Source organism: Vigna unguiculata, chromosome 2 (genome assembly GCF_037176805.1).
Source record: "Vigna unguiculata cultivar grain cowpea cultivar isolate G323 ecotype 2 chromosome 2, ASM3717680v1, whole genome shotgun sequence".
Classification (NCBI taxonomy): Eukaryota; Viridiplantae; Streptophyta; class Magnoliopsida; order Fabales; family Fabaceae; genus Vigna; species Vigna unguiculata.
Window position 1 is genome coordinate 17,436,513 of NC_140793.1, and position 72,089 is coordinate 17,508,601.

A 72,089-nucleotide genomic window follows, 5' to 3' on the forward strand; every position below is an offset into this window, starting at 1 on the left:
TTTAAATATTTTTAAATTTTATCAACTAGGTTTCATTAATGTTTGTAAATTTAATAAATGTGTTGGTTCTCATGAAAATTTATTTGGTATTATAAATTAAAATGTAAACAATTATATTTTATTTTAAACTTTTATTATGATTATTATTTGTTCTTTGTATCATTTTGATCAATGATGCATTATAACTTTTATTAATGTATAAAAAAATATTCGTTACAATTTAAAAGATTGAAGTAAACAAACATTTAAAAAATATTTTAATTGGAATATTTGTTTTTCTTTTATATTTTTTAAAAAATATTTTTAAATTTTATCAACTATGTTTAACTAATATTTGCAAATTTAATCATTGTTTTGGTCCTCATGAAATTTTATTTGGTATTATAATCTAAAATGTAAATAATTATAATTTATTTTTAAGTATTTGATATCGAAGAAACAACCATCCTTCTAGTATTGAATATTTATTAATATTTTGTTTCCTTTATCATAATTTTGTATTATTTTATAAAGATTAATTAAAATTAATATTGAAGTAGTAAGAAAATGGGTATGGGTATGGGTACGAGGTTATACCCGTTACCCGATGGGGGGATGGGGAAGGGACAAAAGTTTGATACCCGTTGGGTTTGGGTATGGGGATGTGGATGAATTTTTTTTACGGGGATGGGTATGGGATAGCGAAACCGGTGTCCGCCCCGCCCCGTTGCCATCCCTATTGATGATATCACTATGACTGAGTGTTGCATGATCATGATGGGTTTTGGGCAAGTATGGGAATATGATATGCTTTAAATGTAATAGAATTGCGGGGACATGCGGAATAAGTATATAGCTTTTATTGTGGCTTATGTAGTGTATGTGAATTGTATGCATGCAAAGGGTTAGGAAAATGAGAAAGGGAAAATAATGTGTGTTGGATTGGATTGTGATGTTTTTAAGGAACACCAGTGTGTCTACTATTTAAAGTGGTTCCATGAATATGAATGGTGGTTGGTGAAATACATGTTTAATATGTAATATTTCTATACATGTTTATTAAAGCTATTTAAGTTAAGACTGTGCATTTGAGTCATGTGATTTATGGATATATATATATATATATATATATATATATATATATATATATATATATATTCTTGGTTATGAACATGTATAATGGTAAGAGTAAAATTAAATGTAACCTGTTTTGGGTGCTAAACTAGAATTGGGTTGTTGCTAGTATAGTGTTTGGTTGTAAAAAATTATTATTATTAATGTGATTATTAATCTTTTTTTATTATATGAATGGTGGTATATCAGAGTAATTTAAAACATATTTTTTCATTCTTTCATTTTGAGTTGAAATGGCATGAATCACTCTATATTGTTTGATAAAGAAAAATTGATAAATAAATAATTTTAAATATCAAATTTGTTATTACCTTGGATTCTAAAGAAAAACAAAATTATTTTAATGGAATGAGTTTTCATGAATAACTACTTACTACGAACAACCGTTGCCATCCCTATTGATGATATCACTATGACTGAGTGTTGCATGATCATGATGGGTTTTGGGCAAGTATGGGAATATGATATGTTTTAAATGTAATAGAATTGCGGGGACATGCGAAATAAGTATATAGCTTTTATTGTGGCTTATGTAGTGTATGTGAATTGTATGCATGCAAAGGGTTAGGAAAATGAGAAAGGGAAAATAATGTGTGTTGGATTGGATTGTGATGTTTTTAAGGAACACCAGTGTGTCTACTATTTAAAGTGGTTCCATGAATATGAATGGTGGTTGGTGAAATACATGTTTAATATGTGATATTTCTATACATGTTTATTAAAGCTATTTAAGTTAAGACTGTGCATTTGAGTCATGTGATTTATGGATATATATATATATATATATATATATATATATATATATATATATATATATATATATATATATATATATATTCTTGGTTATGGACATGTATAATGGTAAGAGTAAAATTAAATGTAACCTGTTTTGGGTGCTAAACTAGAATTGGGTTGTTGCTAGTATAGTGTTTGGTTGTAAAAAATTATTATTATTAATGTGATTATTAATCTTTTTTTATTATATGAATGGTGGTATATCAGAGTAATTTAAAACATATTTTTTCATTCTTTCATTTTGAGTTGAAATGGCATGAATCACTCTATATTGTTTGATAAAGAAAAATTGATAAATAAATAATTTTAAATATCAAATTTGTTATTACCTTGGATTCTAAAGAAAAACAAAATTATTTTAATGGAATGAGTTTTCATGAATAACTACTTACTACGAACAACCGTTGCCATCCCTATTGATGATATCACTATGACTGAGTGTTGCATGATCATGATGGGTTTTGGGCAAGTATGGGAATATGATATGTTTTAAATGTAATAGAATTGCGGGGACATGCGAAATAAGTATATAGCTTTTATTGTGGCTTATGTAGTGTATGTGAATTGTATGCATGCAAAGGGTTAGGAAAATGAGAAAGGGAAAATAATGTGTGTTGGATTGGATTGTGATGTTTTTAAGGAACACCAGTGTGTCTACTATTTAAAGTGGTTCCATGAATATGAATGGTGGTTGGTGAAATACATGTTTAATATGTGATATTTCTATACATGTTTATTAAAGCTATTTAAGTTAAGACTGTGCATTTGAGTCATGTGATTTATGGATATATATATATATATATATATATATATATATATATATATATATATATATATATATATATATATATATATTCTTGGTTATGGACATGTATAATGGTAAGAGTAAAATTAAATGTAACCTGTTTTGGGTGCTAAACTAGAATTGGGTTGTTGCTAGTATAGCGTTTGGTTGTAAAAAATTATTATTATTAATGTGATTATTAATCTTTTTTTATTATATGAATGGTGGTATATCAGAGTAATTTAAAACATATTTTTTCATTCCTTCATTTTGAGTTGAAATGGCATGAATCACTCTATATTGTTTGATAAAGAAAAATTGATAAATAAATAATTTTAAATATCAAATTTGTTATTACCTTGGATTCTAAAGAAAAACAAAATTATTTTAATGGAATGAGTTTTCATGAATAACTACTTACTACGAACAATGAAAACTTAATCAAGACTAGCATGTGAAAAAAATAAAATAAAAAACTACATACATCAATATATTATCCATAAAAGCTTAAATTTGTTTAAAATGTTCAAATCTGAACCAAAATAGAAAAAAAGAAACTGAGTACTTGCGATCTTAAAATAAAAAGACAATTTTCAACCTATTGAATAGCAGTACAAAAAGTTTTAAGGAAGAATACCAAACTACTACTGTTACAAGTTTTTTTTTAATAGATTTAATTAGTCTTTAAACAAAACAATAACTTCTGCAAAATTAGTGTAAAATTAATTCCAAAATACATGTAGTTGAATAGTATTAACGGAAAATTAACACAGAAGGTTTTAATTATCTACTTAATACTCAAAATCTACCTTTTAATAGCATTTTTAAAACCTAGATTTTTGTATTAAATACAATTAATATGATAAAATTGACATTATCAGCAATTATTGCTTGCAAAGGTTATGAGCGTTACCTTCTGAAATTAGTGTTTTCTTTTTTCTTTTTCCAAGTCTAAAAATCTATATATGTTCGAATATCATTTTCGTTTTTTAAAATATCATATTATTTTTATTAAGAAAAATTATATAATATTTACATACCAAACTTTTGTCGTAGGTAAAGTTTTTTATAATTTTTTTTAATGATATTTATTTTTTACACTCATTTTCGTAGATAATATTTTGTATGAATTTTTTTTAAAGTACATTATACTTACCTACTAAATTTTCGTATGTAATTTTTTTTTTGTTAACCACGAAAGTAAATGTTATCTACGAAATTATTTTGTAGATAAAACAAAATTATCTATGAAAAAATTTTGGTAGATAACTTTTCGTAGATAATTGACATTTTTCTCACTAATCCCTAGTAAAGTGGTTGTAGCAATTCTTTGCTGGTCCATAGCAAATTGATCCTTAGCTAAATTATAGCTAATCCCTCACCAATTATAATACTTTATCTCTAGCTAATCCCTGGCAAAATTTTAGCAAATTGCATCAAGCCAAAATATTTCATACTCTTATTATTTTTGTACCTTATAAAATACATTTAATTATCAGTATTATGTAAAAATATAATAAATCTTGCCAACCAATTTATATGAAACATGCCAAATTTTACCACATTCAAAATAGTCAAAGTCAAGAACATAATGAAAGTTTTTAAGCATCATAAATAGAACAATTGTCAACATACATGATTACAATTAAAACAAAATAATATCATCTTCATATTTTGTTCTCCCCGTATTTCTTGATTGGTAGTGATGATATCTTTAATGTAGGAAATATTTGTGTCTTGAAAATCTCTATTTGTGTATGCATTTGTTGTTGCAAAAGTGTTTACATTTCCACTTGTGCTTGCATTTGTGCTTTGAATGCTTGAAATTGTGCATGCATTTTTGTTTGTGCTTGACATTGTGATTCACCCATACTTCAGAATCAACTTTTGGATGCTTTGATTAGGACAAAATCTAACATTGAATGAGTATGACACACGAGAAATCAAATACCCATTATGGACACATGATGACTAGTTATCATCTCCATCCATCCCCGTATGCTTGTGATCAAGATGAATCTGTAATACCATAAAACATCCAAGATGAATGCTTATTTTAGTCCAAACATTTCAAAATCAGTGGTTTTGGTTGTATTTCTTTTGTTTTCTTCAAAAAAAGGACAACTTATATGTTATTTAGAAAAGAAGACATGTTCACAAGATGTGCCAAAATCTCAGAGATGGCCTTATACTTCATTTTGTCTTGATCAAAGAAGAAATCCACCACATTTTAAACATATCAGTCAGAACTAATATAAATTTTACCTACAACAAATTTCACACTAATTAAAGTTTATATGAAAGTAGGGATAATATATAAAAAATGGCTATATTTCCATCTTAGAAAACTAAATATCACCATAGCAAGTAACATTCAAAACAACTAATTGTACATGTAGAAATTCAGGTCACATAATAGACACAAATAGAGTGCACTCAAATGCAGCACAAACTGAACAAATATTACATTTACTACAATTGCAAAAGTGTGAATACCAACACAAATTTTAGAAAAGATTGAACTTTTCCAACCTAAACTTTTGATCCCAGCTTTCTGCTTGACATCTAAAATTAGCATACCACATTTCCACCATAAACTATAACATTATTCTAATTTGCATCGTGAGCAATCATCACCATACATTTGATGAAGTGCATTTTTCCATTTCAAAAAGAGTGGAAGGAAAATGTACAAAAATATTTATGCAAGATATACATACCTCAATGATGGAATGCATGAATTATTTTTTTAGTTGTTACTCTATAAATAGTTTTTAATGATACTCATATTAGTGTGGTTGTTCAAGTCAGGATTGTATATTTTTACTGAAAAAAGTATAGCATTATATATATATATATATATATATATATATATATATATATATATATATATATATTTTATACAAGAGCATTGTATGATTGGTGATGGGAATTTGATGAATATAGTAATGAAGTGAAGATTATGTATCATTTAAGTTTATTAAATTACAAGAACTAAATCTGTAGTACCAAATAAAAAGTCTTGATTCCTAAAAATGACATTTAGATATCTAAAAATCCACCATTATTAGAGATAAATTCTTCGTAACATGAGTGTGACTCTAACCTCTACTAGGTGAAGAAAAGGCAAGTTGGCAAAGCAACCAATCAATCAATCACTCCAAACCAATAGGTCCGGTGAAATCGAACATGAACTCGATGTCGCTGCAACCTCTTTAAACCTCGTTCTCTTCAAAATAGTTAATATATTAGGAAACTTCTTCGAACCAACTTTAAAGAAGGTGTACGAGAAATGACGAAGGTGGGACAATTAATCTGGTTTAGGGAACCGAATTTGATGTCAGTGCAACCTCTCCAAGATTTCTTCCATGCCCCTAGAACTGTCTCTACGCTGAACTCAAAACCCTAATGTTCGCACTTCATTGTTGTACGAACTTCGACAACATTCGATGTCTTCGGTGCCTTCAATGCGAGCTTCCAATGCCAATACTGTGAGCCTTTAGTAGTTTAACTAAAGTCGAGGTGATTTGGAAATTGTTCGAAGACAAAGATGATTTGTTCGAACTTAGAAGGTTTTCGTCGAACAAGAACATGTCTTAAACAGTTTAAACACTTTTAAGGTTCATATAATTAAGTTTATGTTTTTAATTTTTTGATTTTGATTTTATAGTTAATATCATTCTCTTTTATTTGTATTATTTGTAGTATTTATGTATAGACAAAAGAATTACATACTAATATCAATAATTATTTAAAAAAAAACTAATTCTTCTAATAAAAATATTAAATGTTAAATTAATCTTAAGTATATAATTAAATTAAGTTAAATATTCATATTTTATAAATAAAATACATACATACAATTTATTTTTATTTATAATGTATCATAAATAATTTATTTAATATTATGTTGTGTCTAATATCTAACTAATTAACTATAACTTAGCTATCATATTATATTGTGTCTAATCCCTAACTAATTAGCTACAACTTAGCTGCCATATTATGTTGTGCCTAGTTCCTCACTAATTAGCTACAACTTAGCTACAATATTAGTTTGTCACTATAATCCTTCGCTAATTAGCGAGTAAAATTTTTCCTTACTAATTTCCCTTGCAAAATAGCAAATTTATTGTAGTATTAGTTTTCCAACTTTATAAATAGGTGAATTTAACCAAATAATTTTAAATATCAAATTTGTTATTACCTTGGATTCTGAAGAAAAACAAAATTATTTAATGGAATGAGTTTTCATGAATAAGTACTTACTACGAACAATGAAAACTTAATCAAGAGTCATGTAAATAATTATAATTTATTTTTAAGTATTTGATATCGAAGAAACAACCATCCTTCTAGTATTGAATATTTATTCATATTATGTTTCCTTTATCATCATTTTGTATTATTTTATAAAGATTAATTAAAATTAATATTGAAGTAGTAAGAAAATGGTTATGGGTATGGGTACGAGGTTATACCCGTTACCCGATGGGGATGGGGATGGGACAAAAGTTTGATACCCGTTGGGTTTGGGTATGGGGATGGGGATGGGGATGAATTTTTTTTACGGGGATGGGTATGGGATAGCGAAATCCGTGCGCGTCCCGCCCCGTTGCCATCCCTATTGATCATATCACTATGACTGAGTGTTGCATGATCATGATGGGTTTTGGGCAAGTATGGGAACATGATAATCATGCTTTAAATGTAATAGAATTGTGGGGACATGCGGAATAAGTATATAGCTTTTATTGTGGCTCATGCAGTGTATGTGAATTGTATGCATGCAAAGGGGTAGGAAAATGAGAAAGGGAAAATAATGTGTGTTGGACTGGACTGTGATGTTTTTAAGGAGCACCAGTGTGTCTACTATTTAAAGTGGTTCCATGAATATGAATGGTGGTTGGTGAAATACATGTTTAATATGTGATATTTGTGTACAAGTTTGTTAAAGCTATTTAAGTTAAGACTGTGCATTTGAGTCATGTGATTTATGGAAATATATATATATATATATATATATATATATATATATATATATATATATATATATATATATATATATATATATTATTGATTGAGGACATGCATAATGGTAAGAATAGAATTAAATGTAACCTGTTTTGGGTGCTAATAAATAATAAAACATAAAATTAAATGTAATAAAGGATAAAAATATTTATTAAGATATTTTTTGATTGTATTTTTAAGTTTTTCAAAACTTATTATAATCTCACACTCTCACATCTTTTGTTTTTGTTTGAAAAAAAAAGTTAAATACAAATTTATTATTTTTGCTTTCATTTTTCATTTGTTTTTTTTGCATTTGTGAAGGAAAAAAAAGTAAATTTTTGATATCACTTGATAATGAAATATTTGTTTAATAGTTAACAACATTTTTTACTATATGAGTCTTATATTCATTTTTTTTTATGATTATGAGAGAAAAAAATGATTGTTCTATATGTTTTTCATAACTATCTTTTATTTAGAACTTCATTGTCATTGATTTTTTCTTTTAGTGACTCTTAATTTTTTATTTTTTAATTAAATTATGATAAATTATTTTTTAATCTTAAACTTAAAAAAAGAAATAGATATATTGATGAAGAATAAAAGAATGAATTTATTTTTTAAAAGTTATAAAAAGAAAGTTATCTGTGGCGATGAAAACAATTCAAATTCAATATCTTATCTTAACATATCCTGAAGTATGATACAAATGATCATATTGTTCAATTAGAGGAACATGTTTTATATTAATTATTTGGAACATGTTTATATATTTACATTGAAAAATAAATAGTTGAAAATTTTAGTTTTAATTCAATTATTGATGAGTTCAAAAATCTGAAAGAACGGAGGACAATCATTTGTATATGTGTAATTTCTTTTGTAGGTACAATCATACTAAATTATTTATTCATTTTTATTTTTATTTTTATTGTATTAGAGACAATAATTAAATATATTGTGTGTGTGTGTGAGTGAGTATATTTTTGGTAGTGCTTGCTGAGCCATGTTTAATATATAAATCTACTTATGTTAGATCGAATGTATGATGTTATAAGTGTGTGAAAAAGGCTACAATTGATGATATCACTATGACTGAGTGTTGCATGATCATGATGGGTTTTGGGCAAGTATGGCAACATGATAATCATGCTTTAAATGTAATGGAATTGCGGGGGACATGCAAAATAAGTATATAGCTTTTATTGTGGCTCATGTAGTGTACGTGAATTGTATGTATGCAAAGGGTTGGGAAAATGAGAAAAGGAAAATAATGTGTGTTGGATTGGACTGTGATGTTTTTAAGGAGCAGCAATGTGTCTACTATTTAAAGTGGTTCCATGAATATGAATGTTGGTTGGTGAAATACATGTTTAATATGTGATATTTGTGTACAAGTATGTTAAAACTATTTAAGTTAAGACTGTGCATTTGAGTCATGTGATATAGTGATATATATATATATATATATATATATATATATATATATATATATATATATATATATATATATATATATATATATATATATATATATATATATATATATATATTCTTGATTGTGGGCATGCATAATGGTAAGAGTAGAATTGAATGTAACCTGTTTTGGGTCGTTGCTAGTGTAGCGTTTGATTGTAAGAAATTATTATTATTATTATTAATGTGACTATTAACCTTTTTTTATTATATGAATGGTGGTATATCAGAATAGTTTAACTAGTATGATCAACAACATTTAAAACATATTTTTTCATTCCTTCATTTTGAGTTGAAATGGCATGAATCACTCTATATTGTTTGATAGAGAAAAATTGATAAATAAATAATTCTAAATATCAAATTTGTTATTACCTTGGATTCTGAAGAAAAATAAAATTATTTTAATGGAATGAGTTTTCATGAATAACTACTTACTACGAACAATGAAAACTTAATCAAGACTAGGATGTGAAAAAAATAAAATAAAAAACTACATACATCAATATATTATCCATAAAAGCTTAAATTTGTTTAAAATGTTCAAATCTTAACCAAAATAGAAAAAAAAAAAGAAACTGAGTACTTGGGATCTTAAAATATAGACAATTTTAAACCCATTGAATAGCAGTACAAAAAGTTTTAAGGAAGAATACCTAACTACTACTGTTACAAGGTTTTTTTTAAAAAAAAAAATAGATTTAATTAGTCTTTAAACAGCACAGTAACTTCTGCAAAATTAGTGAAAAATTAGTTCCAAAATACATGTAGTTGAATTGTATTAGTTCCAAAATTAGTCACTCATGATGGGTTGTTTGAATTCCCTAAAAGTATGATTAGGAATCGATGCTTAAGTGTGCTTAAGTGCTGGTATGACCTTGATTGGTGAATGTATGTGTATGTGTGTGCGCGCGCGTGTGTGTGCGTATGTATTAATTATTTTGAATTTTTTTAATAAATTTCAAATTATATGTAATATATAGTAAATTTTGATAGAAGTTTAATTTAGTATTTTTTTATTTATTTTAAATATAACATTTAATGTTAATAAATAATAAAACATAAAATTAAATGTAATAAAGGATAAAAATATTTATTAAGATATTTTTTGATTGTATTTTTAAGTTTTTCACAACTTATTATAATCTCACACTCTCACATCTTTTGTTTTTGTTTGAAAAAAAAAAGTTAAATACAAATTTATTATTTTTGCTTTCATATTTCATTTGTTTTTTTTTTCATTTGTGAAGGAAAAAAAAGTAAATTTTTGATATCACTTGATAATGAAATATTTGTTTAATAGTTAACAACATTTTTTACTATATGAGTCTTATATTCATTTTTTTTTATGATTATGAGAGAAATAAATGATTGTTCTATATGTTTTTTCATAACTATCTTTTATATAGAACTTGATTGTCATTGATTTTTTCTTTTAGTGACTCTTAATTTTTTATTTTTTAATTAAATTATGATAAATTATTTTTTAATCTTAAACTTAAAAAAAGAAATAGATATATTGATGAAGAATAAAAGAATGAATTTATTTTTTAAAAGTTATAAAAAGAAAGTTATCTGTGGCGATGAAAACAATTCAAATTCAATATCTTATCTTAACATATCCTGAAGTATGATACAAATGATCATATTGTTCAATTAGAGGAACATGTTTTATATTAATTATTTGGAACATGTTTATATATTTACATTGAAAAATAAATAGTTGAAAATTTTAGTTTTAATTCAATTATTGATGAGTTCAAAAATCTGAAAGAACGGAGAACAAACATTTGTATATGTGTGATTTCTTTTGTAGGTACAATCATACTAAATTATTTATTCATTTTTATTTTTATTTTTATTGTATTAGAGACAATAATTAACTATATAAATTTTGAATATATTATTTTGGCTCCCCAAAAATTATTAGTCAAGATCCGCCACTGCGTGTGTGTGAGTGAGTATATTTTTGGTAGTGCTTGCTGAGCCATGTTTAATATATAAATCTACTTATGTTAGATCGAATGTATGATGTTATAAGTGTGTGAAAAAGGCTACAATTGATGATATCACTATGACTGAGTGTTGCATGATCATGATGGGTTTTGGGCAAGTATGGAACATGATAATCATGCTTTAAATGTAATGGACTTGCGGGGGACATGCAAAATAAGTATATAGCTTTTATTGTGGCTCATGTAGTGTACGTGAATTGTATGCATGCAAAGGGTTGGGAAAATGAGAAAGGAAAAATAATGTGTGTTGGATTGGACTGTGATGTTTTTAAGGAGCAGCAATGTGTCTACTATTTAAAGTGGTTCCATGAAAATGAATGTTGGTTGGTGAAATACATGTTTAATATGTGATATTTGTGTACAAGTATGTTAAAACTATTTAAGTTAAGACTGTGCATTTGAGTCATGTGATATAGTGATATATATATATATATATATATATATATATATATATATATATATATATATATATATATATATATATATATATATATATTCTTGATTGTGGGCATGCATAATGGTAAGAGTAGAATTGAATGTAACCTGTTTTGGGTCGTTACTATTGTAGCGCCTGATTGTAAGAAATTATTATCATTAATGTGACTATTAACTTTTTTTTTATATGAATGGTGGTATATGAGAGTAGTTTAACTAGTATGATCAACAACATTTAAAACATATTTTTTCATTCCTTCATTTTGAGTTGAAATGGCATGAATCACTCTATATTGATTGATAAAGAAAGAATTGATAAATAAATAATTTTAAATATCAAATTTGTTATTACCTTGGATTCTGAAGAAAAACAAAATTATTTAATGGAATGAGTTTTCATGATTAAGTACTTACTACGAACAATGAAAACTTAATCAAGAGTCATGTAAATAATTATAATTTATTTGTAAGTATTTGATATGGAAGAAACAATCATCCTTCTAGTATTGAATATTTATTCATATTATGTTTCCTTTATCATAATTTTGTATTATTTTATAAAGATTAATTAAAATTAATATTGAAGTAGTAAGAAAATGGGTATGGGTATGGGTACGAGGTTATACCCGTTACCCGATGGGGATGGGGATGAGACAAAAGTTTGATACCCGTTGGGTTTGGGTATGGGGATGGGGATGAATTTTTTTTTACGGGGATGGGTATGGGATAGCGAAATCCGTGCGCGCCCCGCCCCGTTGCCATCCCTATGATGATATCACTATGACTGAGTGTTGGATGATCATGATGGGTTTTGGGCAAGTATGGAAACATGATAATCATGCTTTAAATGTAATAGAATTGTGGGGACATGCGGAATAAGTATATAGCTTTTATTGTGGCTCATGTAGTGTATGTGAATTGTATGCATGCAAAGGGTTAGGAAAATGAGAAAGGGAAAATAATGTGTGTTGGACTGGATTGTGATGTTTTTAAGGAGCACCAGTGTGTCTACTATTTAAAGTGGTTCCATGAATATGAATGGTGGTTGGTGAAATACATGTTTAATATGTGATATTTGTGTACAAGTTTGTTAAAACTATTTAAGTTAAGACTCTGCATTTGAGTCATGTGATTTATGGAAATATATATATATATATATATATATATATATATATATATATATATATATATATATATATATATATATATATATATATATATATATATATATATATATATATATATATATATATTTGATTGTGGACATGCATAATGGTAAGAGTAAAATTAAATGTAACCTGTTTTGGGTGCTAAACTAGCAATGGGTCGTTAAGTTACTTGGGTATGACTATGATATTCAGTATATGCCAAGCAAACTGAACATTGTGGCCGATGCCCTTTCCAGGTCCCCATGTCCAGCTCAAGGTCAATTGCAAATGCTTACCATTCCCCAATTTATGTTCTTAAGAGATTTGAAGGACTCTCTACTTTTGGATCCAGACTTCATTCTTATGCGTGATAAGTGCCTTTCTGATCCGTCTTCCCATCCTCAATTCAAATTGCAAGATGGGCTACTCTTGTATCGTGGTAAAATTTGGCTTAGCAACAAGTCCACATTTGTTCCACTCTTATTGAGAGAGTTCCACGAGACTCCTATTGGGGGGCATGCAGGTGTTAACAAAACCCTGAAACGCATTTGTGCTAATTTCTATTGGGAATCTATGGCAAAGGATGTTAAATCTTTTGTTGCTCAATGCATCGTTTGTCAACAGACTAAATATAGTATCAAGCAACCTAACGGTCTTCTCCAGCCCTTACCCCTTCCGACAGGTGTTTGGGAGGACATCTCCCTTGATTTTGTCTCTGGTCTTCCTTCCTCCAATGGGTATACGGTCTTATTAATTGTGGTCGACCGCTTCTCCAAAGCTGTTCATCTTGGTGCACTGCACTCTAATTTCACGGCTTATAAAGTCGCCGAGTTGTTCGTCTCGATTGTTTGCAAGCATCATGGGCTCCCAAAGAGTATTGTTTCGGACCGAGACCCCATATTTATTAGTCGTTTCTGGTCAGACTTGTTTAAATTCAGTGGCACATTACTCCGCATGAGTTCTTCTTACCACCCCCAAACAGATGGCCAAACGGAAGTCATGAACCGTACTATTGAGCAATACCTTCGTGCATTTGTTCATCACAAACCCAGCCAGTGGTTCAAATATCTTCCTTGGGCTGAGTATCATTATAACACATCTATTCATTTAGGATCAGGGTTGTCTCCGTTTGAAGTGATGTATGGTAAGCCACTGCCCTCTATTCCTATGTATATTGGGGGCACTTCCTCTAATGATGGGTGTGATTCTGTCCTTTCAACTATAGAAAAAATTTTGTCTCTTTTAAGGAACAATTTGACTAAGGCACAGACACGCATGAAGAAATATGCAGATTTGAAACGTCGAGAGTTGAATTTTCCAATAGGCTCTTGGGTATATGTTAAACTTCAACCATACAGGCAGACTTCTTTGTCAGGAGGCAAGTATCACAAATTGGCAAAGCGTTTCTACGAGCCTTATCAAATTTTAGAGAAAATTGGTCCCGTGGCTTACAAAGTTGAGCTTCCTTCGCAGTCCAAAATTTACAACGTATTCCACTGCTCTAGGCTGAAGCTCCATGAGGGTCCCCCCCAACGCACGTTGATCAACTCCCCCCAGACTCTGTTGACAACAATCCCCTCCTTACTCCTTTGGCAATTTTGGATTTTAAAACTATGGTGGTGGATGGGTCTCCTATGCGTTTTGCATTGGTCCAGTGGAACGGGTTGCCTCCCGATGATACATCTTGGGAGAACTGGAGCGAGCTCAAGTCCTTATATGACCTTGAGGACAAGGTCCTTGCCGAAGGGGATGGTATTGTTACATGTGACCCAATAGCGAGAAATACAAGGCCCAAGAGGATGATCAATAGGCCTGCTGGTTGGTTTGATTTCATTCACTGATATGCTTTTAGGACTCTTTTTCCTTCTAGAAGAAGTTTGTTAAGTTTTCCAGTGTTGTTATTTGACCTGCGTGCCACGTAGCATAGAGAATCTTTCAATAGCATTTGTCTTATATATTCTGTACTGTGCATTGAATGGAGGAGAAAAAAGTTTTCCCATTCCTTCTTTCATCTCTTCTTAGGAGGTAGCCTGACCTCATATTTGGACATTCTTTTTCATTTATCACAATATCTGAAAGAGGAAAAGAATCACAATAATAAAAAATGAAAATAATAAGTCTTTGTTACCATTGAAATGTTAATACATCTTAATGTTGCATGTAAGGGTAAGATTCTATAGTTCAATTGTTTAATAGAATGCATAAGATGTTGTAAACTTTGGAACGTATATTTAGTTCGCACTTATCTGAACGGGATTTTCAAATTTTATAATAGACCATGACATGTTGATGCAAAAGTTTATCAAGTGTTTTTTGTCATTTTCTATTAATTTTATTATTGTAATTTTTTATATTTCTTACTATGTTCTTTCTAAGTTTTCTATCAAAAATTTTCACAAATAAGTTCACTACAAATTTTCACGTGGATTTTCACAAATTATTCGTAGCAAAAATTTCATGAAATATAAAATATTTATTGAATTTAAAAGATGACTTTCTTATATATTGCAAGATAATCTTCATAAATTGGATCATAAATAAAATTATATTACAAAAAAGTTAAATTGAGAAAGAAAAGAATGTAAGAAAATATTATCATTAATGTGACTATTAACTTTTTTTTCTATATGAATGGTGGTATATCAGAGTAGTTTAACTAGTATGATCAACAACATTTAAAATATATTTTTTCATTCCTTCATTTTGAGTTGAAATGACATGAATCACTCAATATTGTTTGATAAAGAAAAATTGATAAATATCAAATTTGTTATTACCTTGGATTCTGAAGAAAGACAAAATTATTTTAATGGAATGAGTTTTCATAAATAACTACTTACTACAAACAATGAAAACTTAATCAAGACTACCATGCGAAAAAAATAAAATAAAAAACTACATACATCAATATATTATCCATAAAAGCTTAAATTTGTTTAAAATGTTCAAATCTGAACCAAAATAGAAAAAAAGAAACTGAGTACTTGCGATATTAAAATATAAAGACAATTTTTAACCATTGAATAGCAGTACAAAAAGTTTTAAGGAAGAATACCTAACTACTACTGTTACAAGGTTTTTTTTTAAATAGATTTAATTAGTCTTTAAACAAAAAAATAACTTCTGCAAAATTAGTGAAAAATTAATTCCAAAATACATGTAGTTGAATAGTATTAACGGAAAATTAACAAAGAATGTTTTAATTATCTACTTAATACTCAAAATCTACCTTTTAATAGCATTTTTAAAACCTAGATTTTTTTATTAAATACAATTAATATGATAAAATTGACATTATCAGCAATTATTGCTTGCAAAGATTACGAGCGTTACCTTCTGAAATTAGTGTTTTCTTTTTTCTTTTTCCAAGTCTAAAAATCTATATATACGTGTTTGTGGACTTCTGCAGATTATAATTTCTTGGTGACTAAAAGTCATGGCTTCTACCTCCACATTCCAATTCTCAATTCTTATATCTCTCTTTTTAGTTTCATTTTTTTGGATTGTTGAAGGGAATCTTCCCCAATCATGCAAGCAAAATGAGTGTCCCACTTACACTGTAGTAGAAGCGGGTAATGGTTATGAAATTCGAAAATATGATTCACCTGTGTGGATTTCTACCCCACCAATTCAGAACAAATCTTTCGTTGGAGCTACAACAAATGGTTTTATCAGGTTATTTCATTTCTTTACATCGAGTTAATTTGATCTGTAATGCATGAATAAGTTTAGGTTTTGTTAAAAATTTATTTGGAATTAAAGTTGAATAACCATTGGTATTTCATTTGGAATTTTCAGGCTATTTAGCTATGCCCGTGGTAAGAACAACCAGAACAAGCAAATTAAGTTGACAGCACCAGTTACGAGTGAAGTCTCTTTTAATGGAGGAAAGCCCTCCATTGTTGTGAGCTTCTTTGTGCCATTAGCGAACCAAAACAATCCAGCTCTGGCAAATGGACTGAGTGTTAAAAGATGGAAAAGTAAATTTGTAGCAGTGAAACAATTTGGTGGGTTTGTCACAGATTCTAACGTTGGGAGGTATGTTGCTTCCCTCAAGGCTAGTCTTGGTGCAACCAAACGTTCTTTTACTTTTGGCAAGAGTTTCATTATAGCACAATATGATCCTCCTTTTAAATTGACCGATAGAGTGAACGAGGTGTGGTTCTTGTCTCAGTGATCATAGTATCCAATAGACTAGAAAATTCTCTATGTTATCTTCCTAATTTAGTAATAATGTCATAGATGAATGTTACAATTGTATAAATAGAGTGTTTAGCTTTACATTAACATAAAGACTAAAGAAAATAAATGAGGAAGAATAACAGAGTACTTTTTATGTGTATATTTTCCTAGGATTCTCCAAAGTATTAGGTCGTGTTTTATCTAGTTGTAAATTTGTAACATTTGGAGTTGAACTTTTCCATCAAGACTTGTTCTCATATTTTATCTAGTTGTAGATGCTTTGCTTAAATAATCGTGTGTATTCCGAAAATAGATGTCCAAAAGTACCGGTAGATATAGGGTCAAAATATATTAATATTTGACACTTATGATTTGGTTTAATGGCAAACTACATGTAATACGTACTCAACTTTATAATGGGATGAAATAATAATGGATACCTAAATCTCAAATACTTTTTCTCATTTCAACAAAAGGTTAGTGAAATTTTATGTAATAATATTAATTCTCTATTATATAAATATAATTGACGACTTATTTAGAAGCCTGGCAGAAGTCTTGTTAAAAACGTTCATAGATGGTCTAACTATGTTATTAATATATACAAGTTTGTAAAATTCAATTTATTCAAATATGTTGAATATTTATATTTTCTATTAAACATGCATATATAAAAAAGATTGATTACTCATTCACTTTACTTTTTTTTTCTCTTTCTAAATGTGCATGTATCGAAAGATATTGATTAATATTTCAGTTTCTTTATATATATATATATATATATATATATATATATATATATATATATATATATTTAGCGATATGTCATGTGTTTGTTTCATAGTACATAGAAGAAGTAAAAATGATGAAGTTGGAACTTCATCGTAGAGTTACTCATTTTGTATGTAAGACTTTTGATAAAGGAAGAATACTCACTTTAGAATCAATATATATCTTTATACCAAAAAGTCTCATATATAAGAAAAGTGACTCCACAACGAAGTTTCAATATCTTTTCTTTGTATTTATGCTCTAAAACAAATATATGACAACATCCACGTTAGTGCTACTAGGCTAGACCCCACCATAGATGTATCAATGAAAAATAATAAATATAACGTTGACTTTGTTCAATATGTCAAATTATTACCATTACTCCCTTGATTAGAACATCACACTACAAGAAAAATGTGATTTATTTAAAGATATTTACATACGATCTTAATTTGTAGGTAACATAGGTATTATATATGAATTTTACCTATAAAATTGAGTTACACAATTTTTTTTTTGACATTTGGCACGTTAGAATGAGAACATTTGCGAAAGATAGTATACGTAGGTAATGGTAAAAAATTTGTATGTAAGCAAAAAAAAAAGTACGTACTAATTTTACATACGAATTTATAAATGATTATTTATTAAAAATAAAAACCAAAGTTTATTCTTACGCTCACTCACTCAAACTTTTTGTTACTCGCGCTCCCTCGTTCCAAAAGAAGAAACCCTCACAAAATTTCTTTAAAATCACTCACAAAGAAACGTTATTATAATTATTACTGTTTATTATTCTTACTACATTGTTATTATTACTATTATTAGTATTATTAATAACAACATTGCAGAGTTTGGATCAATAATTTTATGACTTTACTTTTAGAAAAGATAACGTGACTTTATATTATGTTACATTCATATATATATATATATATATATATATATATATATATATATATATATATATATATATATAGAGAGAGAGAGAGAGAGAGAGAAAGTATATGAATAAAATAAAATGACACTACAAAAATATTTAATTTTAGAATGGGTTAATTAGTTGGGGTCATAATAACGTCCAACAAAATACAATATACCAGAGGTTTCAAAAACTCCAGTTAAGTACCGGGGTTTTTTTTTAAAGAACCCCAGTAATGTTTAAATTTTAATTAATTTTTGCATTTTATTTTCTTTTGTAATTTTTAATGATTTAGAAACCGTCTCAGGAGCTGCAGTTCTATCTCACGTGGTCGTGTTGCATATCTTTGTCACGTGGTCGTCTCTTAGAGAAGATCGTTCTCCACTCTCCACCGTCCTCCACCACCGCTGCATATCCTTCTTCACCGTTCTTCCTCACTGTCTCAGGGAAACTTCTATGTAGTGAATCTTGAGGTAACGAAGATTGCTCTCCCTTACTTCCAATTTCGTTTACATACTTCATCTCCCTATTTCGTCTTTCGATTTTTCTCTTTCGAACTCCCGAGTTCGTCTTCCAACATTTCAATCTCGGTTTCGTTTTCATTTCATTTGCTACTGTGTTCGATTTTTTGCTTTCAATTTTGTCCTAATTTTGTTTCTCTTTTCAATTTTGTCACTACGTGCGATTTTGCCACCTCCAAGTAATCGTGCCATTGCTACTTTCCGTTCGTGCTCCTCTTTTCATATCAGGTTTTTTGCTCTTTTCATATTTCCGCGTGCCTCTCATCAAGACTGATACAATTAAATGTTTTATTTTCCAAAATATTCTCGAACTCTGGTTCTACGATCATAATATTTTTTCCCCGTTTGTCATAATGGTGATATGTGATCTGCAGAGGTGTATCATATATATTTCAATGGTGAACAATTTTACATAACAGTTTTATATTTATGTAAGAAAAATATCAACGCCGGCCATTATGGATGAAGAAAAGTTCAGTCTCATTTTGAACTCTTCAATTTCAGAGTTAGCTTGCTTCAAATTCAGTTAGCCTTCTACATATCCATGAGACTAAAAAATCTGCATGAGACTGAATCTATGCATTCATAAGGTATTTTAAAGACAACTTTAATTAATCTCACTTTTGTGGTGTGAAGGACTAAAGCAATGATTTAGAAATAAGTCTAATAATATCAAAAGCATACCAGTTTCCCATAATTTTTCTTTCATTTTGATTTGGTTTTTGATTGATGGAGGAAGTGCAGAAACCAGAGAAGAATCAACTAATAAGTCAAAATCATGTTTTAGGAGAGTAAGGAAGTTTCTTTAATTGGTATGTAAACTCTGAATATTCATTTTACATAACTTGCTTGCTTTTGCAAGGTATTTTGAATAACATTGGGAAGAAGCTTTTCCATTTAGTAATCGACCAAGAGTGTCATACCTTATCAATAAATGTGATGAAATATATATAAAGTGATAATTTTCTAGAATAACAATGAAAGCTATATTGTTTCTACAAGATATAAACCTCAAGAAAGTCTTCAACAATCTAGTAGAGCCCATAGGTTAAAATTGGAATATGTAGAAGAAGATGAAAGGTACAAAATAACAGTAAAACATCGTTTATATTTCTCCTCAATAGAAACTAAAGAAAAAAGAAGCATGCAAGAAAGAAAAATGCATCTCATGACATCAAGTAGCACCAAATAGCATCAAGTAAAGAAACATGCTTTTATATGGAAATTTGGATTTTATAAATGTGTTATATATGTGTATGCATTTTTATATGTTTTATCTGTTAAGCTCACCCTATCTGCTTGTGTTTGGCGATGATCGTGTATGCGGTACACGTGAGCAGATGATGTTGTTATAGGTGGTTCTGGTGAGGCTTAGCTTCGGAGGGGGGATAGCTTGGGAGATTATTATTTTATGGATTTGAGATAATTTGTAAACTCTTATGAGAGGCTTTTATATTATTTCCAGTTTTACTATGGATTTTAGATTTAATTGGAAGTAATAAAAGTTTTAAATTTCCCACGCTTTTGGGAAATGATGTTTATTAAATACAACATAATTATTATTTTCTTTATTTTATTATTTAAATCCGTAATATCCGGTCAGGATGTTACAATTTGTGTCTTATTTAATGGATTATTATTTTAATAATAATATGCTTGATCATGATGAGTGATACTATAATCCAAGATTTATAGAAATTATCATGAAACATGAATTGGTTGTGCACTTACTTTGTGCAAAATAACCTTTTTTTTGCCAAATTTCATTTTGACATGAAGGTGAAGGGGTAGGGAAACCCTAGGAGAGGCAGCCAAAAGGGTTGGAAAAACAACCCATAATTAATCTTGAATGGCAATTAAACATAATCTTAATGCCATTTTCGTTTCTGGATTAATTAAGCTTAATTAAGTGAATTTAGAGTGAGAGAGAGAAGAACATAGAAAGGAAGACAGTCTAGGGGAACATCTAGGAATCGTTTTGAGAGCATTAGGACTACATTTCAGAGAGGATTGAGGTTTGTTTTTGGAAGGTGTCAAGGGAGGCCATTGTTGACCAAGAAGGAACTCTAGAATTCTCAAGTTTAAGCAAGGAATCTAGGTTAGGGGAGTTGGACTCCGTGTATTTAGATTCCTATCGTTTTGTTTATGATTGTTTGTAATCTGGATGTTCAAATATGGTTCAATATGTGAAACTGCATATTTCTAGAATTTTTCCAACAACTGCCTGAACTGGTGTAGCGCCTGGTGATGAGGTTTGAACCACTAGGGGAGAGCTACAAAATTAGTGGGGTTTGGAGCGTGCATTACCTGACGATGGGGAAGTTTATGCCAAGTAATAGTTGGAAGATAAAGAGCACTACAATGCGTAGCGCTTGGCAGCCTGGGCCTTCCGCTAGCCAGTTTGGAACTACGCCTAGCGGCTTTGGAGTAGTGCGACACGATAATGCAGAGTCAGGATTTGTGACTTGTTTGCTTTTGCGTGGTTTATAAGTCTTTGGTGATACCTTAAAGATCAACTTGTTGGAGTGTTCCTTGAGTTGTGTCTCGGGATAGGGGAAAAACACGTGGCATTCCTTGAGTTGTGGCTTAGAATGACATCTCTTGAGTTGTGGCTCAGAATTACGGATGAACACGACGAATCCTTGAGGCATGGCTCAGATTGGCGAGTGTTGCCAGTGTGAGTGTGCGAGTTGTTGCTCGTACGGATGGGTCCAGAAGATTGTCCTCCTCGGTAACCAGCCGACGAGTTTGATAGTCTTTGGACATTACGAACTATGCTCATATTGGAACTCCACCTAGCGTTACAGAGTGTGGTCCGTAGCAGGTTTCCCGCACGTGTTCTACAGGTTGTGGCTTGTAGGTGTGGCAGCAAGTGTATCTTGATGTATTCATCTAAAGACGTAGAACACAGGTAACATGGTGGTGGTCATGTGGTATGGATTCAAAGGATATAGTTCCTTTGATATGAGTGTGCTTATATATTTGAATTATATATATGTTTTTATACTGTTAGCTCACCCTATCTGCTTATGTTTGGCGATGATCGTGTATTGCGTTACATGTGAGCAAATGATGTTGCAGGTGGATCTGGTGAGGCAAAGAGCCGGAGCGTGGGCTATCTTGGGGATTTTCTATAGAGTTTTATTGCTTTATAGATTTTGAGGAATTGTAATAACTGATGCTATCAGACTTTGATTTTTGTATTCGACTTTTTATATTTTGGCAGATTTTTGAATAAGTGGAGATGAAAGAAATGTTTTAAATTTTCCCGTGTTTTTGGGAAATGAAGTATAATAAATGAGGTTTTCATCGTATTTCTTTATTTTATTATTTAATTAGTATATCCGACCGGGATGTTACACTCTCCTTATCCTTCCTCTCATATTCCTATGAATTTTCATCAACCTCTTTAAAAATTCCTCTTCTTTCTTTTTTTTTTTAATTCACAAAACCCTTTCTTTCTTTCGGTCTTCCTCTTCACTATGTCTTTGGTCAAGGTAAAGATTTCGTTCTTCCTTTGTCAAATTTGGGTATGTTTTTAGGTGTTGTGTGTGGTGCCCTTGTACTGATTTCTGGATTATGCATCTCCATTGTGGTTGTGGGTTGATTTTTAGGGTTTATGGTTCTCTTTGATTTTTTTCATTTGAATTGTGGCTATGTGTTGTGCGTTTATGTTGTGTTGTGCATTTGGGTTATGGGTTTTCAGAAGAAGTTCATTTTTCGAAAGGGTTTGTGGTGCTGTTTGATTCTTTATGTTGGAGTTGTTTCCCATTGATTTTTGTATTTATACTTGTGGAAAGTTTTTTGGATTATTATTCTACATTGTGGTTGTGGTTTTTCCTGATGTTTTGATGTTTCGTTTTTTGGGGTTTAGGGTTATATTGTTGTTGTGTTTAAGTTTTAAGTTCCATGGTAGAAGAGTCAAAACGTACTTCTGTCTTTAAACAACATCAAATTAAACACAACCTCCACTCAATCAATGATGAGAATTTCTCCTAAATTTGAATGAAAGTTGTTGGGTCTTGATGTTAGTTTCGTGATTACTGATGTGCGAAAAATGTTATCTTTTTTATATTTTTTAAGGTTGCAATCTACCTAGATTTTGATACTTTTTTAAATTTATTCAGATAAATATAATAATAATAATTATATTATTATTTTATAAAAAAAGACATGTGTGCATTCATGGGTCACAAACTAGTTTTATTTATTAAAAATAAGAAATCAAGGTTTATTCTCACTCTCGCCCAATCAAAATTTTATTACTCGCGCTCTTTCATTCCAAAAATAAGAAACCCTCACAAAATTAATCAAAAATCACTCACAAATAAGAAACTCTCTCAAAATCCACTCAAAGCTCACTCTAAACCACTCATTTGGATTTTTCGAGGAGGGATTCACCATGAAATTCAATCAAAATGAAATATGAGTCAAGTCCACGCAAGAAATAGACACCACCTTGAACCCAAAACTTTAACACAATAAATTTATAGATCTTCTTTTTAAAGAAATGGAGAGTATATAATAATTAATTCTTTATTATATATTTATAATGAGAATACGTATATATTAATATTTTATTAATGATATTACTTCATTATAAATAATATATGATACTAGTGATATTTTTGAAAATTCTTTTTTGATAAATTTTTCAATGTTTTATTACAAAAAAAATATTTGTCACAAAAATATTATTTTTGATTAGTAAAAGGATATTCGGCCTCTCCAAGAATATTCATCCTTTATCAAGGTACTCGTTTGCAACTTTTTATTTATTTTTTTTGTTAAAAAATAAATAATTACAAAATCAGTAAAATAATAGAGTTGAAAATTAACTTTTTTTCATTATGAATAATTATTTAAATTTAAAAAATAAGGATAAAATTCTAAAAACAAAAGAGAACGTATGTATCTTTTTATATATATATATATATATATATATATATATATATATATATATATATATATATATATATATCTTTATATATATATATATATATATATATATATATATATATATATATAAAGATACACATTTTAGTTGTATTATTATTATTATTAATAATAATATAGTTCGACACACATTTTACTTTTATTTATTATGGAATCATATTTCAATTATTTTTATTTTGTATTTGTTTTGTTGTTAATTTATCTTTAAATCTTTGAACTCAAGTAAGTAGTTACTAAAATTAGTAAATTAATAAAACTGAAAAATAATTTTTTTATTATGATAATTATATTGCATTTATAATAATAATTATTAATAAATTATTATAATGATATTATTATTATTATAAATAAATTTATCATTACGAGATATTATTGTAGTTTTTTTTGTTATTGTTATTTTAATTAAACATACATTTTACTTTTATGTTAGACATATCATATTTCAATTGCTTGCATTTTTTGTTTGTTGAGTTGTTGATTTATCTCTACATCTGGGTAATTACTTAAATTTAAATAAGTAGTCACAGAATCTACTATAAATATAGAAATATAATGTACTTGTGAAATATGAAGCTTAGCCTTATTTAAATCGTTGACACTTGTCCATTTTACTTATGCACCATCATTTGACATTTGTTGTTTTGGCGCCAGTGTATATCACTTCTTCGTTCAAATGTTGTCATGGTGTATATGTTTTATCCTTCTTCCTCTTTTGTGCATTTGAAAATATGTTTTCTTTTTTCCTTTTCACTTCATCTCAACGTAAATCCTACTCTTCCTTCTTCCTTTCCCAACCCTCAAAAGTGATTCCTCTGCTACCCCTCTAATTCCCAATCTTTCACTCCTCTCTATAAGACCCGAGGAAATTAATTAATTAAATAAATAAATAATTAATTAATAAATGTGGGTAGTGGGAGCCTTTAAGGCAATTAATGTTTAGTTTATATAACGTGGAAGAGTACTAGCTGAAGTGGTTGAAAGTACTTAATTGTGTTCGAAGGATTTGAGATCAAGTTCTGTGTTTGTCATTTGTGTGTTATTTAATGATTATTATTTTAATAATAATATGCTTGATCATTGCCAAATTTCGTTTTGACATGAAGGTGAAACATCTGGGAATCGTTTTGAGAGCATTATGACTGCATTTCAGAGAGGATTGAGGGTTGTTTTTTGAAGGTGTCAAGGGAGGCCATTGTTGACCAACAAAGAACTCTAGAATTCTCGAGTTTAAGCAAGGAATTCAGGTTAGGGGAGTTGAACTACGTGTATTTAGATTCCTATCGTTTTGTTTATGATTGTTTGTAATCTGGATTTTCAAATATGGTTTAATCTGTGAAACTACATACTTCTAGAATTTTTCCAGCAACTACCTGAAATGGTGTAACGCTTGGCGGTGAGGTTTGAACCACCAGGCGAGAGCTACAAAATTAGTGGGGTTTGGAGTGCGTATCATCTGACGATGGGGAAGTTTACGCCAAGTGACAACTAGAAGACAAAGAGGACTGCAATTCGTAGCGCTTGGCGGCCTAGGCCTTCCGTCAGGCAGTCTAGAACTAAACTTCGCCTAGTGGCTTTGGAGTAGTGACAGACGATAATGCAGAGTCAGGATTTGTGACTTGTTTGCTTTTGCGTGGTTTACAAGTCTTTGGTGATACCTTAAAGATCAGCTTGCTACATTGTTCCTTGAGTTGTGGTTCGGGATAGGGGAAAAACATGTGACATTCCTTGAGTTGTGGCTTAGAATGACATCTCTTGAGTTGTGACTCGAAATTGCGGATGAACACAAGGAATCCTTAAGGTATGGCTCAGATTGGCGAGTGTTGTCGGTGTGAGTGTGCGAGTTGTGGCTCATACGGATGAGTCCAGAAGATTGTCCTCCTTGGTAGCTAGCCGACGAGTTTGATAGTCTTGGGAGATTACGAACTATGCTCGTATTGAGAACTCAACCTAGCGTTACGTAGTGTGGTCCATAGTAGGTTTCTCGCACGTGTTCTACAAGTTGTGGCTTGTAGGTGTGGCAGCAAGTGTATCTTGATGTATTCATCTAAAGACGTAGAACACGGGTAACATGGTGGTGGCCATGTGGTATGGAATCAATGGATATAGTTCCTTTGATATGAGTTTGCTTATATATTTGAATTATATATATGTTTTTATACTGTTAGCTCATCCTATCTACTTGTGTTTGACGATGACCGTGTATTGCGTTACACGTGAGCAGATGATGTTGTAGGTGGATCTGGTGAGGCAGAGAGCCGAAGCGTGGGCTATTGGGGATTTTCTATAGAGTTTTATTGCTTTGTAGATTTTAAGGAATTGTAATAATTGTTGCTATTAGACTTTGATTTTTCTATTCGACCTTTTATATTTTGGCAGATTTTTGAATAAGTGGAGATGAATTGAATGTTTTAAATTTTCCCGCGTTTTTGGAAAATGAAGTATAATAAATGAGGTTTCCATCATATTTCTTTATTTTATTATTTAATTAGTATATCCAACCGGGATGTTACATTCTCTTTATCCTTCCTCTCATATTCCTATGATATTTCATTAACCTCTTTACAAATTCCTCTTCTTTCTTTTTTTTTTTAATTCACAAAACCCTTTCTTTTTTTTCGGTCTTCCTCTTCACTATGTCTTTGGTCGAGGTAAAAATTTCATTCTTCCTTTGTCAGATTTGGGTATGTTTTTAGGTGTTGTGTGTGGTGCCCTTATAGTGGTTTCTAGATTATTCATCTCCATTGTGGTTGTGGGTTTTATCGAGGAGTTGATTTTTAGGGTTTATGGTTCTCTTTGATTTTTTTTTTTTTCATTTGGAGTTGTGGTTATGTGTTGTGCGTTTATGTTGTGTTGTGCATTTGGGTTATGGGTTTTCGGAAGAAGTTCATTTTTTCAGAGGGTTTGTGGTGCTGTTTGATTCTTTATTTTGAAGTTGTTTCCGTTGATTTGTGTATTTATACTTGTGGAAAGTTTTCTGGATTATTATTCTGCATTGTGGTTGTGGTTTTTCCTGATGTTTTGATGTTTCATTTTTTGGGGTTTAGGGTTATATTGTTGTTGTGTTTAAGTTTTAAGTTCCATGGTAGAAGAGTCAAAATGTACTTCTGTCTTTAAACAACAACAAATTAAACACAATCTCCACTCAATCAATGATGAAAATTTCTCCTAAATTTGAATGAAAGTTGTTGGGTCTTGATATGAGTTTCGTGATTACTGATATGCGAAAAATGTTATCTTTTTTATATTTTTTAAGGTTGCAATCTACCTATATTTTGAAACTTTTTTAAATATATTTAGATAAATATAATAATAATTATATTATTATTTTATATGAAAAAAGACATATGTGCATGCACGGGTCACAAACTAGTATTATTTATTAAAAATAAGAAATCAAGGTTTATTCTCACTCTCACCCACTCAAAATTTTTATTACTCGTGCTCCTTCATTCTAAAAAGAAGAAACCTTCACAAAATTAATGAAAATAACTCACAAATAAGAAACTATCTCAAAACCCACTCAAAGCTCACTTGAAACAACTCATTTAGATTTTTCGAGGAGGGATTCACCATGAGATTCAATCAAAATGAAATATGAGTCAAGTCCACACAAGAGATAGACACCACTTTGAACCCAAAACTTAACACAATAAATTTATAGATTTTTTTTAAAGAAATGGAGAGTGTATAATAATTAATTCTTTATTATATATTTATAATGAGAATACGTATATATTAATATTTTATTAATGATATTACTTCATTATAAATAATATAGGATACTAGTGATATTTTTGAAAATTCTTTTTTATAAATTTTTCAATGTTTTATTACAAAAAAAAAAATATTTGTCACAAAAATATTATTTTTGAATAGTAATATCATTAAATATGTATAAAGAAAGAACGAAATGTTATTGATATCCTCATCAATAAATAAATAACAAAAATATTAAAATTAAATTAATATGAACTTCAAAATTAAGAATATTTTTTTGATTTTGGTTTCTCAAACTTAAAAAAACATCACTATAACCGCATAACTACGTAAAAACTAATTTAGTTTCTTAACTATGAAAAATAAATTATTTTAGTTTCTTAAATTTATTATAGAGAGACTAGAAAGGTTTTAAAAACTTATATTGTTTCTCAAATTTAATGTTTGGATATTACGAACATTTTCTTTTCAATTTTAATAATTTAAAACAATATTTAAACTTTGACGGTTAAAATCATATCTAATGTCACGTCTAAGGTTAATGACGATCAAAGTAAAGACATATATATTCACATCTTTATTATAAAAAATATATATTTTTTATTTTTAGAGAGCTAAATATGTTTTGCAAAGACTCTAATTCCAAATATTTCAGGTGTTCCAAGCTCTAACTATAGGGGTACTCGACCTCTCCAAGGATATTCATCCTTTATCAAGGTACTCGTTCTTTCTCAACCGAGTGAGGGTTGTGCCTGTAAAAGACACTTCGATAGTGAAGTCAGCTAAGTGTGTTAGCATATAACAAATGTAGTCATTAACAAACATAATCAATCTATCTTGTGCACTATACTATTTATACTATGCTTATGGGCTTTTTACCTATATGGACCTGACCATAACTAATTAGCTTGATTAACCTTTGGTTAATCCATTTGCTTATTAGTTACGATTTTAAGCTAGTCAACTTAGTCAAAGCTTTCGAGTTACCAGTTTCGGTTGGCCAACATGTATTCAACCAAGTCATCATGATGCTAGATAATACCACGAGGGCCGAGTACATCTAGGCACTGGTGACCAAGGTGTATTCGGAGTGTGAGGAATACTACCTAGTTGGTTGATATATATATATATATATATATATATATATATATATATAGTCATCCAAGTTGTCACACAGTGTGTTCATATCATAAGGCCGAGTACATTTAGGCACAGGCGGTGAAGATGTCCTCGGTCATATATGGTACACTAGCCCCTTAGGCTCGATGTCTCCATACTCGAGTCTTCAGATTGCCGCTATCGTGTCGTTCTTTGGTATCATGTAGTTGTGCAAAGAAAATTTGTATTTCTTTGGTTACTTGGCCCGATGGGTATAGTAGCGCCCCAACTAACCCCCCCCCCCCCCCCCCCCCCCCAGCCTTTAGAAGCATAGCAACAAAGATATTGTAATGATGAAGTGTTAGGTCTGAATAGTGTGGGAGACAAAGAGTTTTTAGGTTGCACAAAAAATGAAATGATGTTGAGAAGGAGAAGAGTCATGATCCTTGGGCGTTACATTTGAAGAGATCTATAAGAGAAGTTCAATACTCGAGAGTCAACTAGTAATAAGTATGGTGTAAGACCCGAAAAAAATTTGAATAAAGAGAAACACATGAAAAAAATTGATGTTTTGATTAAAATTGTGGATTTATTTAAATTAATTATTTTATTACGGTATTGAATTATAAAATATGGAATAATTAGTTAAATGATTTAAGCTATTATTTTATTTATGTTAATTATTAAAATTATGAAGTATGGCATATATATGTTTAGTGGCGGGTATTTGCTTGGTATGTGTTAGGGACGACTTTGACCCCGACTACCAGAAGTTTGGGATCCATTTTTAAGAAAATGATATATTAACAAAGTTTTTTTTTAAAGATTTGATAAACTACTAAATAAGGTAAAACAAATATTATTTTTATTACTTCATTTTCATTAAAAATAAAAAATTAATCTACTTTAATCTATTCATAGAAAGTTTGTGAACTTTGTCAAAAAAAATTTTTGTCAAAACTTCATTTTCCTTTTATATTTCTCTCTCCCACATTTTTTTGGTCGCAGCATGCAAACACTCATATTCTGTATTGATTTTCTTAAACACGTTGCTGCCGTAGATATTGAAAAGATAAACATGATTTTATTTTGAGAAGAGAATCTCAACTGAATCGAGGAGTAAATAGTAGTCAAGGTTAGGGTTATATAGTTGAAGGGAGACGATCGTTAGGGTATCTATTGTCCTAACTATACCATGAACCAGGTACAAGTATACACAATATACAGTAAACAACCATCCATGACCTTCAAGGCCGCTTACTCTGTACTAAGGAATCCCTTAGTATACAGTAAACATCCATCAACAACCTTCAAGGTCGCTTACTCTGTACTAAGGAATCCCTTAGTACACAATAAGCAGCCATCGACAACCTTCAAGGTCGCTTACTCTGTACTAAGATATCCCTTAGTACACAGTAAGTAGCCATCAACAACCTTCAAGTCCGCTTTCTCTGTACTAAGGATTCTCTTAGTACACAGTAAGCAGTCATCAACAACCTTCAAGGCCGCTTACTCTATACTAAGGAATCCCTTAGTAGAGACTAAGCAACCATGAACAATCTTCGAGGCCGCTCACTCTGTACTAAGAAAACTCTTGGTACACAGTAAACGATTATCAACACTTATATTGATCACCCTATATTGAGGAATATACTAGTACGCAGTAGGCGGCCTAAAGCATCCAACTGACAAGCAATAAGGAAACCTACATGAACAATACACTATGAAGCTGCATGAGTAAGAGGTAATTGTAAGACCTAGGAAAAATTAGACTAAAGGAAAACACATGGAAAAAATTAATGGCTTGATTAAGATTATTGATTTATTTAATTTAATTAGGTTATTAAATTATGAAATATGAAATAATTAATTGATTGATTTAAGTTAAATGCTGTTTATTTATTTTAATTATTTTATGGAAATATTAAATATGTAATATAAGTGAATATAATCAATTGGTGCGTATTATGATACGAGAAAACATTTGGCTTGGTGGTTGTCATTTACATGGTGCGTTTTATCTTTTAAAAATCTTTGCTGCCATAAAATAAATTGCCAAGAATATTATATTTATCTTCTAGAATATTAATAGAAAAATATTAGGGATGAAAATAAAAGATAGGATTTTAGGAGAAGGGATAAAACACTTTAGGGTTTCTAAAATGTGGGAGAGGAGGTGGATAAGAGGGAGAGAATGAGATTTGGAGAAACATGGAGAGTGAAAGAGGAGGCTCCGGGAGGAACGCGTAGTGAAGAACCAAGTCCAGTTAGGGGAAGCCAACCTTGCTTTCTTATATTGTTTTCTTGTTGTTTGCTTGATGAATGAAGTTTGAAAAGCATTGATGTGTAGTGTAGGGGAAGCCAACCTTGTTTTCTTCTCTTGTTTTTCTTTTTGTTTGTTTGATGGATGAAACAGGAAAAACATGCATGTGTAAGGGAAGTTAGAACTCCTTCTTTGTTTTTTTTTAAATAGAGTGTACTTATTTTTTTTTCTAGAAAGTGTTGAGTATGTTTGATTGATGATTGCATTGAATGAGGATGAATTTCATGTTTGGGTATGTATGGGTTAGAGAATTTTAGGTAGTTTAAAATGCAATTGGAATGAGAGATATTGATTGTTGTAATTATTTAGTTTGGTATCATCTATAAACCAGTTTGAAATGAGTTTGAAAAGATAAAAGTGTAAGATACCAAATTGTGCAGTGGAACAAGTCAAAATCTCACAACAAAGAAGCATATGGTATGGCGCTACCCATTTTCCTGCATTGCACACTTTTCGTAAAATGAAGGTTTCTACTTCGTTAACTGTTGGATCGAGCTAAAATTTTAACAGCTAATTTTTAACAGCTAATTTTTAACACATAGTTCTTGACTTTGACCTATCGAATCTTGAATCGGAGCTCTATAGTGAGAGCAATTTTTATCGCAAGGTCTTTGTAGTTTGGTTTTTGACAACATTACCTTTGTTGCTTGTTTAGTGCATAACTTTCTCTATAGTTAATCAATTAAGTTGGTTATTGTGGCATTTGATTCTTGATTCAATCATCTTTAATTTGAATATAAATACATAATTTTTGGAGTTTTACACAAGTTGCAGTTTTATTTCTAAAATCTCAAATTGTTTGCATAATGTGTTGTTAAGTTGGATTGGATAAAAATTATAAGAATTAGTTATTTTCCAAGAGAGAGAGATGTAAGTGAGGATGTTGAGGCATGAAGGTGTGTAAGGATGTAATTCACGGTGGGAGAGTGACATGAATAAATGGGTCATGTGATTGATGGTTTTTCTTGGTTTTCATGGGTTGCATGGTTATGTAGTTTAAATGGTGGTTTGAGGATAATTACTTAAGTGTGATTTTATACTGTTTTTGAATGAATGTCACTCGTTGGGTTCATTGTATGAATGTATTATTTGATAAGTTGATGGGTTTATGTTATGGTTTATTTCCCATGCATGATGTAATGGTATGTATTTTTGTTGGCAGTATGTACTTCTCATATGTTGCATGTTGTAAGTGTTTTGCCTTGTTTAAAAGCTCTTGGTGGAATTAAATATTGTGTGATGTTTTTTGTACCTAGGAACCCAATGAAGACTCTTTCGCCTGTGTGAAGCAATGGAAAGGGTTCATCTTCGCTTGTGTGAAGCAATGATAGAGGATTGGTTCGAGTGTTGTACCCTCTCGCCTGTGTGAAGCAGTGGGGAGGGGAAAGATGTTTCACCTTATTTCGGCTCTTTGCAAGTATAGTGCCCGATGTGCGATGCATCGACGTTTTTAGTCATAATTCCTTGAGGAATAAGGGAGACAGTCTGGCTGTAATAGTGGGACACATCAAACCATCTATTCTAGAAAACTAGATGTTGTTGAGGGGTGAGAGGCCGCGGATAACCAAAGCTTGATTATGATCACTATGTTTGAAGATTTTAAATGATTGTGATGCTATGTTTGGTTTGGTATGATTGTTTGGATTTTGGGGTTTTTGTGTTCAAACCAAGGATTGATTGTGATCATAATGCTTAAGTGTTACTTGAATGTGAGGTTGAGTATTATTGGACATTTTTTATTTATGAATTTCTTTTATGAATATCATTGTTTATGGTTAGCTTACCCCTATTTGTTTGTTTGTGTGTTTGTTGTATGTGCGATGATCGTATAACGTGTGTGTTATACGAGAGCGGATGATAATGCAAATGCTTTTGGCATGGAGTAGATCGACGAGAGGCTAGGGTGAACTAGGGAGATTTTATAATTTATTTAATTGTTTTAAATCAAATACTAGAAAGTATGTAAGTTTCTTTGGGTCGCAAATGTTATTGGAATTTTTTTTGACAAAGTGGTGGTGTGAACTATGTAATTTAAATTAAATTAAAAGTTTTTATTAGTACATTTTCAATGTTAAACGCAAAAAATTTCTAACATTCCATGACGTCCCAAAAATTGGGGTGTTACAATAATCATCCATATCCACTCAACTAACTAGGGGGCCCAAGAGTATCCAACCCTCAAATCCCACATGTCCGCTTACTAGATATTGTATACTTAGGATCACCCATAAGTATACAGTATCTGTCCATATTGACTCATAAGCTGCCTACTAGTAACTATTGAGGGTTCTTCTTGTAATTTCACTCACTGCCACTGGATCCAGTAATAGTTAAAAGAGGTATTTTAGGCCCAAAAGCTCATTCCAAGTAGGACCCACAAGTAAAATGGGGTATAAATAGCACATTGTTCTATGCATTGATTACGCATTAAAATATTCTCTGAATCCCTTACATACCAGTGCTAACTTAAGCATTAAAGTGTCTTTTGTAGGCACCCTTGCGCTGTCATTGGAGCTTCATCGGATTAGGAAGATATCAAACCAGCAACCGAGTACTAGAGCAATTCATTAGACTTGTGAAGTACAATTGTATCCTATAAGAACATCTATACAGGCAAATAAGGTTTAGTGCAGCCTAACAAATGGTTCTATGTTTTATAGTATGTTCTTTTGTGTATTAATTCACGTGTTGCATGGCCAAACTAGCTTGGGTTAGAGTCACGTTTCTATTCTTGTTGCAGTGTTTCACCTTGTGTTGATTTTGTTTCTTTTTTATTGTTTTCCCATAGTGGTGCAGTGCATACCCAACCAAGTTGTTTTTCTTTCTTTTTATTAAAGAGTGTAGCATGGTGTTTAATCTTTGAATTTCTTTTTCCTAGAATTTTCGTTGCATTATAAGAGCCATAACATGCTTAGGAATTATTTTATTTCATTTTTTAGTGGTGTAGTATGTGAGTTTCGTTGGCTATAACCTTTGGCTTTCAAATTGTAGTTGTGATGGGACAACATAGACGTAAGTTTTCTTTGGTGCAGCCACATACACTCCTCTTGTCGCATGACCATATGGGCATAGGTTTTGTATATGTTAGAATACCTAATAGGAAAATTATTTTTGACAAAATTGATGTTGACAAATAAAATATGAAAAATGATATTTTAACTCCCAATTTACCTCCCTGGCGTGACATTTACTTTTGAATGTTTTTTATTTTATAAAAGGCACGAAAAAAGGAAAACGTTTTTCAGTAGTGAGGCATAGAGAGAAGCAACATCTTTCCAAATATGCAGAGACCATTCTACGCTTTTGGGGTTACAAACCAATAATTTCATAATCAATCATCTCTCAATTTTAATTTAATTCATACTCACTTATATTAAAATTAAAATAAGGATATTTCGGTATTCATAATATTATTATTTTTTTATTACATTAATTAAATCTATATTTCAAGGTTTTTATCTCAATTATCTCACACGAAAAGGAAAGCGTTTTGATTTGTTTAATAATGAAAGTTGAGATTGGAGGAAGCATAGAAATTGGTACCTTCAAATTATTTCTCTTGTTCAAGTACTCCACTATACATCAATACTTTTTTTTATATTCCATGGAAATTTCTCATTAAGTTTGATGTAGTTTTGTATTAAATATGAATTTAAGATGGAACATGATATACTATCTAACCTTTTAATATGGATAATATTCTATTCAACTTAAATAGAATTATCTAGTATAAATAATGAAAATTATTCTTATTTTGATTAAATTTATTACATAAGATATAAGATAAAAGATAATAATTGATTGTTTAGTCTTAAAATAATGTTGTTAAATTAATTATTATATTTAAGTTATTGTTTCTTTTTAAGTTATATATCTCTATCGCGATTTTATTTTAAAAATTATTCCATAAGCCGAAAGAGAAAGATACATATAAGTAATTTTTAATCTCAATTTCTTCTAAATAGATAAGACTTTCTAACATACATGTTTTAAATTATATTTTATACCTTTGAACCAAAGTCACTTTATGATTCAAGAAGACAAGAGAAAGAAATAAAAATAAAAATAAAATAAAAGATAAAAGATAAACATAAGTGAAATTAAATATATGATTTCATCATTTTGACAGAGCGAGTAAGTACACAAGAAATGATGAAGGATGACTTTTATATCATTACAGATTGTAGAATTTAGACTAATTTAAATAGGTACTTTCTATTACATTTACATTAATTTCATCATTAGCTTAGTTAAGCCTATAGTTTATTTGGATAAGAATAAATAAAGGAAAAATAATAAATATAGAAAAAAAAATGAAAAACATAATTGTTTGGGTACACATATAGTGTCTACCTCAACAAAAAAATTCACACGCAACCCACCCCATACCTATGCAGGTACTCATCTAAAAATTACTTGAGGATATTTTATTGCGAATAGCCGTGGATACCCGCAAATATTTAAAAAAATATATAAATTTTTAAAATAAACTTTAAATAAAATTACAAAAAAGATCTCAAATTAATATATAAATTAAATTTTAATTTTAATTAAATTCAATATAAAAAAATATAAATTAAATTTTAATTTTAATTAAATTTAACTTAATAAAATATAAATTAATGTTAATTTTAATTTTTTGCGGGTATAGATAGTATGGTACTCGCACTCGATCCGTTTCATAAATAGGTATCAAAATATCCTTTATTTGCCACCTACGGATAATAAATACCTGCAGATCCAACTATTTACCACAGATTTTATCCGTGGATACCCACGGGCGCAAGTAGTTTTGACATCCCTATCCATAACTGTCACATTACAAACATGGTAACTATGAAAATATTAAATGCTTATCAACGTAGTATTAAGTGTTGACCTGTGGTCAAAATTTTGCACCCCACAATTAGTGCACTTTGGTAAGGGTTTCAATATGTAGCCCATTTATAGTCAATGAGACAACTTCAATAAGGTATAATGCAACATACTTAAAATGATCAAATTCCATGTGAGATAATTGGTCCACAACTGCCACATTACAGACATGTTATTTGTGAAAATATTAAATGTTAACCACTGTAGTATTAAGTGTTGAGTTCCATTAAAGATTTTGTACACCCTTACAATCAGAGCTATATGGTAATATATAGCCTACTTGTAGTCTATGAGACCACTTCAATAAGGTCTAATGCAACATATTTAACATGATCAAATTTTGTGTGAGACAATTGGTTCATAGTTGCCACATTACAAACATGTAAGCTGATCAAATATTAAATGCTTATCAATGAATGTAGTATTATGTGTTGACCTAAGCTAACGATTTTGCACACCCTCACAACTAGTGCAATATGGTAAGGGTTTCGATATGTATACCACTTCAATAAGGTATAATGAAAGGTATTTAACATGATCAAATTTTGTGTTAGCTAATTGGTCCACAACTACCACATTGCAGACATGTTATTAGTGAAAATATTAAATGTTTACTAATGTAGTATTAAGTGTGGACCTGCATTAAAGATTTCGTACACCCTCACAATCAAAGCTATGAATTATATTAAATGTTTACCAATGTAGTGCTAGATTGAGGATAACTAATGCAAAAAGAATAAATTCAATTTTTCCTTCTCATCAAACTACTTTTTCAAAAGCATTTTTGTTTTCTTTTTAAATAGAAATATAAAAATTTGTAGATGAAAAAAAAGATGTGGAAAGTGAAATTACTTAAATAGAACAAAAATGAGTAAAAATCTTGAAATATAGATTTAATTAATGTAATAAAAAAAGAAAAATATTATGAATAGCGAAATATCCTTATTTTAATTTTAATACAAATGAGTATGAATTAAATTAAAATTGAAAGATATTTAACATGACATGTGAGATAATTGATCCACTAATGCCACATTACATACATGTTATCAATGAAAATATTAAATGTTTACTAATGTAGTATTAAGTGTTGATCTAAGATTTTGCACACCCTCACAATTATAGTGATGAATTATATTAAATGTTTACCAATATAATGCTGGATTGAGGAGAATTAATGCAAAAATAATAAATTCAATTTTTTCTTCCCATCAAACTACTTTACCAAAATCATTTTTGTTTTTTTTAAATAAAAATATAAAAATTTGTAGATGAAAAAAAAAAAGAAGTGGAAAGTGAAGTTACTTAAATAGAATAAAAATGAGTAAAAATCTTGAAATATACATTTAATTAATGTAATAAAAAAAGAATAATATTATGAATACCGAAATATCCTTATTTTAATTTTAATACAAATGAGTATGAATTAAATTAAAATTGAGAGATGATTTATTATGAAGTTATTGGTTTGTAACCCTAAAAGCATAGAATGTGTTGACATGAGAAGCCAAGGTGGTTTGCTTCTTGAAGATTTGATGAAGTTTAAATGAAGCACTTTTGAACTATCTTGAAGCCATTACCATTGGAATGAAGCCTTCATTCATAAGGAAAAGAGATTTGATGGTATTCATGTTGATCAAGGCTGGAACGTGTGCTTTCCACATAGTTACATCATTAAGAAAGTGTATTTGAAGTTTGTAATTCATATTGTAGACCTTGTAGCATTAATTAGATGTATTTGGTCTTTGGTATGTCCTTTAATTTGTTGAATGATTTTTCAACATATTAAAAGGTTGGCTGCATTAGTCTTAAACTACAACAAATTCAATTGCAGTTTGACTATAAAAGCTGTGATTTTCGAAAGAGAGGTAAGTTGATCATTTTTTAGCACAAATTTGTTATGGAAACTTGTGGAAACTCTCTCCTTCGTGATCATACAACTTGTAGCAGTTGAAGATTGATCTTAGATCAATTCTTGGAGCTTTTGGCTTGGTTTGAAGCTTGGAGAAAGTTGTTTGTGGTAGGCTGGGTTGTGCTACCACTAAGGTTTGATCTTTCTTAAGCTTTGTGTGTGTGCCTCGTGGTTTTCTAGGTCTGCAAGAGGGTTCTTGTTGTGTTGTGTGTCTCTTGTGTGATTCAAGAGTCTTTTATGGTGTTTTTGCATATTTTGGAAGTGTAAGGGTGGATACTTTGTAAATCTTTTGAAATAGTGCAAAGTCAAGCTCAGGTTGTCTTGACAAACTGGATGTAGCTCAGGTTTGAGTGAACCAATATAAAAATCTCATGGTCTCCTCTCTTCTCTAACCTTTCTCTCTTGCATATTAATTCTAAAGTTTCAAGAACTTGTGCTTTAATCATCTTTTTCATGTTCTTGCATGTTTTCATGACATCTGCAGCATTGGGCATGTTTGTATAATCATTTAGAACTTGTCTTGATCATTCTTGTGCACTGTTTCTGGTTTAACACTTGAATATTCATTTCTTCATTTTTCCCAGTATTTCAATCAATTGTTTTTCTGTTTCAATCGATTGATTATAGCATAACAGAATCTGTTTAGTAAAATCAATCCGTTAACTCTGTTTTTGATCGACTGAATGTATATTGTCCAATACCTTTTGCATCCTAACTTGGTGATCTAATTGATTCAATTAAAGGTGTTTTTTAGCTTGCAAAGATAGCCTAAATTTTTAACTAGCTAATTCAACCTCCCCCCTTCTTGGCATTTCAACCATTTCAAAACTAATAGAATGGTCTTTGCATATTTGGAAAGGTGTTTTTTCTCTCTGCACCCCACTACTGTAAAACGCTTTCCTTTTTCGTGCCTTTTACAAAAATAAAAAATTTCAAAAGTAAATGAAACGTCAGAGAGTTAAATTGGGAGTTAAAATATCATTTCCCATAAAATATAGTGGTCCATACATAGCTTTAATGATATCACATGGTGCACAAGTAGGGAACATGGAAAAATTAATCACAAAGACTATGGTATGGGTCCCACTAAGCTAAAAGTGGACTACATTCTAAGAGAGAGATGAATAATACATTCAAGTTTGATTTGCACCGAAAATTCAAAGAAAGAGAAAAACAAATGCATTTGGGGTCCATGGTCTTCAACCAATTAATACATATGAAAAGAAACAACAAAAATGATTGACCAAAAAATTAAATCCCTATACTTTACAGTGTGAACATAAAGTGAGAATGAACCAAAAGTTACCACAACTATGCAAAAGTCACGTCACTACTAAGTCTAAAATAGGTAAAGGATTAGGCCAATGGGAAACCAAAACAAAATGTGAAGGCTATGCTGCAACATAAAAACCATTCATGCAAAGAACCAAAACTAACTAAAAGTTATTTTAAAGAACCAAATGCACACAAGAAAAGAGACCCAAGGAATTGTGTAAGGCTGCACTCAAAAACCAAGGGAAGAAACTAGAATTTTTGCACGTGAACTCCATGGTTTTCCCAAGCACCACCGAAATTGCACCGTGAACCCATGTAGAACCATTACTACACTACATTGGAAACAAACCAATACCACACTCACATAAACTCATTCTAACCAAAAATCCTCACCATTTGAACGTGAAACCCCACTGCACCAATCTTACACCAACTACTCATCATGATTTGTGAATGAAACAAAAAGGAAAACAAACGTTGTGGTACCTAATAATATTATACTAAGATTAATGGCTTTTAAAAATACAAAGAAACTTCACCCAAGCTATCAGGGACTGTGAGCCACAAGGAGGGTTTTGGTTTGCTTGTTCGTCTTCTCAACTAACAGTTTAGGTGCTAAGATAGGGAAAATGAAAATGAGAAAACAATGTGCTAGGCTACCAAGTGAATGAACCCAAGACCACCCCAAAACTCATGCACGTCTAATAATCACCTAACTAACAAACTTCATTAAAGATTGAAAGGAGAACCACATCATGCAAACGTGAAACTATCCCACCACCACAAATCCTAACTATAACATGTGAAGGAAGCGTGGGAAGGGAAAATGAGAAAACAAAATTTGTTACAGCTGTACAACACGTGACAACATCTCATGGAAATTGGGAATTAAGAAGAAGTAATAGGTAGAGCAACAAAAGTGGTTATTTAGCAAATTTCATAAAATGAGAAAGGGTAGTGGAAAAATATAACAAACTCTCTCTATATTCTCTTTTTGAAATTCTTCTTACTACTAAAATATTTTCTTCTTCTTTGACAGAAGTTTTGTTGTTTTGTGGATTGATTCAATATTATCAAAGTTGATTTCATTGGTTTAATAGTTTTTCTGTTTCATTGGTGCTTTCTTTGAAAGAATTGCAAGCGCAAGTGGCCCATCAAGGTGAAGAACTTAGATGCTTGCTGAGTGTGATTGAGTTGCGTGATCAATCACAAGGCGAAGTGACCTTTCAATTGCAAATGGCTCAACAGGATCGTATGGATCAAATGTAGAAAGCTCTCGACCTTCTGCTTCAGCCTCAATCTTAGTCGATTGGTGTTCGAACTTGGGTTCCCTTTCCGTTAACTCGACGCATACTCCCTCTTTTCGGGGGCAAGATATCTCATTGGGATTTCCACATTTTGATGGCACTACACCAGCGTTAGAATGGATATTCAAAGTTGAAAAGTTATTTACTTATCATCATACTCCTGATATCGATAGAGTTGACATTGCCACCATTCATTTTGAGAAGGAGGTTATTCCATGGTTTCAAATGTTGCAGAAATTGAATGTTGTTTCGACATGGATTGCGCTCACATCTGCCCTGGAATCTCAATTTGGGCCCTTTGTTTGATTGTCCCATGGCCCAATTGTTTAAGCTCCAGCAAGTGGGTACCGTGTTTGAATATTACCTCAAATTTTTGTCTATAGCTAATAGCTCCTTGGGATTATCCGATGCCGCTTTGTTGAGCTATTTTTCTAGTGGCTTGACTAAAGATAGTCGTCGCGAAGTTCTTGTCCAATCTCTTGCCTCTATTATTTGAGTTATATCTCTCGCTAAACTGTATGAAGAGAAATATGCACCCATGGCTCCTTCTCCACCTTCGAATTCGATTCCTCGATACTCTCCAGTTTTATCCAGCCGTAGTGCTCCTAGCATTGGAAAACAATCTCCAGCTACCGCCACTTTGCCACCTTTGTTACTTACACCTTCCACTCCTCTTGTCCCCAATGCCAATGTTAAACGGATGTCTCTTACGGAGATGTAGTTACGAAGGGAGAAAGGATTATGTTACTTTTGTGATGAAAAGTTCACATTCAATCATCAATGCCCTAATCGACAGTATTTGTTGTTTCACATGGAGGAGGACGTCAACCCAGATGCAAGCCCTCAAGGGGATCATGTGGGGACTGTACCTCTAGATGGTGTTGTGTTAGGTGCAGATCATCATTTCTCCTTAAATACTTTGAAGGGGGTATGGGAGTTGGTACTATTCGATTCATGGTTGTTCTTCATGGCTTACTTATTCGAGTGTTGGTAGATGAAGGAAGCGTTGACAATTTTTCACAACCATGGATAACATATTTTCTCAAGTTTCCTATTGAACTAGTATCATCCTTTAAGGTGATGGTAGGTAACATGAACAATATGGCAGTAAAAGGAATTATTAATGACTTGTCTATTTAGGTGCAAGGACGTGACTTTCAATTACTTGTATTCTTGTTGCCAGTGTCAGGGCTGATTTAATTTTGGGGGCTTGGTGGTTGAAAATAATTGGACCTCACATTTTTTATTATGCTTCACTCTAGTTGAAATTTTTGCATAAAGGAACATTTATCACCTTATAGGGTGACGTGGATCTCTTTCCTACTCAGGCTCATCTACACCATATTCGAAAAATGTTGAATACTAATGCCATAGCAGAGTTTTTTAGTCTATACTTAGTATACTCTAACTCACACTAATTTCCATTGTCTCGATTTTCGGATGAAATAGACCCTGCGATAGCCTTTTTGCTTCGTCCTTATGGTTCCATTTCTGCTACACCTACTTCTTTGCCCCCTCCTAGGTCCCACGATCACTTTATTCCCTTGCTCGCGGGAACTGGTCCTGTAAAGGTCAAGCCTTATCACTATCTGCATAGTCAAACATAGAAGATTTAGAAATTGGTTAATGGCATGTTGGAGGACGACATCATCCAGCCAAATCAATACAAAATAACTTTTCGCACCCATCATGGTCATTATGAGTGGCTTGTCATGCCATTTGGGTTAACAAATGCCCAAGCCACTTTTCAAAGTCTAATGAATGAAGTCTTTAAAGGATTGTTGCGGAGGATGATGTTAGTGTTTTTTGATGATATATTGGTGTATAGTTCCACTTGGACTAATCATTTGTCTAATCTCAAGATGGTTTTCAATCTCTTACAACAACATCAATTGTATGTTCGTTTCTCTAAATGTTCCTTTGGTGTTACAAAAATTGAATATTTGGGCCATATTTTGTCGGGTAATGGAGTTGCCATGGATGCACAGAAATTAGCAGCTATTACAGATTGGCCCAACTCTGCAATCTCAAACAACTTCGAGGATTTCTTAGGCTCATGGGCTATTATCGAAAATTTGTAAAGAATTATGCTATGCGCCTTTAACTGAATTATTAAAGAAAGACTCTTTTCTATGGTTTGCGGCTGCTACAACAGCTTTTGAGAAACTCAAGGAAGTGACGATTTTAGCTCCGCTTTAGTAATTCCTAATTTTAAAGAACTTTTTATTGTGGACACTAATGCATCTGGAGTGGGTATTGGCGTTGTGTTGAGTCAAGGGCTGCACCCAATCGCTTATTTTTCTAAGAAGTTATCTCCTCGGTGTAAGACCCGTGAAAATTAATTAATTAATAAATGCGGGTAGAAAGAGCCTTTATGGCATTAAATGTTGTTTGATATGGCGTGGAAAAGTGCTAACTCATATGGTTGAGAGTACTTTGATTGTGTGAGAGGACTTGGGTTCGAGTCCTATGTATGCCATTTATGTGTTGTTGTTTAATTATTGATTTTTAATAATATGTATGAATATGGAATTGGTATTGTAAACTTACATTGATTGGAGTGTATCACCAAATGTGATTTTGCATAATGGTTATGCTTTGTTCTTATGAGTGGAAGGTCACGAGTTCAAACCTTGTTGGGCATAAAGTAGGCTTTATTTTTGCTAATTCTAGCTTGGAGTGGAGTTGAAAGGGCAAAGGTAAAAATCAGATGGAGGAGTAGCCAAAGGGCTGAAAAACCTTAGTTAACTATGAATAAGAAAATTAAAAACATAATTAAGCCCATTTTTCGTTTTAACCTTTAAACCCTTAATTAAGACACCTATAAAAGGCCATTTTAAGGGAAAAGAAGGGTTTTGGCAGTGCTGGTAATTGGCTTTCGAGAGGAGCACGAGTTCTGAGAGTGGGAGAAGAGAATTGAAGGCTGAATTGGGAGGGTATTGGAACAAAAGAGTGGGAAACAAAGGAACATTCTCTTTTTCCCCAAATTGAATCAAGAAGTTCAGGTTAGGGGAGCTGTACTTTGTGTATGTAAATAAACTGTTAAGTGTTATGATTTTGAGTCCCAATTGGTTCCTGTTTGATTGGGAAAATTCGTACCTTATGTGTTGTGATTGGGAATTGGAGTATTTGAGGTTGGGTGCATAATTATGTATGGGTAATATGTTGTGGGATGAGGGTTTTGATATTTCAGGTTATTGATGATTGTATATTCGAATGTGGTTGTCTAGATGTGTGGAAAGCATGGTTCTGAGTACTACTTGCCATTACAATTGCGTTGGTATCGATTGAATGTTTTGTGGTATATTTTTGGGTGTGGTTTGGCATTGTTTTGGGTAAACTGTGTGTGTCACATAGAGGAAACTCTGCAAGTCTCGCCCAAGCGAGTCTATCTCGTCTAAGTGAGAGTTGCAGAACCTCGTTTCTGGTGTGGTTTGCGCTGCTCGCTCAGGCGACCTAGTTCAGAGTTGAGCGACGCCTAGTCTCGCTTAGATGAGAATGGCTCGCCTAGGCGAGGTCGCGAGGAAACTTGGGTGCTTTGAGCGTGACATCTCGCCCAGGCGAGAGGTATTGGTGTTTTGAGCGACTTATTCTCTCGCTCATGCGAGAGACACTCGCCTAAGCGAGGTCACGATGAGAAATGATGTTGGTTAAGTGAATCCTCGTTTAGGCAAGGTGTGGGTGATATTTTGAGCGATGTTATAGCTCGCCCAGGCGAGGGGATCTCGCCTAAGCGAGATAACGTGTTGTTGTTGTTGTTTTAAGCTTGCTCAGGCGAGGTGAGCTAGCCTAAACGAAGTTGAGGGCTTAGCTTGGGCGAGTGTCCTTGGCTTAAGCGATTTTATGTGAATTTCTCATGTTTGTGTGAACTTGTGTGTCTGATATGACTACTTTTCCTAAGCATAGAAAGTATAGGCATGTGTGGTGATGTTTTCGGCTTGAAGGACTAAGTCCAAATAGGGATATGGGATGTGCTTGATGGTTGGACACATGATGGGCATGGAACTGGTTGAGTTCTCGTCGGCTACTAATGGGCGAGGAGTCCTTAGTATGGTGATTGCATGTGTCGGGTGCACGATGGGCAAGGAACTGTTATGTTCCCGTCGGCTACTATTGGGCGAGGAGTCCATAGCATGGTGATTGCGTGCGTGCCAAGGTCCAAGTATGAGACTTGGATGATTTACTACAGGCGAGGAGTTTGTAGGGCAGGACTATGAGTGGGATAGGCTCATAGGGTTGGACCGGGAATGAGTTAGTTTCGTGGGAGCACAGTGAAGTCCCAAGACCTAGTTCATGGATATGACTCATAAATGACTATGAGGTCATGGTTGGGTTATTTGAAAAGCATGAAATATTATTTATGTTATTTTCGGAATGGGTGGCATATTTATTTCATGTATTTGTTTTATATATATTGTGCATAGCTCACCCTTTCTGTGTGTGTGTGGCGATGATCGGATAACTTGTTATCCGGGAGCAGATGATTTGACAGATGAGTCAAGAGATGCTTAGACTCGAAGCGGGGGCTAGCCTGGGATTTTTGTATATATATATATATATATATATATATATATATATATATATATATATATATATTATTTTAGTTTTGAGATAATTATGTAATCAGTTCGGGAGCCATTTAAGTTTATTTCAGTTTTATAACTATGGACTCCTGGTTTATGACAGCTATATTAAAGTTTTGAATTTCCCGCGTTTTGGGAAATGGTTTCATGATAAATGTGGTATTTATTCTATTTCAGTATTTATTTATTATATATTAGTAATATTCCTTAGGGATGTTACACTCGGCTACAGAAACAATCTGCTTATGTTCAGGAATTTCACGCTATCTTGAATCATTGGCAAAGTTTCGCCACTATTTGTTGGGACACAAATTTATTATCCGGACAGATCAAAGGAGTTGCTAGAGCAAAAGTTACACACGCCTGAACAACAACAATGGTTGCCCATGTTATTAGGGTATGATTTTGTTATCCAATACAAGCCAGGCAGAGAATACATCCCTGCTGATGCCTTGTCTAGAACCTTCTTTATGGCTCTATCTGCACCTACTCATCCTTGGTTAGCCAAAGTTGTGGAAGCCCTCCAGCAAGATGAAAAGGTTCGTACTATATAATCAGTGTTTACAAGGCACTAACAGTGATACAACTTATATGGTGAAAGATGACTTATTATTCTGGAAAGGCTGGCTTGTGATCCCTGCTAATCAGGCGGTTAAAATTCATATTATGAATGAATTTCATGCTTCAAAGATAGGCGGACATCTGGTATAACTAAGACAATTTTTTTAATTTTCTCTAAGTTTGTTTGGCCTAAAATGCACCAAGAAATTCGACAATTTATCAGAAATTGTAACATTTGTCAATAGGCTAAGGTGGATCATACCCTACCTTAGGGGTTGCTTCAACCTCTTCCTATTCCTTAAAAATCTAGGAGGATGTTGCGCTCGATTTCATTACACATTTGCCTACATCCCAGGGCTATACCACTATTCTGGTAGTGGTGGACAAATTGTCTAAATTCGACCATTACATTCCTCTCAAGGATGAGTTTAATAGTAAAGTGGTAGCCTAAGTATTCGTAAATTCGGTGGTAAAAATTCACAACATGCCTAAAAGCATTGTATAGGATTGAGATCTAATTTTTATTAGCTCTTTTTGGCAACAATTGTTCAAGGCTCAAGGGACTTCCTTAGCTATGAGCTCTGCTTATCATCCCCAAAGTGATGGCCAAACTGAGAATTTAAATAAAATAGTGGAAATGTATCTTCAGTGCTTTGTCTTTGATAATACTAAGTTGTGGTGTTCTATGTTACCTTGGGCACAATTTTGGTATAACACTTCCTTTCATTATAGCTTAGGCATGTCTCCTTTTAAAGCAGCTTTCGGTAGAGAACCACCCATGGTGCTTCCTTATGAGCGCGATGCAAGTGATCCTATTAGTTTGCAAGAAATGTTAAAAGCTCGGGATGTTCTTTTACAACAATTGAAGTGGCATTTACTTAAAGCTCATAATTATATGAAATTCCAAGCATATAAGAAGAGGAAATATTTTCAGTTGGCGGTGGGAGATTTTGCTTTGGTAAAGTTGCAACCATATCGATAACATTTTGTGGCCTTAAGGAGAAACCAGAAGCTAGGAATGCGTATTTTTGGCCCATTTGAAGTTGTGCAAAGGGTGGGAACAGTCGCTTATAAACTAAAGTTACCTGACATTGCAAAAATTCATCCTGTATTTCATATATCAGTGTTAAAGAAGTTTCATGGAGATTGTACTCAGTAGTATTTTCCTTTACCTCTGACTACAATAGAGGAAGGTCCTCTGTTACACCCTTTAAAGGTGTTGCATATTCAACATATCGTGCATGATTCACATGCAAAAGCTCAGGTGTTGATTCCATGGAATATAGGTGGACTAGAAGCTGTCACTTGGGAATATATAAAGAGTGTCAAATCGGGTTATCCCAGTTTCATCCTTGAGGACAAGGTTGATGTAAAAGGGCAGGGTATTGTAACATGTGAAGGAAGCGTGGGAAGGGAAAATGAGAAAACAAAACTTTGTTATAGCTGTAGAACACGTGGCAACATCTCATGGAAATGGGGAATTAAGAAGAAGTAATAGGCAGAGAAAGAAATATAACAAACTCTCTTTATATGCTCTTTCTGAAATTCTTCTTGCTACTAGAATATTTTCTTCTTCTTTGACTGAAATTTTGTTGTTCTGTGGATTGATTCAATATTATCAAAGTTGATTTCATTGGTTCAATATTTTTTCTGTTTCACTAACACTACACCAGATATGAAACAAAATTGAAAAGCGCCCACTGCTAGGTTCTCTGCCAACATCACAAAATTCACAAAATTGAAACGAAATTAAACATGTATACCCTATCATTCATGATAGGTTCAAAATTCAGAAAAACAAACAATACCATCAACAATAACACACATAGCAAGGAAACATATGACATTCAAGCATCTATACCAAGCCTAAAATACAAACAAAGAACAAAGTAAACTTCATTCATCAAACAACAAGCAAACAAAAGAAGAAAGTAAGGACACTTCTCTACGGCTTCTCATGGTTCCTTCCTTGCCACTTTCTTTCATCCATTTCTTTACACGCAAAAACCTAAATAACTTAAGATATACATCCTAACCAACCATCACACTCCTCTACCCTTGTAAAACCTGGCTTATAACACTTGTCGCACTAAATGCGTTTTGCTCCTGCTATGCCATTTTCATATGTTTGATGTTTTTCCCTTTCTTTTCTCTATATATAAACATTGCATCCCGCTCTCGGGACTCTCGTTGTATACTCTTAATTAATTCAATATAATTCTCTCTTTTTCTCCTTTTTTCTTTCCTGGTTTACACACGCCTTTTCTCTGTTTCTTTTTGTTTCTTTCTGTTTCGTTTCCTTCTTTGCTGTGAGAGTTGATGATTGTAATATGATATCAGTGATCTTTGTGTAATCACGCTTTGTTGCAACATTTTCCGCCTTTTTTGTCTTCTGCATTCTTGGTCTTTTCTTTCCTTTTCTGCTATTTTCTTTTACCTTTCTTTTTTGTTCATCATGACTGACGATAATGCTCTCAAAGATTCTCTTTACCTTCACCCAAATGAAAATCCTGCTACAACTCTTGTTTCTCTAGTCTTGGATGCTGCAAATCACCATTCTTGGAGTCATTCCATGTTAACAACGCTCAGTGCCAAGAATAAAATCGATTTTGTTGTCAAGAACAACCTTTAACCAAAACCAGATGATGCTAGTTTCTTTGCATGGTATCACTACAACAATATGGTGGCTTTTTGGCTTGTTCATTTCGTCTCTCCTTCCATCCGACAAAGTATAATCTGGATGGACAATACCTACGACATTCGGACAGATCTGAAGCATCGTTATTCTCAAGGTGACCTTCCTTGTATATTTGAACTCCAAATGGATGTACCTTCTCTTTGCCAAGGCGATCTCATAGTTTCTGAATATTTTACAAAACTAAGGGTCATATGGGATGAGCTCAGCAATTTCATACTTGAACCTGTTTTTCGTGCGAGCCCAAATGTGCTTGGAACGTCTTTACCATTCTTGCTCAACGAAAGTATGAAAATCAGGTCATACAGTTCCTTCATGGTCTAAATGATCATTTTAATAATGTAAAGTCCCATGTTCTCTTAATGGTGCCTCTTCCACTTGTCAATAAAGTGTTTTCCTTGGTGGCACAACAAAAACGTTAGTTGTCAGGAACCCACGCACTTGTGGCCAAGGTAAATCACATCAACGGATCCAGTAACGTCAATTCCACCTCTTCCATTGCTTGCCAATTCTATGGCAGACCTGACCATATCGACTTTTTCTGCTATAGGAAACACGAGTTCCCTAACCAAGACAACGAAGGTTATAAAGGATCTGGTGGCAAATGTTTATGCACTCATTGTGGCCGAATGGGACACACCATCTAATTCTGCTACAAGAAGCATGGCTTCCCTCCTGGCCACAAACTCCAGTTCACAACATCATCGCTAATGAAGAACTTCCTAACACCAATGATAAACCATCTATCGATATACCTAACATTCGTCTCATACCATAACAATTTCAAATTCTAGCAGATCTTTTTAAACAAACCAATATTGACAATTCTCAGCCTTCAACCTCTCATATTGTTCTGTCTCCACCACCAGCCCAACCACTATTGGTAATATCCACTCTTCTTATACTTCAAAGAAACTTGTAATTTTTTGGCTTCTTGATTCGGATGCAACCGATCACATATGCATATCCATCAATCTTTTCCAATCATATACAAAAATCTGACCTATTTCTTTCAACCTTCCTAATGGTAATAATGTCACGGCTACCTACAATGGCATGGTTCATCTCACAAAAAAAAAAATTATTTCTAAAAGATGTGCTTTATATTCCATAATTTTCTTTCAACCTGATATCTATATCTAAATTAACGTCATCTCTTCCTTATACACTAATTTTCTCTTTTGTTGATTGTATTATTCAAGACAACCAAACCAAAGAGAAGATTGGTTCAGTTAGTGTAAAAGTTGGTCTCTATGTGTTCAATTCTGATATTGTTACTTCAAGAAATAATACTTGTAATAACACGCTTTTCTACTTCAAACTATAATTTGTGGCATCTCAGAATGGGCCATCCTTCTAATGTTAGACTGTTTGCCTTAAATGCTAAATGTCATTTCATTATTACTTCTCGTAACACTGCTTTTGATACTTGTCATTGTGCTAAGCAAAAAGAAACTCCCTTTCAATAACAATACTACTCGCTCAAAATGCATTTTTGATCTTTTGCATATAGACATTTGGGGAGCTTGCCCTGTTTTAGCTATGAGAGGTTTCAAATATTTCTTAATCGTAGTTGATGATTGTTCTCACTTTACCTGGACCATCCCTATGCCTAACAAATTTGTTGCATGCAAATACATTATGGACTTTGTCAATTACACAGAAACTCAATTTGATACCAAACTCAAATCTATTCGTACTGATAATGGTCTAGAATTTTGCATGACTAATTTCTATGCTCTCAAAGGTATAATACACCAAACAACCTGTGTTGAAACTCCTGAACAAAATGGTATAGTGGAACAAAAACATCAATACCTATTAAACGTTGTTCGTGCCTTAATTTTTCATGCTCATCTTCCCACTAACTTCTGGTGTTTTGCTTTAAATCATGCTGCCTTTTTTTTATCAACTACACACTTACAACGTTGCTTAACAATGATACCCCTTAAGAAATTCTTCATGGGAAATTATAGGACATGAATGTGCTCCGTGTTTTTGGCTGCCTATACTGCTCTAGCACTATCACTTACACTGTTGCTTAACAATGATACCCCTTATGAAATTCTTCATGGGAAATTATATGACATGAATGTCCTCTGTGCTTTTGGATGCCTATGCTACTCCAACACTCTCACTGCATATAGAAAGAAACTTGAAGCACGAGCTATCCCTGACATCTTCCTTGACATCCCATCCAATACAAAAGGTTACCTCGTTCTCAATCTCAAAAGTTATGAAAATCAATTCCCATATAAATCCACCTCTACAGATCTTATTCACTCAAATACTATCTCTCTCCCTCTCCCCAAACCATACCATTTTAACTATGATGACATCTTCTTTCCCCCTTCCAATCCATCGACCAATTCCCCTCCCATAATTGATATTTCCCCTGCTCCTAACACTACTATGCATAACCCCTCACTTGATACTACTATATTTGTCCCTACCATCCCTAATGATATGAGTTGCATCATGCCCAAATGAAGAAGGACTAATGCACAACTTTACGACAGTATTTTTTAAAGTTATTACTTTGTTTAAATAATGGCCCAATTTTTTGTAAAATTGGCTGACCAAATTATGTTTTGGTTTAATCAATTAATGAGCTCTAGTTTAGTTTTATTTCAAGTTGTAATAATGACCCAATTGCAACTTAGTCATCAGCCTTTGGGAGACTAAAAGGATGCATAGCTGAATGCTTTTGGGTTGCCACAATTTCAGTTACAATTAGCCATTAAGTAGTGGGTTCATTAATAGCTTTAAGTGAGATGTAATTACAATTTATGTGTCTTTTGTAATTCCAGTGGTTAAAGCTTCTATATAAGCTGAATCATTTTATCAATGAAAACAAGTTGAGTTTTATTCAAAACTACTAGAGTTTACCTCTTTTATTTTAGTGAGAGCGATTCTCCTATGTTCTTGAGTGATTCAGGAACCCCTGAGTTTTATCAAAGGTCCTTCCTCTCTTTGTGTGTTTAAACTCTTAGGCTTATCTTCCATCCTTGGAAGTATGACGTCTATCAATTTCCACTCCATCTTCTTATCTATTTTTGTTTTTTTGTTTTAAAAAATTTCTCAAATTTCTTGCTTATTAGCATTTCCAACTTTGATAGATCAGTAAAACAAATCCACTCCTCTAGATTCACATCATTTGGTATCAGAGCATGGCTCTAGGTTTGGAATAACAATGGAACATTACTATACAACGTGTTTAATCGAAGACCACCCATGTTTAGTTGCATACAATTACGGAAGTAACAAAAATGTTGTGAGGCAAAAATTGGTGGAGAAACTCGAGTTACCAGCAAGCTTTCACCCAAATCAAGCATGGATCAAATTCAGTACAGGACAATGTGTGAAAGAAGTATTATGTGATATCGCTCACATTGACTCTTGTCAACTTCTTTTGGGATGGTCATGGCTTCGTTTTAAAATACTCAATCTTGATGAACGTTCGCTTTATTTGAGGTATGAGGGACACAAAATTAAGTTGAAGTTTATGACACCAAGACAAGTCAGTAAGGATCAACAAAGGCTGAAGGAGAAAATAGAAAAAGAAATAATAAAAGAAGAAGCAATATAGAGTGAAGAAAGAAGGGAAAATGAAGAAAAATTAAAAAGAACTAGAAAAAAAGAGCACGAAAAATTTATTTGTCAATGATTTTTCTTCTACTGTTTGTGATGTCATTTTACAGCACATTTATTAAGAGCTACGAGCTTGCTCATTATATAAGGCACATTTATAAAGAGATACATTTCACATAATATAACTAAATAAAATAATTAAAATAAATACAACAATAGCTTAAATCACTTAAATAATTATCTCATATTTCATAATTTAATAAAATAATTAAATTAAATAACTCAACCATCTAAATGAAGCTATTAATTTTTCCATATGTTTCTCTTTATTCTAATGGGGAGAAGACGAAAGTGGCCAATGAGTTTGCCAAGTTCAAAAAGAAGTATAAGGTCGACAAGAAGTCATGAGTTGATGATAAAAAGACCTTCAAAAGGGAGAGAGACAAAAGTGAGAAGAGGTTGAAACCTGGAAGAAGAGGTGCCTTGATTGTAAGAAAAAGCTTAATAAGGAGACAAAATATTTGAAGAAGGAAAATAAAGGTTTGAAAGAGGCAGTTGCTGAGGAGAAGAAGGCCCACGTAGGAATTGTGGTTGATTTGATTTAGCTTCAAAAATTTATATTATTTGAGTATATTAATGGCTTTAACAAGGCGCTCAGGCAGGTTGAGTGCCTATACCACGAGGTTTCTTTAAAGGATGTAGGTTTTGACGTTAACAATGACATCTATGAAGATTAGATGGATGTTGATGACACAACGATTGAAAAGGCAGAAGGTAAAATGGCCATGATTGAGAATGTCCGTGATGAAGATGATGTTGGTGATGGATTTGAAGAAGAAACCATGATGAAGATGATGTAATATCATTAATAAAATATTTAGTATGGATTGTTCAAGTTTTTTTTAGGACAAATATTTGTACCTATTATTTTTAAAGGACCCAATTATGTTATGCACAGCATTCTCAAGTATGGTTATCAAAGTTGCTTTCTTTTATGTACAAACTTTATTTCACTATTTCGTTAAATTCTGTGTTAAATTTACTCTATTTTATAGTTTTCGAGAACTGATGAATAATTTATGTCTCATCTATGTATGCATAAATTTCCTTTTATGCAGTGTTATGCATCTTGGTATGCTTCATGCCCTATGTTGAAAGTCCTATCACCATATTCATCTGAAGATGCACGTGGTTTGCTTAAAGTTGCTATAACCAGAATCCTGTTGCTTTCATGAAAATGAGTTGTATGTTTGTTTGTTTCATTCTCACCCCTCACACAACCCTCCACCCCATCCATGGAATAAGTTGCCATAGTTTTAACACTAGTTATAATAATAATAATAATAATAATAATAATAATAATTATTATTATTATTATTATTATTATTATTATTCCAAAGAATATTTAATTTGTATATTATGTTTATTGAGTCATTCCCTCTTCCGATTGAAGCTCTTGATTCGAGTGGTGAATAATGTTATGTAGGACATATCTTTGGGGGTGGATATTGGATCTACAACTCAAAGTTAATGAACAATACTATGTCATTTTTTCTGTTTTTTAGACTTATAACTAGGACTTGATCCCTAAAGTATAACTTGACTTATCTTTGAATAAATAATGACCCTAAAAGTCTGTGCTAACATCCAAATGAAGGAGAGCATGTCACTCTAGATTGGAATGAAGTAAATGCTTCCTCATTAACTGTTTGAACTTGGAACATGTCATATTTAATTAGATTATCATTATTGATATGATTTTTATTATTGTCTTTGATGGGGATTTATTTTCTCCATGTCGATCATATTAGAACCAATGGTAGTGCCTAAATGTATAGGAAGATTGATGGGGCATGTAATGCATGAGAGGTGGATACAAGCATAATGTTTCTTTGACTAAAGCAAAACTTTAAGCAATTGGTGAGATTGTTGCACCCTTGGTTTTGTAACCATATACCTTCCTTTTTTATTCTTTTTGTTTTTGGGTTGTTTTACTTCATGAATGGGATAATTTTTTTGCTACAGTTTTCACATTGAAATTGTATTCTTGATATTTTCCTTTAGTTTTGACTGAATGAATGGTATAAATTAGGCTATATTAACTAAGTATTTGTCTTAACAGATACCAATAACAACTTATATCTATCATGAGCCTTGGGAAATAGGAGGTGCACAAAAGGAATGGTGTTGTCTATCTTAAACATTAAAAAGGTAGGTTTAAGTTGAAATATCAACATAGACTTTGATATCATTATAGATATTGTTAAAGATTCTTGTAAGTTTTCTTTTCAAACTGATTCGTGTAGAAAATAGTTAAAATGATGAGGCATCATCTTTTAAGGCTTGCTTTAAAGGGTTACTTGATCTATCTGTGGTTACTTGATCAAGAAAAAGGTTAATACCCCTTTCAAGGCTTGACAACGATTCTCCACATTTTTATTTGGAGTATTATGGTGGATTTGAGTGCAATCAGGAATCAAATGAGGAGAAGGTGCACGCTGAAAAGTTTTTGCTACCAATCTATGCCTTATCGTGTTTTACTTTGGTGATTTAGATGAATGCTAATTAATTATGTAACTATCTGTGACCGAAAATTTAGTTCCTAATCCCATGTTTGTCCCACTTTACATTTTGTAACTGGCACTACATCACTATGTTAATAACATTCAAGATATCTACCGTTATAAAATGCACAATAGCGTTCTCACTTTCAAAAAATAGATTACCTTAGATAAAATAGTATATAATATTAATGAGTGGTGAGATTTAAGTATGTAAAGTTATGTATGTGTGGTTATTTGATAAAGTCTAAAGTTAGTCCCCTTTCAAAGCCCGTGAGATCTTAAAACTTAAGGTTTGCAAAGAAAGTGATGATATATGTTTGCTTCTGTAGTGTGTGTATGTATGGAAATAACATCATAGATCTTTGCTTCAATCCTTATTATTTAGTCAATTAAGTTATTTTGGTCATTTAGATTTTGTGAATATTTTTAAATTAAATTGTTATTGAAGAATTTGTTTAGGTTTTGGGAACTTTAGGTGCCGAAGATCCTCGATGTCCCATTGCAGGCTTGGAAGTTTCAATCTGAAAAGCAAGTTAGGCAAACAAATATGATATACTTTATGATTATATGTTATATAGCCCATGTATTGACTGATTCTTTTTTTTTTAATTTTTTTTTCGAAATCTTCATAAATGGTCTTGACTTTAACATGCTTTTATAGAAAACAAATAAGGTAGGCACCAAACATATAGTTTCATTGCCTTTATATTTATTTATTAAGAAAATACCAAAAGGACACTACACCAAGCAAACTAGTGGCAAGAATGATAAATCACAAGAAATTGTAAACCCATGATATATTAAAAAAAAACTTTAAAAAATCTCATGTAATATGAGATTTTTTAGTAGTGTACGCTAAAAAAGAAGAAATGGACAAATAAAAATCTCATTTTTTTTTTGCTTTTATGAGAATTGGGTTCATAGCAAGCAAGTAATGGGTTTTAACGGATCCATTAGTTGTGCCATCCTTTACACAGATGTTGAGGAGGATATTATTGATTTTCGTGATTTATAAATTAATTTTAAGCATTATCAACATTTTCTAAGGAATATGTTTGAGATTATGATATAATTGTGAATTATGATAAACTTGGGTGTCAAAGATGAATTATGATAAATATTTTATAATATTAATAATAAAAATTAATAATATTAATAATAATAGTGAAATATGACAATAATATAAATAAGTCTATATTAATAACAATACAAATTAAATAATAAATATTAACAATAATAATAAATATTTTTTTTATTACAAATAATTTGATTTTTTTTTCAATTTTATCTATTAAGATAAATTTTTGTCATCCTCAAATTCATCGTAAAAAAAAAATAATTATTAATTTTATCTATTAAAATATATTTTATTATTGTTTATAAATTTTATTTGTTATAATAATTATATTTTTGTCTTATAATAAATATATAATTGTTGTTATACTCAAAATACGGTAACTATTACATTTAAAAAACATTTAATTTCTAATTGCAATAAGTATTTATTTCATTTATTCATGTATTTAAGCATTAACTAAAACAATTTTTTAAATTCATATTCGAACATACTATTATAATAATCTATATGTAAAAATATTTTAATATATATCACAATATAAGACTATAATTATTTACTTATTCTCATTATCATTGGTATTAATACATTTTTTTTTATAATTTTATTTTATCTATTATTTAGTCGGTATTAAAAACAAGTTTAATTACTATTAAACTTTCATATATTGTATATCCTTAACTTTTATTCTTTATATATATTTTTTAAATTGTTTATAACTAGATTACCTGCCACTTACATTTATTGTCTGATATTTTTATTCTTAAAAATATTTATTATTATTTTTTTAATTTATAAATATCTTTTAGTATATATATATATATATATATATATATATATATATATATATATATATATATATATATATATATAAGCTAAAAGAATAAAGTAACATATAATTTTTGTACAATAAATTTACAAATAAAAAATAAATCAAGCTAAAGCATTTTATTTAATATAATATTTAATTTAAAAGTTTAATTTAAAATTTTAATCCTATATATGTCAATTTTATAATTGAAACAAAATCATATTAAAATGTTATTTTTTAATCTTAATTATTCAAATTAATAATATTATATTTTATTATTTTCATTTAAAAGTAGTACAAAATAATAAGATTATTTTTAATTATTTTGTTATCAGAAATACATGTGATTAATTATTTAAATGTTTTTATACTATTATTATTTTTTACGGGATTCATAATCTAAAGTATCTGTATCTATTATTATATTATTATTATTATTATTATTATTATTATTATTTTAATACCATTATTTTATTATTATTATTATTAGTATTACTATCAATATTAGTGTTAGTGATATTTATTATTATTATTATTATTAATTTTATTATTAATATTATTAATACTTTACATTAATTATTATTATTATTATTATTAATATTAATGTTATTATCTTTATTATTATTGTTTTGTACAAAATGTATACATTTTACTTTACTAAATGATATGTGCATACATATTTTATATCATTTTAATCTTCTTTTAATATATATTATTTTTGTTTATAATATTTTAAGTTTAACTCTTTTTTTAATTCGATATGGTTTTAAATATTGTCTTGAGTTGTTTGTATCATATGTATTTCTATGAATAAATTCTAAGCTTAATTCCAAATTCGTGTTGTATTTAGTTTGTACGGGATTCACATTAAAAAAAATAAATATTTGTCACGGTAAAAATTATAAATGATAGATAGATAGATATGTTAATATTGGTTCATATATGACCAATTCATTTTAAATCTATGTTAATATTGGTTCATATATGACCAATTCATTTTAAAAGTTTTTATATCTATGTTTCTATTAACAATTCTTAACATCAACTATGTTTTGTATTTTTATGTTGTATAGGATCCATAATAAACAATATATCTTCATTTTATTTTAACAATGATATAGGTATATACATTTTATTTTAATATAATATATAATTCCAATGTTTAATTATAAATTTTAGATACAACCATATTGTTTTAATATTGATATTATTATTGGTTGAATTATTATTAGTATAATCTAATATTATTATCATTTTAAAATATTATACATATATATATATATATATATATAATTACATAATTATAACACTTAAATATAATTATATAAATAAATTATTTATTTGAAAATAATAATAATAATTTTTTTAATCTAAATTTAAAATATATATACAGAAAAGATCGACTCGTACAATAATGTCTTACTAAACACATTTTTTATTTAAACTTTGTCTACCAAACAATAATAACAAAAGAACAATAACTCAATCCACACATCCATCAATTAATGTCATTATTTGCATCAAACACAGGTGAATCAAATATATAGTAATAAATAACTACTAAAATCAATATAATCTACTACATTAATTTTAAAAGATCCATATAAAAAAATACTACTTATTTATAGTTAAATAATTATTATTGGAAAAATATACACAAAATTCAAAAGTTTCTAAACTTAAATATTATATTTACCATCAAATATAATTATAAGACTTAATAAAATTATGTAAATAGTTATTTTTTTAATATAATAATATTATTTCTTGTTTTCTTTAACACATAATAAAAAAAAAAACAAAAGGAATAGCCAAATCAACATTTGATAGTTTTTTATCCTTTCATTCACAATTATGTTTTACTTTTTGTTATTTTGTTAAACAAAGATGTCCAACAAGCCCATAGAACAGAGTAATACGCAAAAGCTTCGTCTAAAACTTATCAAATAGTCTAAATTGTTTAAACCATCTAACAATTTCAATGGTTATACGTATGTGAATATTTTAAAATGTGTGTTGTGGTGACCCAATGACTTTTCATGAGTTATTTTACGTCATATTAGATGGTCAATAAAACTCATCTAATGCTATAACACTCTTTCTAGTACACCTATGTTCCTTATAACTATTGTTCTGTCAAACACAACTTTCGTGTACAACATTGTCAACTTTATTGAACGCTTTTTCTTATTATACATGTAAATTTTGTAAGAGAAAATTAAAGTTTATGCACAGAAATTTGCTATAAAAGCATCATACACCCATATTCATCGATATAAGTATTTATACAATTGCAAGATTCATCTATGACATTATTACTAAATTAGGAAGATAACATAGAGAATTTTTGTAGTCTATCCAATACTATGATCACTGGGACAAGAACCACACCTCATTGACTCTATCGGACAATTTAAAAGGAGGATCGTATTGTGCTATAATGAAACTTTTGGTAGAAGTAAAAGACCGTTTGGTTCCACCAAGACTAGCATTCAGTGAAGCAACTGCCTTCGCAACGTTAGAATCTGTGACAAACCCACCAAATTGTTTCACTGCTACAAATTTACTTTTCCATCTTTTAACACTCAGTCCATCTGCTAGAGGTGGGTTATATTGGACATCTATTGGCACAAAGAAGCTCACAACAATTGAGGGCTTTCCTCCATTAAAAGAAACTTCACTCGTCACTGGTGCTGTCAACTTAATTTGCTTGTTGTCGTTGTTCTTACCATGGGCATAGTTAAATAGCCTGAAAATTCCAAATAAAATACCAATCGTTACTTAATTGTAACAAAACATTAGCATATAGAGTACCTTATTTGTTTAGTACATTCCTTACAATACCTAAACTTGTACATGTATTACAGATTAACTTAAATTGGTAAAAAGGAAATGAAATAACCTGATAAAACCATCTCTTGTAGCTTCAACCAAAGATTGGTTCTGAATTGGAGAGGTAGAGATCCACACAGGTGAATCATATTTTCGAATTTCATAACCATTACCCGCTTCTATGACAGTGTAAGTGGGACACTCATTTTGCTCGCATGATTGGGGAAGTTTTCCTTCAACACTCAAAAAGAATGAAACTAAAACAAGAGATATCAGAACTGAGAATTGGAATGTGGAGGTACACGCCATGGCTCTTAGTCACCAACAACTTATAATCAACAAAACTCCGCAAACACATATATATAGATATTTAGACTTGGAAATAGAAAAGGAAAATACCAAATAGAGAACCTTTCACAACAACAATGCAATATAATTTAATTTAATGGTATTAATTGTATTTAATAAACAAAAAGGCAGGTTTTAAAAATGCTATTAAAAGATAGATTTTGAATATTAAGTCGGATAATCAAAACCTTTCTTGTTAATTTTCCGTTATAATACTATTCAACTGTATTTTAGAATTAATTTTCCACTAATTTTTCAGAAGTTAATGTATTGTTTAAAGACTAATTAATTCAATTAAAAAAAGCATGTGACAGTAGTAATTAGGTATTCTTCCTTAAAACATTTTGTACCGTTGTTCAATGGGTTGAAAAATATCTTTATATTTCAAAATTGCAAGTACTTAATTTGTATACATGTCTCTGTATTAAGAGATGTGTTGTATATCAACTAAAGATGAGAGATACTTACAATATATAACTAGGTGCAAATAGTACACTACAAATTAATTTTATATTGTTAAATTTGATTTAAAATCCACTTAAGAAGCATATGAATTATAGTGAACTACGAACCAGAATCAGGTACTCTCAAAATTAGTTACTTACTTCATATCATTATTTATTGTATTGTGTCACTCAATAAAAAATTGTTGTAAGTAAAATTGTTGAGTAATAATAGATTACTTTAATTATTTATATTGTTCCTTCTGAGTTTCCAAATTTAATCAAGAACAATATAATAAATTAAATTCATTAAAATAGTTTTTGTAGGCGTAATTATTGATTTAGTCTTCTAGTTTTTTCTTTGGTTCATTTTAGTTCCTTTTTTTTTAATTTAGTCCTCTAATTATTTAAAAATGTGCTATTTAATCATTTTCGTTAGATTGACGTTAACACTATGTCCGTACATGTCACATCTCAATTCTTGGAATATTCATTTTTTTTAGTTTTCTATTTTATTTTTTTAATTTTTTATTCTTGTCATGTGTGAGATTACGGTCATTCTGCATGACAATGGTAGTGGCTGTTTTGAAATTAGTCTTCTATTTAAATATTTGATTCAATTTAGTACCGTATTTTTAAAACGATCCAATTTTCTCCTATGCAATTTCAAGTATAAAAAATTACAAGTGTAAAAATGTAAAAAAAATAGAATAATTTGAGTTTTTAGGTGAAGTGATCTGATATATAAATTTTAAAAAGTTATTTTAACATGTATATATATATAAGTTGTAATTAAGCTTAATTACTATATTGTGTCAAATAGGACAGGACCAAATTGAATTGTATTAAAAAATAGAGGGACTAAATTGAATCAAAAATTTAAATAGAGAGATTAAATTGAAAACAATCACTATCACTGCCACATGCCACAATCATAACTTAACATGTTATATGTACGAACACAATGTTAACTTCAACTTAAAACAAAGGAAATGATTTTAAAAACTTGGAGGACTAAATTGAAAAAAAATAATAATAAGAGAATCAAAATATCAAAACCAACAAATTAGATGACTAAATCTTGTACCTTTTTGTTTAAAAGTTTCATCGTATATTTCAAACAAGATATTAGTCCATAAACGTACTTTGACTTTTAAGGATTCAAAAGATTATATTTTTTCTAGGAAATTAATAGTTTTGACTTAAAAGTTGGTGAAAATACGGCATATTCTATTGCTCTTATTAATCACCATAGGTTATATCTGATCATAATATTTCTTTATCTTTATTCTGATTTTTGTTACACTTAGGTTTGGTGTATTCATGTAGTAGGTTTCCATATGGTGCTATATATTCTTGATAGGTTTTAAAGTATTTTTTTACATATGTTCGACAATTGCATGTTTCACATGTGAAGTGTGATTGTAATTAAATACTCAAGATAGTGGAACAATATCACTAAGGTTGCAGTGATTGAAACTTTATGTATATTCAAATATAATAATAGAACCAATATAATTATCTTTGAACTAATTTTCTTAACTCTCTTTTATTTTTAAGTTGTATGCTTTTCCTCATTCTAATTATGTTTTTATTTAATTAATATATCTACATTACCTTTATATATCAAGAATTACTAGAAAATATATCTAAGGATTATTAATCTTAAAAAAAATTTCAAAGCACCAATTCAACTTTTTTATTGTGCACAACCTATTTGTAATTGTTTAAGAAAATGTTTCGGTCAAAATTTAAACTTTAGTTTTTAACTATGATGTACGGATACGATACGTGTATCGGATACGACACGTATCCGACACATCGATACGTTTATTTTGAAAATAATAGGATACGATACGTGATAGATACACGATAGATCAATATTGAAAAGTGTACATTAATTCTTAAAAACATAAGAAATATTTTTTTTTCTTAATATATATTATTTTTGTTTATAATATTTCAAGTCTAATTTTTTTTTTAATTTGATATGGCTATTTTTTTTTTAAATATTGTCTTAAGTTGTTTGTATCATATGTGTTTCTATGAACAAGTTTTAAGCTTAATTTCAACTTCGTGTTGTATTTATTCGGTACGGGATCCATAATACACAATGTACCTATATTTTTCCTTTGTATGTGTTGGAAGGGGGAGCCTTTCATCCATAAATGAAGAACAATTTTGATGATGTCTACTGATCTAGGATAAAATATAGCTTGGTCCAGTTAGGATATGCATTAGGCAATTAGCTTCTCTTTATCAATTGTATTTCAGGCCTGCTGTGTAATCCTGCACATGATTAGTTTCTGAACTAATGGATTAGTTGTGAAGTCTGGCACAAAGTGAGTGAAAATGTACTCACGATAATCAATTAGGTAATTTGCTAATCAAATTAGTGACAGCAAAAACCTTTGTATAAAAGCTGTTTTTGGAATCTGTTTTGGCGGGGGAGAAATTAGAAAGATCACGCAGTTTTCATCTGAGACAGAGCCGTCTGAGAGTCACAGAGTTTCTGAATATTCTGGAAGATCACTCAAGTGTAGATCCAAGAAGATTGAGAGTTGATACTACTATGAAGGGTCTTGCTTGAATCAAGGAGCATCTAGTCAAATCTGCATAGTATAGGTGTATTCGTTTCTTGTTTTGTTTTCTGTACTTTTGATTACAGTAGCTTCAGTGTTTGAAGTGTGGACCTAGGTGCAATTGTGTGGATGCATTGCTCCTAGGGGGAGTTCTTGATTGTTGAATCAAGTTCTTGGGTTTTGGGGGTTAGAATTACATAGGTGTGCTTGTAATTCTTGGAACCTTTCTGTTTAGTGGAATCCTCCTAAGTGTGTTACTTAGGAGAAGACTGGATGTAGATTCTTTTTGAATCGAACCAGTATAAATTGTGTGTCTTGCTTCCTTCTTCCCTCTCATAATCTTTTTCTTGATTGATTTAAACAGTCCATTAACCCAGAACTGCGAAATTGATTAATTGAGTTTTAAACCTTAAAGACTCCTTCAAGATTCACATTAAGTAAGTGAAAAACTCATTAATCAATTCAGATCCCTTTGTGGTTAAGAGTATTAGACAAGACATTTCATTTACATGTTATAAATTTTAATTATACAATAATACTATTTTACTTCTCATGACTAATACTATATTACAATTATTAATGAATATTTAGTATTATTACTCGTAGTATTACTATTACTCCATTATTCTATTATTATTAATTGTATTTAATAAATAAAAAAGGTAGGTTTTAAAAATGCTATTAAAAGGTAGATAATCAAAACCTTTCTTGTTAATTTTTCGTTATAATACTATTCAACTGTATTTTGGAATTAATTTTCCACTAATTTCTCAGGAGTTGGTGTATTGTTTAAAGACTAATTAAATCTATTAAAAAAATCGTGACAATATTAATTAGGTATTCTTCCTTAAAACATTTTGTACAATTGTTCAATGGGTTGAAAAATATCTACAATATGTACCCTATTATATTACTACTATTATTATTATTATCATTTTGAATTATTATTAGTATTGTTATCAATATTAGTGTTAATGATATTTATTGTTATTATTACTTTTATTATTAATATTATTACTTTAATACTATTATTTTTATTATTGCTATTATTTTGTATTATTATTATTATCATCATTATAGTTAATGTTATTATCTTTATTATTATTGTTTTGTACAAGATTCTTAGTCCATACATTTTACTTTAGCAATGATGCGTGTATATACATTTTACGTTACTCTAACTTTTTTTAATATATATTATTTTTGTTTATAATATTTGAAGTTTAACTCTATTTTTTAATTTGATATGGCTATTTTTTTTTTAAATATTGTCTTAAGTTGTTTGTATCATGTGTGTTTCTATGAACAAATTTTAAGCTTAATTTCAATTTCGTGTTGTATTTATTCTGTACGGATTCATAACACACAATGTAACTACATTTTACCTTTGTATGACCATATATAGACATTTCATTTACATGTTATAAATTTTAATTATACAACAATATTATTTTACTTCTCATGACTAATACTATATTACAACTATTAATGAGTATTTAATATCATTATTCGTAGTATTACTATTATTCCATTATTCGATTATTATTATTATTATTATTATTATTATTATTATTATTATTATTATTATTATTATTATTATTATTATTTTGTACGAATTCATAATCCATAATATATCTACATTTTATTTGAGTTATAACTCGTCTATACGCATTTCATATTATTTTAACTTTTTTAATGAAAATTACATGTCATAATATATATATATATATATATATATATATATATATATATATATATATATATATATATATATATATAGTTTAATATTAGTTCATATATGGCAATTCATTTTAAATATTAGTTTAAGTTTTTATATATTAATAAATTTTAAGATCAACTTTGTTTTGTATTTTTATGTTGTATAGGATCCGTAATAAACAATATATCTACATTTTATTTTAACAATGATATAAGTATATGCATTTCATTTTAATATAATATATAATTTTCATGTTTAATTATAAATTTTAAGCAAACAACAATATTGTTTTAATATTATTATTAGTTGAATTATTATTAGTATAATCTAATATTATTATCATTTTTAAATATTATATATATATATAATTACACAATTATAACACTTAAATATAATTATATAAATAAATTATTTATTTGAAAATAATAATAATAATTTTCATAATCTAAATTGAAAAAAAAAGACAGAAAAAAATAGATTCATACAATAATATCTTAGCAAACACATTCTTTATTTAAAGTTTGTCTACCAAACAATAATAATAAAAGAACAATAACTCAGTCCTAACCACACATCCATCAATTAATGTCATTATTTGCATCAATTATAGGTGAATCAAATAAATAGTATAAATAACTACTAAAATCAATATAATTACTACATTAATTTTAAAAGATTGATATAAAAAAAATACTATTTATTTATAGTTAAATAATTATTATTGAAAAAATATACACAAAATTCAAAACTTTCGATTATTATTTACTAAGCACTTTTAAGTATTATTTCATAAACAATTTCAAATTTTAAAAGTTGGATTATTATTGCATATTACAACCATATACAATAAAATTAGTGTAGTTTGATTTAAAAATGGTACAATTAAGTTTAAGAATAGTACAATGAGTCAAAAATATTGTGGTCCGGTTCAAATTTAATGCAATTCAGTTAAAAAATAGTATAGTTTAGTTAAAAAATGGTGCAGTTCGAAAAAAAATTGTTCAGTTCATAGCAATTCTGTAAGGTCCAATTTTCTACCCTAAAGTTTTAAGGGATGCCTTTAAGCTATTGTGCCTAAGGGTTGGTCCAAAGGATAAAACCACCCAAGTCTGACCTAATTGACTCATTCCATACTTTTAGATTTCTGCTTCCTTGGTGCTTAGAGCCGCAGTCGTCTTCTTTGTTAGGGTTCCATAATACATTTAGTTCACGTTCAACTTGACCCCGTTCTTAGCTCACGTAAGTATTCCCAACCCATACTTCTAAATCTCTAGTCCTATTTCCGTGGGTAGTGTTAGAGCTTTAGTAGTAAACACCCTCTGTTCACTTTTTCCAGCTTTGTAATCTTCTCCTAGAGTTGTGGTACTCCGCTGTTCGGTGTCGAGGCACTAAAACTAGCTCGTTCCAGGTAAGGGAAGCTAGAACCTCCTTGTCTGGTGTGATTATGACTTGTACCATTGTAGTTTCATTGTTTTCTCGAGTTTGTATGCTGCCATGAATGCCTGGACTGTCTGGATTTTCTGTTTGGTATATGTGTATGTGTGATGCAGGCGCGAACAGTGGCGAACACTGATAATCTCGCCCAAGCGAGCTGGCCTCGCCTAGGCGAGATGAGCAGAGGAACGCCCAGGGCTTTCTATGCGAGTTGTCGTTCAGGTGACCAAACCCTCGGCGAGATTGCGCATGGGCTACTGTTCAACTTGTCGAGCTTTCGCCTAGGCGAATGGGAGCTCACTTGAGTGAGAATCCTTCTCGCTTGAGTGAGGCCCTCTAGCCTGAGCGATTAGCTGGGCGAGGATGCGTCCCGAGTTGTTTTCCCTCTGTGCTTGGATGTTTAACTTGTGCTTGTATGAGTTATTGTATGATGGCTTAATGGGAATGATTATGCATGATTGGGAGAGGATTATATGTGGGGAATTGTGAGCTTGGCATGATTTCTATAGGAATTGTACATGAGAGGTTGGATATATATATATATATATATATATATATATATATATATATATATATATATATATATATATATGTGTGTGTGTGTGTGTGTGTGTGTGTGTGTGTGTGTGTGCATAGTCACGAATTTGGCTTAAGCAACAATGGACCTTGATGGTTGGTAATCCAGTAGCATGGTATTGGTATGAGAGGAAGCACTTTACTCATGGTTGGGAATAACGAGTTGGTATTGATTCAACCTGTGATAAATGAGGGTTGGTTACGGATGTTGGTATGAGGTTCCTATGCATGATATATATATCTATTACTTGGTTGTTTGTATATGTTTAGTATGTGGTCAGTACGTAATTCCTTGAAGTCTCTAGGTGGGACTTCAGGGTCGTGCTTCAGTGATCGGGACGTAATCCCATGGCCCTTGTTAGTGGGTGTCCATGGTGGTGCCCCATCTATATAACTTGGTAAGGATTCAAGGTAAGGATTGCATCTTGACACTCTAAGGAGTCAGTTAGTCTCACTTAGAGCAGACTGACTCCTGTGGTGAGAGTAGCAAGAGGCCTGAAACTCATTAAGGGCTAACCTTGTGTGTGAGGGAATTGATTCATTGTAACACTTGTAACACATAGCTCGGGGGTGAGCAGCTCGGGGGTGAGCATAGGTATCCACCACAAGTGCAAGCATCCGCTGAATCCAACCAGGTTATATGTATCCGGATGAGTCGAGTCGAGTCTTAGTGTAATGAATGGAAGGTCATAACATGCTTGGGTGATGTACGTATATTGGACTGCGAAAGTATACCTGATTGTATGATAAAAATCTTTTTGACTCTAGCTTACCCTTTGCATGTTTGAATGTCTTGTGTGTGGTTCTTCTCTTTTGCGATGATCATCAATTTATTGATGTGAGCAGAAGCGAGAGGTTCTCGCGGTCTACAAGGGAATGGTGACTCCGCTGCATAGCCTGCTTGGGCTGAATCCTGATTCATGATCTTTCTTTTAGGGCCACGACTCATGTAGCATCTGTCTTTTAAATTTCCAATTTGATTACTGTAGAATATTTGTAACTGTTTCTTTTGGCACTGTTACGCGTTTTGGTTGGTTGTATGGAGTTACTTTTAAACTCCGGGACTGCGCTAAGATATTATTCTAGTGGGACGCTTCTTTTAATTACGCTATTAATTAAATGGGATGTTACAAATTCAATTCATTCTATATTGTAATGCAGTTCAAAATAAATCAATTCAATTCAGTTTAGTTCGTGTGAACTATTTTTCAGTTTAGTTGAAGTGAATTGGTTTTTAATTCACTGTAGTTTCTATCAATGCCACTACAGTTTATGTATTTTTTTTTACAGGTACATCCCTACTGGATGAGAAAGCAAGAAAAAAGCATGTCGCATTGTGTGGATGTAAAAATAAGAGTATCTTGAATTGAAGAAATAGTCCAACGAAGAAAATAATTTAGTCTTCTTAAGTAATCTCAATCCGATACCAACATATACTATCAACATGAGCTACTACTTTTGAATAAATATAGGTTTTAAACGAAAAAAAAATAGTAATGTTCTATTAACTATTTCTTTTAAGGAGGAAACTTTTAATGATTTCGATAGTTCATTATTTATTTATACCTTTAAAATTTTTCGACCAAAAATTTTAAAATTAGAAAACAACCGTTTATAATAATAAAAACAAAACATTTCAATTAAAATGATATCAAATTACTTCCTAATCGAGATTTAATATTAGATATGTAAGAAGACGTGATAATGTCTTCTTTTATTATTAATGTCACCGATACAAAAGTTATGTAAGAGGACATGATGTATTCTTTTATTGATTAATGTATCACAAATACAAATTTAGTCATAATTATTTTACACTTTTAAGCATATCCAGTTAATGATTGCCCCTCGTCACCTTTTGTTACCTTCAAACAGACACGAAAGTAACCCCTTACTTATCCCCGTTATTCTTTTTGAACAGTACCTCCATTTAAAAGAATGACTCTTTAAATATTTAATTAGTTTTTTTTTTAATTTTATGTAACATTTTGAAAAAAGGTTTATGCATCTTTTAAAACTTTTCATTTTTTCATACCTTATTTTCATCTTCCAAAATCAATTATATTGACAAAAGTAAAAATAACTTAAGATATATATATTTTTAAAGACGATGATTTACTTCTTTTTTTTTTATACACTTAACATGCATATTATCAAATTTGAAATTTGAAATATATGATAATAAAGTTTGAATTTAAATTTTAAAATTCGAAAAAAAGTATAATAATACGATAACAAAGATTGATTAATTGTTTAATTAATTTTTTTAATTCTAAATTAATTGATTTGGTAGAAAATAAAGTCAATAATAATTAATTAATTAATTAATTTTGACACCGACATATTTTAAAAACATGTTTGGAGAAGAGTAGTCTCAATTCTCTACTTTTGGAGTGATTGAAAAATGACAATTTCATAATTTTAATTTTAATTTTTTTTTGTTATAAAATAAAGGAGAGAAAGAGAATAGAGAATAGAGATTGTTTTTCTGTGTATCATTATCAATAGGAGAAGTCCCTATTTCTAGATACAAAAGACAACCCAAGGGATACAACTCAATGGTTACAACACTAATGATAACATCAATAGCAATCAATCATAGGTAACTGCTAGCAACTCAATGGACATCTATACATTTCATAACATTCCCCCTTAGGTGTCCATTGATCAAAGAATGTGCCTCATTAAGACCTTACTAGGAAAAACCCTTTGGGATAAAAACCTAGTTAAGGAAAAAGAGTACATCATTCTTCATTCTTCGATCTAATATTATTCATCACATTTTCTATTTCTCCCCCTCATGTAAACTTTCATCTTTAAGATGTCGGAGCCCAAACTTGTGAAGAAATATCTTGTTTGTGATCAATTGTTGTGAGGATCAAATAAATAACCTGCATTTACATAACTCATTTGATTTTGAATCATTTGGATAAAATAAGGCTATATTCAAAGTACCCTTAAGGTAACAAAATATATGTTTTACACTAATTCAATATCTTATTGTAGGTGAATAATTATATCTTGCTTAACAAATTTATAAAAAATACTATATCAAATCGAGTATAATAAGCAAAATACATTAGTGTTGTTATAACATTAAAAATATGGTATTTCTTAACCAAGAAGTTCTTCATCATTGTTAGGTCTAAAAGGACATTTATTAACCTCACAATTCAAGTGTAAAAAATGTATAACTTGTTCATATAGAACTTTTTAAGCACCTTCATTATGTAAACCTCTTGATGTACAAAAACACTTGTATTTAAATACTCAATTTGTAATCTTAAACAAAACTTTGTACTTCCAAAATCTTTCATCTCAAATTCTTTCTTTAAGCAATCAATTGCCTTTGTGAACTCATTAGGAGTTCCAACGATGTTTATGTTATATGCATAAACAACAATTATGACAAATTCATTTTTCGATATTTGCACATAAACACAACCATAAGTACCTTTCTTTTAACAAGTACTTACAGGGACAATTATACATCTTGTCTGCTTTAATCCATAAAAAGGGACTTGTTAAATTTTATTGAATAATCCATTTTAGAATTTGCATTGTTGGGTAAATTAAATCCTTTAGGGATTTTCATATAATTATCATTCTTTATAATATTGTTTTGCACAAAAATTCATTTGTACTCAATGAGTTTTACACCTTCAAGTGTGCGGACTACAAGTCCAAAAACCTTTTATTTAACAAGCAAATCTAATTTTTCTTCTATTTCATCTTTCCATTTGGCCAATCATTTATTTGTCGACAATCTTGATCCTCATTGCTACTCATAACATTCATCGTTATATTATATGTTGAAACATCGTCAACGTTGACTTTGGTTCCATAGTATCTTATTCATGACATAATTTATTGAGATCTCATCATTTTCAACAATTTCATGTACATGTGGTTCTTCTAGAACCAAATTATTAATTATGTCAAATGAATCTTTTGTGATTTACACCTCCTCGATTAGGTCATCTTGTCTTTTTAGCTCCTTTTCTCATTCGAGAATTTTTATCTTTGGAACCAATAGGCTTACCACACTTCAATCGTGTTATGAATAAATATCAATTATATTTGGAGCATTTAGCAGTTGATATATGTGATTTAATTACCTTATTTGTGTCAGTAAAAAAATCTGATAATTGATTGACTAATTTGTGAATGAATTATCATTTGAATTTCGAGTTCACATTCTTTTGTATGAGGATCAAAAGAGATAATGATAATTCATTCCAACCAATATTCTTATCCAAATGTTTTCTTTCTCGCCCTAATGTTGGAAAAACTTATTCATCAAAAATAACAGTTGATAAATCAAACTGTAAATATGTCTCCTATCAACCATATATTCTCAATCGTCTTTAAAGACTCATCATAGTCCCTTTTGGTGGGGAAATTCGATCATATACAAAAATTCTTAAATGAGACAATTAGGTTACTGACCAAAAACCAACTGCATAATAGAATAATTATGATAACTTGTTGTCTTGATGCAAATCAATCTCATAAGTAATGGTCTTGCAACTAACTTTAGACGTTTTATTCATAATTCTATAAGTCCATTTTGAGCATGAACATATGTTCTACTGATGTTCAACAACAATTCCCATTGACATACTGATGGAGCTTATTATTGGGCCTTTTAATGGGCTTGGGCTTGAAGGTGCACTTGGGCTTGGTGGGGTCACATCACATACAATACTCATGAAAAATATAAGATGTAAATTTCACTAGCATTATCAAGACAAATTTTCTTAAATGGATAATTTGGGAAGTGATCTCTTAACTTAACTAATTGTGCTAATGCTTTGCAAATGATTGATTGCAAGTTGATAATAAACAAACATTATGACCATTTAGTTGATGCATCAATTAAACCATGAAATATCTAAAGGATCCACATGATGGGTGCATTGGACCACAAAATCACCCTGTATTCATTTCAAAAGATGAGATTGACTCATTTCTAAAGTTTTCTGGTGATGGTCTTATTATCAACTTTCCTTGTAAACATGTTGTTCCTGTAAAGAACAAATAAGATCAGTTAGGCACAAGCATCACCTTACCCATATCCGCTATCTCCTCGGTTGGCTTCTCCCCTTCTTGCATATATCGGCTTGGACCCAGGAGGGGTTACCTACAGAAGGGACTCCGAAGCTTAAGTCAGCCAAAGCTCTCAAAGTCAAATTAGGTGATTAATGGAGTAATGAATGTGTACCTTTAATTCGTGGGGTCCATGTGTATTTATAGATTATTAATTATGTTTGCCCATTGTGTGGGCTGGGCCCTGGTTTGGACCATAGGTGGGCCTAGGCCCTTAGTCTCGACTATTGGGGGCTTTGGTTTCATTGAGTGTCTTAAGGTTGTTGACATAAATCGACTACTCCCTTTGGTGGTTTGTGTTGCTCATATGTTGTCCTAGGCAGGCTATTCCTCTTAGCGTCTTATGTTACCGGTTCAGGCCGGTTAGGCGTAGGTCAGCCCAGACCGGTTACTTGAATGATTTTGCGTGTAGGTATGGTGATCGTTTATTATTATTATTTGGTTAAATTGGCTCGGTGTGGTACACCAGTCCCCCAGCCTTTGCCGATATAGGTATGTCGGTCAAGGGTGATATGTGTTGA

The 72,089-nt window shown here is 30.7% G+C and overlaps 2 protein-coding genes across 2 annotated transcripts; one reads left to right on the forward strand and one right to left on the reverse strand.

Annotated features, from left to right (window-relative positions):
• The first annotated feature begins 16,218 nt into the window (after positions 1-16,218).
• LOC146888372 (uncharacterized) lies at positions 16,219-17,163 on the forward strand. Its single transcript, XM_085670079.1, has 2 exons — positions 16,219-16,457; positions 16,581-17,163. Exons 1-2 carry the CDS (start codon positions 16,219-16,221, stop codon positions 16,957-16,959), a joined length of 618 nt encoding a protein of 205 aa, XP_085526205.1. The 3' UTR covers positions 16,960-17,163.
• Positions 17,164-58,887: 41,724 nt separating this feature from the next.
• On the reverse strand, positions 58,888-59,665 carry LOC114174498 (uncharacterized). Its single transcript, XM_028059336.2, has 2 exons — positions 59,427-59,665; positions 58,888-59,273 (listed from the first exon to the last, which is right to left on the reverse strand). Exons 1-2 carry the CDS (start codon positions 59,663-59,665, stop codon positions 58,895-58,897), a joined length of 618 nt encoding a protein of 205 aa, XP_027915137.1. The 3' UTR covers positions 58,888-58,894.
• Positions 59,666-72,089: the final 12,424 nt, after the last annotated feature.

What these genes read in the sequence shown, in the direction of transcription:
- LOC146888372 (XM_085670079.1), top strand. Translation starts at nt 16,219, where the DNA reads ATGGCTTCTACCTCCACATTCCAATTCTCAATTCTTATATCTCTCTTT. An exon ending in ACAACAAATGGTTTTATCAG is followed by an intron (nt 16,458 to 16,580) that starts GTTATTTCATTT and finishes TGGAATTTTCAG; the next exon opens with GCTATTTAGCTATGCCCGTG.
- LOC114174498 (XM_028059336.2), bottom strand. Translation starts at nt 59,665, where the DNA reads ATGGCGTGTACCTCCACATTCCAATTCTCAGTTCTGATATCTCTTGTT. An exon ending in ACAAGAGATGGTTTTATCAG is followed by an intron (nt 59,274 to 59,426) that starts GTTATTTCATTT and finishes TGGAATTTTCAG; the next exon opens with GCTATTTAACTATGCCCATG.